The 71,800-nt window shown below is 33.2% G+C and overlaps 8 protein-coding genes and 1 pseudogene across 10 annotated transcripts; 1 reads left to right on the top strand and 8 right to left on the bottom strand.

Annotated features, from left to right (window-relative positions):
* Positions 1–3,291: 3,291 nt before the first annotated feature.
* Positions 3,292–5,410, bottom strand: LOC116025915 (8-hydroxygeraniol dehydrogenase-like). The gene is made up of 4 exons (XM_031267294.1): positions 5,241–5,410; positions 4,272–4,887; positions 4,017–4,170; positions 3,292–3,834 (listed from the first exon to the last, which is right to left on the bottom strand). Exons 1-4 carry the CDS (start codon positions 5,336–5,338, stop codon positions 3,632–3,634), a joined length of 1,071 nt encoding a protein of 356 aa, XP_031123154.1. The 5' UTR covers positions 5,339–5,410; the 3' UTR covers positions 3,292–3,631.
* A 3,014-nt stretch (positions 5,411–8,424) lies between these two features.
* LOC116024518 lies at positions 8,425–13,317 on the bottom strand. 2 transcript variants are annotated; one of them, XM_031265423.1, is made up of 9 exons: positions 12,797–13,317; positions 12,332–12,365; positions 11,966–12,148; positions 10,470–10,559; positions 9,326–9,391; positions 9,147–9,238; positions 9,006–9,053; positions 8,814–8,921; positions 8,425–8,688 (listed from the first exon to the last, which is right to left on the bottom strand). In XM_031265423.1, exons 1-9 carry the CDS (start codon positions 13,075–13,077, stop codon positions 8,661–8,663), a joined length of 930 nt encoding a protein of 309 aa, XP_031121283.1. In that variant the 5' UTR covers positions 13,078–13,317; the 3' UTR covers positions 8,425–8,660. The 2 variants fall into 2 exon arrangements, with proteins under 2 accessions (XP_031121283.1, XP_031121284.1); XM_031265424.1 differs by having other exon boundaries at positions 8,784–8,921; positions 12,797–13,316.
* Positions 13,318–18,937: 5,620 nt separating this feature from the next.
* LOC116025874 (protein S-acyltransferase 18) lies at positions 18,938–23,458 on the top strand. Of its 2 annotated transcripts, XM_031267248.1 has the most exons (10): positions 18,938–19,106; positions 19,206–19,350; positions 19,697–19,810; positions 19,983–20,306; positions 20,411–20,479; positions 20,573–20,644; positions 20,741–20,869; positions 20,967–21,047; positions 21,669–21,842; positions 22,614–23,457. In XM_031267248.1, the coding sequence occupies exons 2-10, from the start codon at positions 19,306–19,308 to the stop codon at positions 23,097–23,099; spliced, it is 1,494 nt and encodes a 497-aa protein (XP_031123108.1). In that variant the 5' UTR covers positions 18,938–19,106; positions 19,206–19,305; the 3' UTR covers positions 23,100–23,457. The 2 variants fall into 2 exon arrangements, with proteins under 2 accessions (XP_031123108.1, XP_031123109.1); XM_031267249.1 differs by lacking the exon at positions 19,206–19,350 and having other exon boundaries at positions 22,614–23,458.
* A 7,959-nt stretch (positions 23,459–31,417) lies between these two features.
* On the bottom strand, positions 31,418–34,840 carry LOC116024643 (lysine histidine transporter 2-like). Its single transcript, XM_031265588.1, has 6 exons — positions 34,444–34,840; positions 33,103–33,883; positions 32,428–32,533; positions 32,132–32,223; positions 31,972–32,040; positions 31,418–31,865 (listed from the first exon to the last, which is right to left on the bottom strand). The coding sequence occupies exons 1-6, from the start codon at positions 34,644–34,646 to the stop codon at positions 31,767–31,769; spliced, it is 1,350 nt and encodes a 449-aa protein (XP_031121448.1). The 5' UTR covers positions 34,647–34,840; the 3' UTR covers positions 31,418–31,766.
* Positions 34,841–40,940: 6,100 nt separating this feature from the next.
* LOC116024396 lies at positions 40,941–42,467 on the bottom strand (annotated as a pseudogene).
* A 211-nt stretch (positions 42,468–42,678) lies between these two features.
* On the bottom strand, positions 42,679–43,665 carry LOC116024967. The gene has a single exon (XM_031266011.1). The coding sequence runs from the start codon at positions 43,497–43,499 to the stop codon at positions 42,894–42,896; it is 606 nt and encodes a 201-aa protein (XP_031121871.1). The 5' UTR covers positions 43,500–43,665; the 3' UTR covers positions 42,679–42,893.
* Positions 43,666–43,986: 321 nt separating this feature from the next.
* LOC116026078 (transcription factor MYB15-like) lies at positions 43,987–47,871 on the bottom strand. The gene is made up of 3 exons (XM_031267525.1): positions 47,585–47,871; positions 47,368–47,497; positions 43,987–45,044 (listed from the first exon to the last, which is right to left on the bottom strand). The coding sequence occupies exons 1-3, from the start codon at positions 47,715–47,717 to the stop codon at positions 44,186–44,188; spliced, it is 1,122 nt and encodes a 373-aa protein (XP_031123385.1). The 5' UTR covers positions 47,718–47,871; the 3' UTR covers positions 43,987–44,185.
* Positions 47,872–62,834: 14,963 nt separating this feature from the next.
* Positions 62,835–63,725, bottom strand: LOC116024395 (transcription factor MYB12-like). The gene has a single exon (XM_031265289.1). It carries the CDS (start codon positions 63,723–63,725, stop codon positions 62,835–62,837), a length of 891 nt encoding a protein of 296 aa, XP_031121149.1.
* Positions 63,726–67,719: 3,994 nt separating this feature from the next.
* On the bottom strand, positions 67,720–70,108 carry LOC116026235 (transcription factor MYB12-like). Its single transcript, XM_031267717.1, has 4 exons — positions 70,049–70,108; positions 69,848–69,982; positions 69,586–69,715; positions 67,720–67,789 (listed from the first exon to the last, which is right to left on the bottom strand). Exons 2-4 carry the CDS (start codon positions 69,978–69,980, stop codon positions 67,753–67,755), a joined length of 300 nt encoding a protein of 99 aa, XP_031123577.1. The 5' UTR covers positions 69,981–69,982; positions 70,049–70,108; the 3' UTR covers positions 67,720–67,752.
* Between the last annotated feature and the right edge of the window lie 1,692 nt (positions 70,109–71,800).

The following is a 71,800-nucleotide window of genomic DNA, read 5'->3' as shown; positions in this document are numbered from 1 at the left end:
TTACTCTCCTCAACATGGCCTTCAAAGTGATCTCTAAAGTCTTAGTTAACAGACTAAGACCGATTATGTGTAATTTAATCGGGCCACACCAAAACAGTTTTCTCCCAGGCCGCTCTACCATGGACAACATCATCCTTACACAAGAAGTTGTTCACACCATGAACAACAAGAGGAGGCGAAAAAAGTACATGATCGTTAAAGTAGATCTTCAGAAAGCCTACCATAGTGTCTCATGGAAGTTCCTGGAGGAGACCTTGGAGAACTTTGGCTTCCCACGACGTCTCATCGACCTTATTTTATTCTCCCTACGAGAGAGTAATATTTCTATCCTTTGGAATGGGGGGCGTCTTCCGGCCTTCGGCCCGGGGCGTGGTATTCGACAGGGAGACCCGTTGGCCTCGTATCTTTTTAACCTGGTTATGGAAAGGTTTGCTTATGATATTTAGGCCAAAGTGAATATAGGAAACCTATCCAGGTTTCGCAAGGTGGAATTGGTATCTCTCACCTCTTTTTTTGCAGATGATCTGATGTTATTCGGAGAAGTTTCGCCACACCAGGCCCAGATCATGATCGATTGCCTCAATAATTTCAGCGACGCTTCGGGTCTTAAGGTAAATCTCTCCAAGTCGATAATTTTCTGCTCTCCTAACATTAATGCAGGGATTAAAAGAGATATTGGAGACAAGATGAATATTCCGTTCTCCCCTAATCTTGGGACCTACCTCGGCATTCCCATGCTTAACGAGCGGGTATCAAAGAACACTTTTTCCACGGTCATTGACAAAAAGAGGAAAAAATTGGCTATGTGGAAAGCGAATTCCCTCTCTATGGCTGGTAGGCGCATTCTGGTACAATCCTCACTAGCTACTGTACCCACATACGCTATGCAATCCTTAGCTCTTCCGACTAGCAAGTGTAATGATATCGACAGAGTCTGTAGGAATTTCTTATGGAGTCACACCATGAGAAAAATTCACACAGTCAGTTGATCCGAGGTTTGCAAGTCCCGTGACGAAGGAGGCCTTGGATTAAGAAAATCCCGTGATTTCAACTTGGCTTTCCTCACCAAGCTGGCCTGGCAGCTCTTCTCCAACAATAATAAACTTTGGGTCCGAGTTCTGCGAGAAAAATATGTCAAAGAAGATAATTTTCTTCAGGTTCCGACTCGCCCTAATAGTTCATGGGGTTGGAGGAGCATTTTGAAGGGAAGAAACATCCTGGCCGAAAATGTTCGTTGGACAGTTGGTAAAGGGAATTCCATCAACTTCTGGGAGGATCGTTGGTCGGGCAATCTTCCCCTATCCACTTCTAACACGACTAGGATTGATTTGGTGCGCGATAACGCCAGAGTCTGTGATTTCATTACAAACCAACGAAGGTGGAATACAGTGGCTCTGAAAAAGATCCTACCAGACATCGCGGTTGAGCAAATACGAGCTATTCCTCTCCCCCTCAATCCCAACCAGGAAGATAAGCTCATATGGCCCCATTCGAACTCAGGTACGGTTACTGTCTCCTCTGCTTTTTCTCAGATTGCAGGTATTGATGAAGAGGACAATTCCGACGCTTGGATCTGGAAAACCACTTGCATGGAAAGAATTAAATTGTTTATGTGGAAGGTTGCAAAAAATGGACTTATGGTGAATGTGGAGCGCAAACGAAGGGGTCTCACTGATGATGCCATCTGCATAATCTGTGGGGAGGAAGACGAAACAGTGGATCACATCCTACGACGCTGCGCGGTGGCAACCAGTTGCTGGAATGCAGCAGCTCCTCCTGTCGACTTCCGCACGAAGTACCACCTCCCGTTGATGCAATGGATGGAGCTCGCAGTTTCCGAGTGGCTCGGGGTTGAACTGGAGTGTTATCTTCCCGCACATTCTATGGCATTTATGGAAGGCAAGAAATGAGAGTATCTTCAATAACAAGCAGCCTACAACAATGGACATTCTGTTCAACGTTGAGAAAGACGCCAGCGAAGCGTGGAGGGTGTTGTCAAAGCGGAATGGACCAATCCCGGCGATACAACGATGGGTCTCCTGGTCGCCGCCGGAGATTGGACTCGTCAAGCTCAACACCGATGGGGCGAAAAAAGCGAACACAGGCCTTGCCAGTGCTGGGGGACTTCTTCGGAACCACCAAGGTGTTTGGTTACTGGGGTTTGTGTCTAACATTGGCTGTACTAATAGCTTTACCGCAGAACTTTGGGGCTTCCGTGAGGGTCTGATCATTGCTAGAAACCATGGGTTTGATAATTTAATTGCAGAATCCGACTCGGAAGCGATGGTCTAAGCTCTTCTTAAAGACACACAAACTGCACCTGAACTCAATACGCTGATCGCGGACTGCAAGGTGCTTTTGAGCCAATTCTAGACTATCAAAGTGGTTCATATTCTTCGTGAAGGTAATCAATGCGCCGACTTTCTGGCCAACCAGGGGCAATCATCTCCTTGGGGGACCACGGTTCTAGACACTCCGCCAGAAGGATTGTCAACCTTTCTGAATCGCGACGCTCTTAGCTTTGCCACTTGTAGGCATCACTAGCCTTCCTAGGGACCTTGGGTCTCTTTTCATCACCAAAAAAAAAGAAAAGTTCATAATGGCTTCATAGTTTATAGATAATTTTTCTCTCAAAAAAAAGATCATAGATAATTTTAAGATACAATTGTAACACCTCGTTTTCTAACATAAAGTCTAGATAGATTACAAACTTACGTAGTAGAATAAGCAGAAAGAATTCTATTAAGAGTGAAGGGTAGAGTATGTAAAAAAAAAATTTTTTAAAAAAAAGAAGGTAATGTTACATTACCTAAGAAAATCAAGGGAATCACATTCCCTTCAAAACAAGGAAAAAGCGTATGTGGAGGTTAAATCTTATTCCAGGGGAATGTTAGATAACTTCAACCAAACACAGAAATGTTATATAACCATCTAAAGATAACCCTTGTTATCTTAGATAACCCAAACCAAACGCTCCCTTAGGTAATGTAAGATTTATCTTTTAATGAGCAATTATTTTTGCATTCTTACCGATTCTCATTCTGCCTAGTATAAGGATTGGTTCTTTTGTAATGAAATTTATACAAAATTGAAATGCATCACACACGCTCAGTATTGCAGTGAAAATTAATATAAGAATTGTTTTTTTTTTTTTAGTGAAAGTTAATATAGGAAGTGGTTCTTTTGCAATAAAAGTTAATACAAAATTTTTGAACTTCATATATTGAAATGCATATGAAAAATGTTGAGGGTAATAAAGTAAAATAACTATTATAATATAAAGAACAACCCTTTAACCAAACAACTTTATATTACATATCTCATTTTAACCAAACACATGATTATAACATTTTTAGGAATTCAACATTCCAAGCAATATATCATTCCTTAAGGTAATCTGACATTTCTGAATCAAATGACCCCATAAGGTAATCTTATATTCCCAAAATCTCGCATTACCTTCCTGGAGGTAATTCAAGATTTTGTGAACCAGATACGTACCACTAAGTTCATAATATGATAAATTTAAAACTAAAGATTCATATATGAAGTGTTTGACATGTAATCGATCATGATTATAGTATAGTTGTAAGAAATATTTGATTGCAACTACCAAGGTCAGATTTGATGTTTATTCAGATTTGAGGGTTTTGACAATGTCAAGGACAAATCTATATTTGACATCAGCTTTCAAGAGACGTTCCAAAGCAGTGTTGACATAGTCCATTGGGATAATCTCTACATCTGGTGTTATGTTGTGCTTTGATGAAAAATCTAGCATTTCTTGTGTCTCCTTAATCCCACCAATGCTACTCCCAGCCACCAGTTTCCTACCTGTACGTTCACACAAATATGATAATATGCATCAATATTAAGGTAAAGTATGATTAAAACCCAAATCTATCCCAATTATTTAAAAAAAAAAAAACCCCAAATCCCAATTTAATTAGATTATTAGGATTTAGGACCATATCATGTGCCAGTACAGTTATACAAGGATGGATAGATGTGGTTACCCATGCTCAAGGGATACACTGGCAACTCAAGTGGTTTTTCTAGGCCGCCAACAATGACCAGCTTTCCATTAGTTTTCAACAAGAATAGTAATGGCATAATAGGGTGAACAGCAGAAACTGTGTCGATTATACCATCCAATGTGTTCATCGCAGCCTACTCAAAATACCAACCAACAATGATATATAATAGTAACGTATCCCTTCAAGCCTGGCTTCATCCCACATATATGTTATTAATGGAGATCGAATTGTTACCTGCATTTGTTGTAGGTCACGGCTAATCAAGAACGAGTCTGCGCCAAGACGTTGAATAGCCTCTTCTTTGTTACTAGCGGAGGTGCTGATCACCGTCACCTTAGTTCCAAAAGCCTTGGCGAACTTCACAGCCATATGGCCAAGGCCGCCTAGACCAACAACCCCGATGTGCATTCCAGGCTTGTCCAGTCCAAAGTATCTCAAGGGGCTATAAGTTGTGATACCGGCACAAAGCAATGGAGCTGCCTCTAAAGGTAAATTTTCGGGCCACCTGAGCACAAAGTGCTCGTCGGCCACCATGATGTCGGAGTAGCCACCAAATGTCATGGTCTTATTAGCATTGTAAGTTGGTGTAGCTCGAGGGCAGTAGTTTTCTAAATCGGTGGCACAATATTTGCAGTTGCGACAGGATCCAACCATACATCCCACGCCTACTTTGTCCCCAACCTTAAATTTCTCGACCTTGCACCCAACCTCAGTCACCTCACCAACAATTTCGTGGCCGGGTACAATGGGATAGGTAGTGTTACCCCATTCATTCTTGAGCTGGTGAAGATCGGTGTGGCATACCCCACAGTACAAAACCTTGAATTGCACATCCTTTTCACCCGTTTCCCTGCACCCATTAAAACTAAGAAATTAATTTTCAGAACTATGGTCCTGTTTGGTAAATGGCGATTAGCTGATTGGGTTGGAAGATGTGATTAGTTGATAACATTAGTTGATTGTAGTAAGGTGTTTGGTAAATTGGCTGTTAGTTGATAGCTGCTTGGTATAATTTCTTTTCTTAAAAACCTAATTGAAAATGTTGCTTTGTATTGATTTAAGTCAAAAAATAATAGTGGTCAAATAAATCAAAATTGACTGATAGACTAATTATTTACCAAACAGTTCTATGCATTGCACTACAGATCAAAATTGAGCCATCCCTCTAAACCCAAACACAAATTTGGCAATTGGATGGCATACCTTCTGGAAAACTTGAAAGGAGAAAGAACTCCAGAGGTGTCCCTAGCTGCCCATCCAAACGCCTTCACTGGGTGCTCGTTTTCATAAGTTGCTGCCATTATATTGTCCTTGTTGCAGGGGGATTGATGAGAAAATCAAGATCAGAGCGAGTGAGAGTAATGGTAGTCAGGGCAATGCAATGCAATGCATGCTTTATACGTACAGAGAGTAAATATTTGTGAATATATAGTGGGTAGCATGACGTAGGCGGTGAGGTGGAAATAGGCAGTAGGTAAAACGTCTGCGGTTGCCGCTTGGTTTCATAAAGGATGAACTAACACTAAAGTCAATTACCCACTTAAGTGCATGAAGATAATATATCTCACAAAATTCCTTCATTGGTTAGCATTGCATTTCTTAAAAATATATATCTTTTGGACTTTGTTGTCAATGTCTCTTTCAATTATATATGGGGTTTTGAACTGGTCCTTTAATTTCACGGCTAAAGATATCAAATGAAGTGGTCATGAAGATGAAGACTAAAGCAATTTTTTTCATTCATTCGTGATCCATAAATTAAAGGCAATTTCTAATTTTAAGAGAAGATTATTGCTAATAATTATTTCATTTATATTAATCCAATATTTACTCTTTCTCACTTTCACAATCTATATCTACACGACTACACTAAATTGGAAAATGAATTTGATATGTATGAATTGAAGTAATTAGTAGTAGTCTTGCAACGATCCACTTATATTTTTGTATTGAACATAAATACAAAGTGTGTACTACAAATAATAATAATAATAATAATAATAATAATAATAATAATAATCTACATCTACAATCTACAAATTTAATAAGAGCAAATAAAGTTAGGTCATGGGAACAAAAAAATGTTTGTGTAATTATTTGTTGAAATTAATGGTTCATATTAATTTGATTTTAGTATTTTTTTATGATTTTTCTTATTTACCCTCTATTATATTATTTTCTCCCCTTAAATAACCCTACATTCCGTTAGTATAAAATTTAGTAATAGAATATTCCGTTAACTATTTATTATTCTTTAACTATTTATTATTCTTAACTTATCCAATAATTTTTATAACAAAGGTCTTAGGTTTGAACCCCATCCCAAATAAAGTTGGCATAATTGTTAAACATATACTGCGAATATGTTAAATGAATTAAAAATACAATATAAAATTTAACATAAACTTTTGTCAAATAATTAGCCTAACACTTGAGCATCAAAGATTATAAATCGGGAACCTTGAAAATCATTTTCTAGCTTTTTTTTTTAAATAAAAAATAAAAAATTAGGTTAAGTTTTTTTCCTTTTTTATTTAATTAATCTTCTTTTGATTATTTAAAACAAGACTCAATATTTCAATTATGTTTTTGCGTTATTCGAATGATTTATGTCATTATGATATTAATATTTTTTGTATGTATTTCTATAATGGTACAATTGTACATTACTTTAATTACAAATATTGTACACTTTTTTTATCGGACAAAATTATTCTTACATCATTGTCAAATCTACACGGCCTAATTACAAAGTTGTTAATCATAAATAGAACTACACTTGGACTCTAAAACGGTAGGACCATTTTTCAAAGAATTGACAATGTAATTGATAACTTACTGACTCCAATTGAACAAGTTTACAAATCATTCTCAGAATTTATTAATGCATGCAAACTTCTAATGAAATTTGTAAGTTAATTTTTACTATATCATTATAACAATATCTATTCTAACCATATATTTCGAGTTATTTATTATCATCATCTATCAACAACAATTGTAACAATTATTGTCGACAAACTCCCAAAATAATTTGTCTCAACAACAAACTGAAATTTAAAAAAAAAAAAATCAATGACTTCATTGTTGGGGATGAAAAGTAAGTATCCCACTTTATTGCTCTTATTAAATTAAATAAATTAGTAGCTACAAAAAATAATAATAATAAATATGCATTTAATTAATTTAGAATTAGATGTCTATAATGACTTTATTCAAAAAAAAATTATTCATTATAAGAAATTAAAAAAGAAATATAATTTCATTAGTTATATTATCTTTATTTTCTATAATTCAAAGACTTCTTACATTTAAATTCATTAATTAATAATATTTACTATATTGTCAATTGTCTTCTTTTTACATTATCTTGTAATTAAATATCAAAGTTATAACACAAAATATGCAAAATATGCTTATATATGATTATGAAAAATTGAATTAAAAATAATTCCAGTCAATCCTCGCTATCTGAATCAGACACATAAAATGGGATTGAGAGAATATATTGTAACGGAGTAGCTAGCTTCCCCGTTCTCAGTAATCAACTGCAACATCATCTTCATCGTCTGTCATCATCATATCATATCATATGTGGGCCAGGGAAGCTAGCTACCCCGTTACAATATACTCTCTCCATCCCATTTTATGTGCCTGATTCAGTTAACGAGATTTGATTGAAGTTATTTTTAATTCAATTTTTCATAATATTAAGTTTAGTATTAATATACAAAACTTATATATTTAGAAACTACACTAAAAGTATTATTAAACACAAAAAAAAAATCAAATTTTTAAGTATAAAATAATAAAGAAAATAAACAAAGAAGAAAGTGTTAGTTTGACCAAGAAGAAAGTGTTGGTTTGACCAATTTGCTGCCAATATAGCTCTGTATAGTGGCCAGGACATACCATTCAGAATATGGCCACGGCATGCAAGGTCATCGTTTTCCCATGTTAGCCGCCGGCGGGTGGCTTCGAGAGTCTCATTCTCTTACTCAGCGGGTTTCAAGGTGCTTAGCACATATGCCACGTTCATGGCCGCAAGGAGGAACTTCATCTTCTTCTGCCATCTACAAAAGCCCACGCCTTCAAAGTGTTCCAACTTTGGGATGTTGGTTGCAAAGTCAAAGAATTCAGAATTCATTCTTCCTCAAAAACAGAAATTTAAAGCTTATAGATTGTTAGAAAATTTGGATACGAGTATGAAGGGGAGTGAGGAAATGATATCTTCAGGTGTGTGATCACTTTCCTATAAGTTTTAAATCTTCCTCTATCAAAAGCAACGAGGTTTCAAGATTTAATCTTATGCGATACAAGAAGATAAAACAAAGTTTGTAAGTTGCTTTAAATAAGAACTTCCTGGAGATTTGGTGTCCGCAACCAATGGAATAATTATCTTTAATTATCAAAATTTTAAACAATTCAAGATTAAATTAATAATGCATTATGCATACACTAAAATGAACAATTTTGTACGGAGTGTACAGCAGGAACTAGTAGCTAGAGCTCATACATAAGATGCACATATTGATAGGTACCAATGTCTAAATCTATCTTCTTTTCTTATATGCAAGTAGATAGGATCCACTCTTTTCTTTCTGAAAACAGATTTCCTCTGTGTCAAGTTCCCTTCTTCTCCATTGTAACCCTGTCACAGGAGACACTCATCACAATTATAATCGACGAAGAGACCAGATGCTCTTGACAAGAATGTATGCATTTATTGATTTCAGAAACTGTTACTTTGCGGAGGAAGCAAGAAGCTATGACAACCTAACATAAGCCTCAGTAAACATCCTTGACAAGATTCCGTCTTTTAATTTTATGAGCAGAACGTATATTCCATAGCAGGGGATGTGAACCAAGGCCAGTGCAAAATACCTGGAAGAAAATTTTCCAGTTAGGTCATCTAAATTGTCGTTGTGGAACCATGGAATGCGAAACTGGGAAGTATATAATGTTTACCAGAAAGGTGCCCATGGAGTTGAAAGGTCAAGGAAAGGATATGGCCACCTGCAATATATCTTTTTATGAATACGGGAAAGGAGATGCAGGGTGTAAAGGTAAATGTTACCCGAAATAGATGAAATGATATGAATACTTTACCATGTATAGCAGCACGCGTGGAGAATCCACTGGAAAGCAACATAAACACAACTCCATAGAATAAAGTATACGAGGCCGTACCATGAAAATGGCTGAAACGTTAAAAAGCCACCACCATTAGGTTTTTTAGAGCAATCAAAAGAGCTATATATACAGATGGGTGGAGCTTCTTTACTTACAAGCTTATTTAGAGCAGAATCAAGGAAAAGGAAAATGGCATTTACAGAGTGCATACATCCAATTAGCTGCCACAATTATTTAAAAGAAATAGCAAATGATTAGAATTGCAGAAATGTGATTACTCTCAAGAACAGTATGGACAAGTACTCCAGAAGGCATCAAATCCTTCCCAGTAATTTTTTTGGGTGTAACTCGGGTATCCACCATAGACACAGTGACTAATCCTCTCATTGAATTGTAGGCACTTATAAAGGGTGTGACAACTAGCCTAGAGATTTAAGGCTGCTCCAAGTCTAAGGATTGATCCCTTGAAGTTTGGTTAAGGATGAATGAGTCCCTTCCACTCAACCACACCCCAGGTTAAATCCTTCCCAATAATGGTTTTGAATGCATAAGCACCTTAGCCTATTTCTTTTTTGCCAACAATTCCTTCTCATGATATTAATTAGTCTTGAATGAATAAGCACTGACCCATTTGCACATTGTCCCAAGTAGACAACTCATACTTTGATAGCATCATTTCCAAATAATCCCACACTCACCCTCCAAAAAAATGTAAAAATATGCATAGCATTTCATGTTTTCTTCTGGATTATAGTTGTGAGCACTGTTGCAAAAATCCCCCGCCTAGGCGCTAGGTGCCCCTAGACCGAGGCGAATTGCTCCCTAGACGTCCGCCGCCTAGGCAACCGCCTTGGCCTAGCGCCTAACTCGGCCGACTGGGCCGAGTTAACTCGCCCAACTCGGCAAAGTTAGCCAAGTTAGCTCGAGCGAGTCGGCCTTGTTAATTTTTTTATTATATTTATATATATTTAAATTTATTTATTTATATAAGTAAGAGAAGTAAGATATATATATATATATATATATATATATATATATATATAATATGACATACACCCACACACATGCATTATTATTTTTTTTTTTAGATCGCCGCCTAGGCCCCGCCTAGACAGCTTAGGCGCTAGGTGCTAGTCTACCGCCCGCCTAGCGCCTACTGCAAACATGGTTGTGAGATCATAACTGAAAACCTATACCTACTATGCAATGAAAGGAAAGTTTGAAACCCGAGGACAGATAAAGATGCAAATACCTTATCGCAGCACCAGACAATACACTGTAGAAAGGACCAGTACTCACCAAGGTAAGTTGAAAATTTTCACCAGTCATAAATGGGAGTAGAAGACACCAAAAGACTATATCAGTCAGCATAACAGCACCTGCGCAAGTCTGCATTGCATAAAATTTCAGGAACTCTCAAATATTATAACAATTCAGGGGTGACAAACAGAATAACACAGGAATGCAATATACAAGTCTCCAGCATCAGGAAGTGGCTTTAGCTATTGAAAGGAAAGAAGAATTCATGCTAGCCACTAGGCAGTCTGACTTGAACTACTTAATTGATAAACTAATACAAACAAGCATGAAAATAAGCTGTTCAGTATAAGAGCAGTTACTTCACTTAGTCACCTACAAGACTTAGGCTCTGTTCGGCATACCTAGCTTATAAGCTAGCTTAAAGCTGAAAGCATAAAAGCTAGTAGCTACTAGCTTATTTTGAAACACTATTTAGGTTAGCATTTCAAAATAAGCTACTCCGTATTATTTTAAGCTCTCTATGTTTTATCAAACAGAGCTTATATCTTATTTGTAGCTTAAAATAAGCTATAAGCGCTACCAAACATAGCCTTAACCTAAAGATCGACGCCTGGTTCAAAGTGAAGATATGTATATTTTATATATATATATATATATATATATATATATATAAACTGAACCTTTGTAGCCAGGTAAAGAAGACATTAAATAGGAACTAGGGGGTAAATACCAGAGTCAATCTTAGAATGACACACTACTGCAGAATTTCTTGCATTTTTGGCTTCTGAAGGCTTTCTGTCTGCTCAATTTCCTAATTTCCTAGCACTACATCACACAACAGATTCAAGGGTAATTATATTTACTGAAAATTCATTAATTTGTCCTAATCTTTTGGTATTTTGCTCTCACTCTTCAGAATGACCTCAGTCTATAGGTCTGGGAACTACATACTAATTAGTGCCTATAATTTGCTGGACTAGTGTTCCCCAACTGACTTCATAAGGATTTGGTATCTAGCCAAGCAAAATAAAAAGGGGAACCAGTACTCTTCAATCATTTGTATGTAGGAAGCCAGACATTAGTCCAAAAACTAACTGCTCAAAATTCTTCCTTTTACCACTGGCCTTGCTAGTCTGAGTGGTATCAACTAGTTCTACATAGTTTATCCCCCTTGCTGCATTGTGCTTCCTATGTAATTCACAAAAACAGAAACTAAAATGGAAATTCTTCTGTTTATGTTCTGAGACAGTAATCACACTGCTTAATTAAGCAATGTCATGCTGAGCTTTTAAAGTAAGCTCCACAAGCTAAGCTCAAAACAACTTTAATTGGTCTGGCATTTCAATGAACTTCTGAAAATTTTTCAGCCTATTTCTTAAGATCCTTAAAATAGATTATAGAAACAAACTCAAAATAGTTTTCAAGAACACATTTCTTTTCATATGCCTATCTCTTTTAGATAGGTCAAAAGAGGTGAACTTATTTCAAGTTTATAATCAAGAAAATGTAGCAGTTAGAATATTCACTTGACAGACCTGGTAAACAATATGCATAAGATTTTCTGACAATCCAAGATGTTGTTCAACACATGCTTGTTCTTTATCATGACTATTAGTCTCATCTGGATCCTTTTTCAAGAACCTGTCCGTCTCCCCACACTGGGCAAAGGGACTTCTTGAGCTCCATAAGCATCCTTGTGCAGATACAAGTGTCCCAAGCTACAAACAGAATCAATGAAGAAGAATTCCAGGTTCAAGAAAGACAGCAAGCTGATGATTGAACAACCTAGTTTCAGTCTTGAGGGTGGGGGAATAAATCCCAATTATGCAGGATTAAATAAAGAAAATTAAAACTGTCCTGTAAGTCATTGGAATACAAATAAGAGGGAGGAATATACATACAGCAAAATAGACCATAACCAATGCAAAAGTCCACCTGGAAAACAAACAGCATAAGATTCTAGAATTACCACCGTACCTATCTGAAATGGTTTTTATTTGAGTTAATACCGAACATAGTCCTCAACTATAGTGTTTTTACTCAATTTAGTACTATTGTGCTCAATTTAGTCCTAGATTTGGATGGTTTTACACAATTTAATTGAGCACAAAAAGTCATTTAGGACTAAATTGAGTAAAACCAGACTATATGGGTATTAACTAGTTTTTCTTTTATTTTCGATGGCACTGGAAACTGGAAAGGGAATCATTTGAACAGTTAAGCAATTTGCAGGTCTCTAGAATATTGAATTAATGGAGTAATAATACTTAGCTAACCAAAATGTAGGTAAGGAAATCAGTTTAGCAATTGGTACAGAGAAAAAAAAAGGGTTAGTATGATGGGGGTAAGGATTCTTAGTTTCTTACTGGGTATAGAAAAAGAAGACGAAGAATCCGAAAGTGGCAACAGTCTGATAAAGCAGGAACGCCATGGAAGCGAAGGCGAAAGCTCTGTAAAAAAGAAGCCAGCGAGGATGGAGGCCTCTCCAACTGGGAACCCAGAAATGAGAAGGGTCGATGGGATCTTTATGGCGTCTCCTGAGTAATCTTAGTGCGATGGTGGCGGGGAGGATGAGGATGAGAGCACAAACCACAACTTGCCATCGGAGCCAGTAGCCTATGCCCACAGCGGCTTCTAAGTTCTCCATCAATTCTTCTACTGATTACTGATAGGATGTAACTAGAAGGAAGGAGATTATATAATGAGTAGATAAAGAGAAAATCAGAAACGAAATGCGAAAGGGTGGGCCGGGGTTGTTGACTTGTTGAGATTTGGCAGAGAGTGGCTGAATTATACTATTCCATAGACCATTGTTTTCTTCTTTTGGTGGAAAAAAGAAACATGGCTTCATAATTCATATCATCAGACTTTGAATTTTGCAGAAATGTTGGTACAATAGCTTTTCTGAAAGATTGTTTAGATGAGAAGCTCCCCTAGGTTCAACCGTTCAACGGTAGCATAAGAAAATTCGTCAAAAGATGGATTCATATTGAATTTCAAGGAGTAATGTTTTAATTGAGTTAATTACCAAAATGCTCTATGGAATAGTTTGAATTCAACAATATTCTTCTTAATAATTCTCAGGATGGTGTATACTCACAAGGTAAACTGTACTAGAAAGATTTTTGGTAAACTTCACGAATATATGTACCAGCGAGGTGACTGCACTAGGAAGTTCTAATGTCAGTAATGTGATAGATTTGAATAAAAATCATATTTCACTCACTTGATCACTCTTTTTGGGCGTGTTTTTCATTCACTTATATCTCAGCTTTGTATCATGTATATATGTGAGTAATGTGACTGATTGTAAAGTAACAAATAATTTTCTCCATATATATATGTGTGTGTGTGTAAACACCTTTATAAAAAGTATGGACGTATAAGCACATTCCATCTTAAGTAATTAAAGGTTGTGATCTTACCATTACTAATTAAGGTAAAAGTGTAATTCATTGGAGTATATGAAGTAATACACAAAGACAAGTCAAGACATAATGTGCAATAAACCAGATACCACAATCACACTATTTGCCTCGTGGACTTACCAAAAAAAAAAAAAAAAAAAACAATCACACTATTTGCCTCGTGGACTTACCAAAAAAAAAAAAAAACAATCACACTATTTGCCTCGTGGACTTACCAAAAAAAAAAAAAAACAATCACACTATTTGCCTCGTGGACTTACCAAAAAAAAAAAAAAACAATCACACTATTTGCCTCGTGGACTTACCAAAAAAAAAAAAAAACAATCACACTATTTGCCTCGTGGACTTACCAAAAAAAAAAAAAAACAATCACACTATTTGCCTCGTGGACTTACCAAAAAAAAAAAAAAACAATCACACTATTTGCCTCGTGGACTTACCAAAAAAAAAAAAAAACAATCACACTATTTGCCTCGTGGACTTACCAAAAAAAAAAAAAAACAATCACACTATTTGCCTCGTGGACTTACCAAAAAAAAAAAAAAACAATCACACTATTTGCCTCGTGGACTTACCAAAAAAAAAAAAAAACAATCACACTATTTGCCTCGTGGACTTACCAAAAAAAAAAAAAAAAAACAATCACACTATTTAAACTAAAAGTGAGAGAGAGGGAAAGAATGAACTAATATTTATAATGGTTTGACAACTGCACAATCCACTACCTAAGGACTCTATCTTTAAGATTTAAGCAATCCACTATACTCTTGTCCTTTTCATTCTTGGTGGGCACCACAATCAATCCCAGCGAACAACCCTCATTAATAAATTTTATACCAAGACTATTACAATAGTCATGAAAAGTTAGGGCTATACAAGTTCAAATAGAATCACATTATACAAAGATTTTTTTTTTTTTTTTAATTACGTAGTGTGTACCCTTGAGCAAACAGATTGTGCTCAATGAAATTCTATGATTGAGCCTATAGATTATAAAATGCAAAGCTCAAAACTCAAGTGATATTCTTGAAGGCTAAAATATTAAAAGAAGAGTATTATGCTTTCAAGAATAGTTTAGATAAGGATAAGAAAGTTTTTGCATGTAACCTTTAATTAAAATACTCGCATTGTCTAACCTTTAAGCAAAGACTCACTGTCTACCTAGCCAAGTTTTTGTGTGCAACCTTTAGCCAAAGTACTTGTAAATAGGAATGTAATATAGCTATATTTCACACATATGTGCCTGAGCTAATTGAAGCAAAAGTTCCAAGAAAATCCCTGCTGCAATACCAACAAACCCGGATCGGATGCCACAACCGGATTAGAAGGAGTTTCGAGAGTGAGATTAGAAGCAGTTGGGTATAAGAGATTAAGAATTAAACTTTGCTATGGCCTTCCATTTTTTTGACACTTTTTATTCAAAGTTGGATGTTATAGGTGATAACTGCTTATAACCCACCAATAAACAAAGCTTTCTGCAGCTTTCTTTACATGTTAATGTAAGTAAAATAAATTCAAAAGTTATTGTAAAATTCAAGTTACACGCTTACTTCATATAAACCTAGGAGATTGTACAAGCCCGTCCCTAAGTAAGGGCAGGTTGGGCCCTTGCCCAGGGCCCATGATGGGAGGGGCCCCACCTCAACCCCTATGTATGTGTGTATAGTATATATATATATATATATATAAAAGTAAACAATATATACAAATTTTAAGTAAAGATGATGTAGCTTAGTTGGTAGATCATAAAATAAAATTTTCATTGCAAAGGCCATGGGTGCAAAACTCATTGTTCACACTTTAGAAACATTTTTTCCTGTGTTCTATATGGGTAATTTATAACCACATTTAAGATAAATTTTAGGAAAAATAGTCAAGTCAGTCCCTAAACATTATTTAAAAAGTCAATTATGCCCTTAAACATTTAAAAAGTGCAATTAGGCCCTTTAACATGTGCAATTATGAAGACATTGTGTGAATACTAGGGTGGAATATAAGTCATAGATCTGCCTTAATCCACTGCGTCATATTAGACCCTTAAAAACTCATTGTTCACATTTTAGAAACATTTGTCACTGTACTCTATAAGGGTAATTTATAACCACATTTAAGATAAATTTTAGGGAAAATAGTCAAATAAGCTCCTAAATATTATTTAAAAAGTCAATTAGACCCCTAAACATTTTAAAAATGCAATTAGACCCTTTAACATGTGCAATTATGAAGACATTGATGTTGCTATTAATTATTTTACATTTAGAAAAGCATCTATAATTTTTATTTCATGATTATTGTTGTAAAAACTAGGGTGAAATATATATATATATATATATATATATATATATATATATATATATATATATATATATATATAAATAAGCATTATGTTCTTCATGTGAATACTAGGGTAGAATATAAGTCAGAGATCTGCTTAATCCAATGCGTTAGATTAGCCCCCTAAAAAACGTCGTTAGCTTCAATATCTTTGTGCAATCATTCTTAGTCCATTCTCCTTCAATCTCTCTGTGTAATTATCATTCTCAACCAATTATCTTTCAATCTCTCTCATTCAATTCTGTTGTGAATTCCATCATATTTCAAAATTCAATTCAATTAAATTCAATGATCTTATGTAGGTAAAACTTGTTCTGTATGGATGAGTCCAATACCTATAGTGTTCATCAGAGATACTAAGTTAATCAAGGAGGTTTTGAACAATGTGCACTAGAAGAAGGAACAATGTGCACTGGAAGAAAGGACAATTTGCACTAGAATAAAGGACAATATGCACTAGAAGAAGAGACATTGTGCATTGGAAGAATGACCAATGTGCACTGGAAGGAAGAACAATGTGCACTGGAAGAAGGAATAATATGTACTAGAAGAATGAATAATGAGCACTTGAAGAAGGAACAATATGCACTTTAACTTTTAGCGCACATATATATGCACAAGGAATATATTATATGTAATGCATATCTTTTTAAAAACTATAATGATTAAAGAATAATATTTGGACTTGGATCACAATACCAATTTATAATGTAATTGAATGAAATTATAATTTGATAAATGTTTAGTTATTGTGTCCAAGATGAACATTGGTTCTTGGATGGAAGGGGGGACAATGTGCACTGGAAGTTAGAGAAACAATATGCACTGAAAGAATGAACAATGTGCATTGGAAGAAGGGACAATATGCACCGAAAAAAAAAAGACAATGTATACTGGAAGGAGGAACAATATGCCTTGGAAGAAGGTACATTGTGCACTGAAAGAAGGACAAAGTGCACTAAGAGAATGAACAACGTACATTGGAATAATGGACAATGTGCAATGAAAGAAGAGAAATTATGCACTGAAAATTAAAAAAAAAAATACATTGACTTACATAAATTTCCCACACAGGCTCTGCGTGTTTTTTTCAAATTTCTCTCATTATAGACAGTTGATCTGGATTTAAATTAATGATTGTGATCTCACCCTATTTTCACCTTAGGGAAGCTTTTTACTTGATCCGTATATACACACACACACACACACACACACAGACATACATGCATACATACATGCACACACACTAGTTTTTCTTTATGCGCGATAGACAAAAAATAGGTGCCCAATATTAATATTTTATATTAAAATTTTAAATTTATTTAGATTTTAGATACTTAAATTATTGTAAATAATAATAATAATAATGTAAAATATATTTATAAATTTTATATTTATATTTTAGGAAATAACTAACATATAACTCCAATTTATAATGTGTATATATTATTATTATTGAAGAAAATAAGAAAATATATAGTGGATGCATGTGCATGGTAACAATAATGAAAAAGATAACGAAATTATAACTGTAGGGGTATGGTTGTCTAATATATTTTATAGCATAATGTACAAAAAAATTTAACAGACATAAAGGAGTCAATTCACCTTCATTGAGACTCGATCTCTTAACCTCCCATATGGGAAAGTTACTACATGCCATATGAGTACAAAATGCTTGGCATAGACTTATAGTATCAAGTATGGTGCAAAATCGAATTAGTTACATGGTGCAAAACATAAAATGCAAAAAATAAAAATAAAAATCGATTAACTGAAGGTTCATAATCCAAATCGTTAGTTTACGAACCTCCAATAAACCGTATATTAACAATTACGATTTATGTTATTTATGAATTGTGAACCGTATTGAACCGAGACCACTCTAAGGGCTCAAATATATATTGGAATCCCTAGTTTTTAATTAATTTATTTTAATAGACTAAGGGTATGTTTGGTTGGAAGGAAAAACTTTTCCAAGAAAAAGATTTTATGAAAAATCATGGAAAGTGTTGATTTCTCATGTTTGGTTCACTGGAATTTATTTTTCAATGGAACTTCAATTCCTCATTTCTTAGGAAAACAAAATCCGAGTTAGACCTTAGGATTTTGTTTTCCGGTGTTGCTGGGAAGAAAAATTGTTTTGTCAAGACTATTTTACCCTTGTTATTTTCTTCTTCCTCCTCCCGTTTTTTCTGATTATTCTCGCTGACGATGGACCTCCGCTCGTTGTCGCCTGCCTCGCTACTCGCCAGTGGGCGCCTCTGCGCCTCCGCCGACTGCTTTTGCCCCCGCCTCTTCGCAACGGCCCTTTGGTCTCTGCCTCTGTCGACTGGAGAATGACGCCACACACGGGAGAATGAGAATGGAGGTGATGGGGAGAAGAATGAAGAAAAGTAGAAAACTTGAAATTCGGCCCAAAATCTTGCAAAAAGAAATACTAATTGGGCCCCAAATAGAAACAAAATTATTATTAATTTTATTATCATTATAAATACATGCCTTTATACTCATTATTTTCATACCTTTTTACTCCCAACCAAACAATAGAATTCATATTCTGAGTAATTTCTTTTTCACTAATTAAACAATAGAAATCATTTTTCTGATAACGGAATTTCACTTCCACTTCCCTTTAAATATTTTTCGCAAACCAAACGTGCCCTAATACTCAGCTAAATAACTAATTGTAGAAAGGCAATGCAAAACGTGAGGCCGCTGTATGATTGTATGAAGCGCGCTGATTTAAAATTCAAACGGAGAGAGAAAAGAAGAGCAGCAGCCAGCAGACCGTTCGGCTGTTTGACAGTTTGAGAGCCCAAATCCCAAATTGAAATTCCCAGTCGGTCATGTAGTCCAGATTTCGCAGTTAGAGCTAAGGATAGCACCTCTTTTACTCTTCCTCTCTACGAATGTATGCATTTTGTCTCCTGTCGTCTTCTAGGATGTCAGATTTCTTGGCCATTAACTACATTTTAAGATTTAACCTTTCTAATTTCGTGATTATATTTAGTTGTTAAGAATCAGCGGCATTCAATTCCTCATCCCACCACCACAAGTTTGTTTCTTTTTTTCTCTGAATTGAATCAGTTGGCTAGAAATCTGTAAGGAAGATGATGAGACGCCATGGATGGCAGCGTCCTCTTCACCCTTTACAGGTAAATTTGGCTTCCAGGCATGCCCAATCCACCCTATTTTTGCTCCCTACTTTAAAGTTTGTGACTTTCATATATTCGGAGCTCCATTATCTTATTAACAGCGAGCAAACACCTTCTTTACCCTAACAAAGTTGCTATTTCTTTGTTGCCAAATCAGTTGATTGTTTCTGAATTCTGATCTAGTTGTTAAATTTACTATGTTTAACGATTCATGTAGAAGCACAGAATTGAAGCTATTAGTTTTTTATAAATGCTTAAATATTACTGCAATGCAAACGTTTATGAACTGTAAAGCACTGGAAGCCTTGTGGTTTTGAGCTCTGATTTTGTTTGCAACTGACTGCAGATAGTGGGCATGTCCGTCTTCATTTTCCTCGTCGCAGCATTTTATTGCTTTCTGGGGCTTTTCCTTGGCAACAGGGTTGCTGAAATCACCATCACTAGCGTTTTCTCCTTCGTGGTAATTTGATTACTAAGTCAATACCAAGAGCACACACACACAAATACCAATCTACTTAGCTTCAGACTTGGTGCTCAATCTTCTGTCTTAGTGGGTGGGGGTACAGGTTTGGTAAAGTGGGGGAATAAGTGAAAACAAGAGAGATATAATTCCCTTTCTTATGGTTCTGCAGGCATTTTCTGCTGCATTCCTATTCATTAGGTGTGCAGCTATTAATCCTACTGATAGGACCAGATTTAGGAAGAAGATCAAAGGGAAGTCCACTGCATTTTCTAAGCTGAATTATGGGGCCCTATTGGCTCAAATTGTCATGAGGTTTTTCAGGAAGGTAGAACGCAGAATCCTTAGGACTTGTATAAGGAGAAAATACCTTAATCCCTGGAAAAGTAACCTTCAAATGGAGCCCCTATTCCCATTTCCCCTTGTTATGGATGATTCAGTTGCTCCTGAGGTCAGAGAGGATGACATTTCATTTTGCTTACTCTGTGATTTTGAGGTTTGTTTATATGACACTTTTGTTTACTACTTTCTTCTTGATTAGCATGTGGGAACATGTATGAAAATTAAATTCCCTATACTTATGGACTGGACCACTTGCAGGTGAGAAAGCACAGCAAGCACTGTAGAACCTGTAATCGCTGTGTTGAGGGGTTTGATCATCACTGCAGGGTAACAAAATAAGTCTTTGTCCCCAATAAATGTTCCTCTTCCCTTATTCGTTGTGCCTAACTATGTCCATATCTTGTATTTGTGTATTTGCAGTGGTTAAACAACTGTGTAGGGAAAAAGAACTACACGACGTTCATTCTGCTGATGGTTTTTGTCTTGATAATGGTTAGCCGATTTCTTTACTAAAACTACATCTCTGTCCATGATTATATATTGCTAATCTATGGTTTTCATTTGCTAAATGAGTCCCTTGTAATGCAGCTCACACTTGAAGGAGGAAGTGCTGTTGCTATATTTGTCAGATGCTTTGCTAATAGGAAAGGGATAGAAGAAGAGCTTGAGAGGAGACTCCATGTAAAGTTTCCAAGAGGAGTTCTGGCAGCTATATCTGTAATTCTTTGGATTACCCTAATTTTTAATACTATTATTTTCCACATGTGGATGAATCTCCATTCTACCAGTCAAGTAATCTATATGCTTATTTCAGGTTTTGTTGTTTTTGATGACGGCATATAGTGCAGCAGCACTGGGACAACTTTTCTTCTTCCATTTGGTTCTCATCCGAAAGGTATCGACTATTTTGCCTTTCCATTTGTGTTGCCTCTGATTCTGAACTCAAAAATCAAAATGTATGTGCAAAGTGGTGTTTTTCTTTCCATTTTGGGTTTGTGGAGTCCTGATATCTCATATCTCTGATGTAAATATCAATTTGCCCAGAGGTGCACTGCCTGCCTTTCCCTGTTTAAGTGTAGAATTGCTTGAACTAGGAAACCAGACAACCCAAGTGATTTAAAGGTTAATGTTAAAAGTCCCATGTTGGAAATATAAGAAAGAGCATATGGGTTTATAAGGTCATGAGTTAGATTAGTTAATTGATTGGATTCAATCTTGTAGTGTGGTTTGACTCATGTGCATTATTGTCCAATTGAGTGACCTTACCCCAATCTTAACACATGACAGAATTTAAGGCTGCCTGTAATTGTAAAAGTTTGGTAACATTATAAAACAGATATCTGCTAATTTAGTTTTTGGTTTGCATGATGAGGGTCAATCATGTTTTCTGTTAACTAGGACAACTCTAATTTTTGCTTGCTATCTCTCAAAAATAAATTTGAAAGCAGTTGAAACTTGATACTTTGGCCAATATGTATGTACCAAATCTGAAAGTAGTTATGCTTACCTTGATTAGGGGATGAGAACCTATGACTACATTTTGGCAATGAAAGAGGAGAACCAATCCATGGATCTGGAATCACTGGAAGATTCAGATTCTTCTTCAGATGAGAGTTCAGACTTTGGTTCGCCTGAGAAACCGTCATTTAGCTCGCGTCTTAAATGCGCAGAAGGAAGAATAAAAAGCCAGGTACAATGCTTGTCTCTTGGTCCATATCCTTTTCCATACTCTTGGGAGGGCCAAGTCTAAGCTATGTAGTACTAGGTGACTAGGGGGAATTGTTCGGCGAAGATCGAATGGCCAAGTCTAGCACTAGGTGGCTAAGCGATTATTGGACGGAGGCTTTAAGAGCCAAGTCTAGCATCCTGTCTCTCAAAAATGTGATGAGGAAATAAATTGTGCTTTTGTTACTAGCTATAGCTTTTGATGACTAAAGGGAATTGTCTTATGGCGACTAGTGAAGGGCAAAATCCAGCACTAAATCGCTAGGGGATTGTTGGGGTGGAGGTTTGAAGAGTCAAGTCCAACACCCTGTCTTTTGAAAATGTGACGGTGATGTATGAAAATAAAATTAAGCCTTTGCTACTAGCTATAGCTTTTGGCGTGTTGGGGAGGGCCAGTCTATGTCTAGTACTCGGTGACTGGAGATGGTTGGGCGAAGGCCGGTAAAGTCCCTAAATGTCAAGTCCAGCACTCAACCTGTCTTGAACAATGTGATGACGGTCTATAAATAAGTAAATAAGTTACGCCTTGACTACTAGCTTTTAGTGTAAATGGTAAACACTTGATCCTAATAAGTGGTATCTGAGTCATAAGTTGCGCTTTCGCTACTAGTTATAGCTTTTGGCTTGAATAGTTAGCACTTGATCCTAATATGGCGTAAGCCCTTGATCATAACAAGTAACCATTGCTTAACTTTAAAGATTGAAGATACCAGGTACTTTTCATATGCATTTGCAGAACCCACACAGATTATCCATAAGAATCGACGGAGAATCCGAGTCATCCACACTGATGAAAAAGCAAGGATTCCGTGCAAGCATCGACCCATGGAAGCTGATCAAAATGAGCAAAGAGAAAGCCATGGCGGCAGCAGATAAGGCAAGGGAAAGGCTCCTAAACCAGAAACAAATGGGCCACAATGACAATGAGGACTTGAACCTGAAGCCACTCCCTCAAGAAACAAAAAGTGGGCCACTGATGAAAAAGAACAAAGATGAACCCACAACAGCCATCATCTCCAAACCACCATTCCCAAGCCCAAGGAGAAGATTCTCATACTCTCCAACACTTAGTGGCACTGTGCCATCGCCAAAACAGAGGTATAGAAGCAACTTTGATCTGAAGCTCACACAGGTCTCAACAGAACTCGAGACTTACATTTCAAGGCAGGTTTTGTGCTCCGTTTTGACCAAAGATGAGGCTGCAGCGACAACCCCAAGATAGCAGAGCAGATGATGAAGGAGAGTTGATTAATATTTTTATTTATTTGAGTTGAATTACATGTACAATACTCACAACTCACTATAGGTTGCTTTAAACCATTTTAGTGAATAGTTGCATTAGTCTATAAGATGTTCAGGACTTGAATCCTAATTCATTGCCCCCACATGGTTGATGAGCATCTCTAAGAGTCTAATTTTTGAGTTGGTTTTTTTAGTGCCAAATAGGAAAAAGAGTGAAGAGAGAAGATGGAAAATGAAGAGAAAAAAAAAGAAGTAAGGCTGTTTTTAGCATTTGCAGAAATAATTTTCTTTCTTCCTCCTCTTACAGTTCTTCTCCTTCACTTGAGCCATAAAGCCTGAAAAGAACCCCTAAAAATAAAAATCCAAACTTGTGTGAATTAATTTTATTTTAATTCTTTGATTATATTGATATTTTTATTTTGTGTCCTTGAGGTTGATTTTTTCAAATGTACTAAGGGTTTACTCTTAAAGTGAATTTTAGTCTAAAAATTAGTGTATAGTTGTAAAAACTGGCAATTTATACCATTCGTCATGTGTCATTACAAAATTCATACTCGTAAGGTATAAAATTGTATAATACAAGATACAAAATTACAACACAAGATACATACACATAGGGCTTGTTTGGTTATCAGCGGTTAGCGGTTAGCGGTAGCGGATGGTGTTAGCGGTTATCAAATAGCGGATTGTATTAGCGGGTTTGACCAGCCGATTGTATTAGCGGTTTGTAAAAAGATGTTTGGTAAAATTAGCGGTTTAAATTAGCGGTTAACATGTAAAATGACCAAAAGGGTATACATATTTTTCATAATAATAATAATTATAATGATTTTTTTAGGATAAATAATAATAATAATAATAATAATAATAATAATAATTTAATAAAGAAATAAAAAACTAAAAAAAAAAAATAGAACATAAGGGGAGCCAGTTTGGCTCCCCTTTAGTTTGCCACTTTTCCCAAATTAAACATAACATTATTATGGCTTGGCTAACTGGCGCACGGTTCAATTCTTTTAGCTGACCATGGTCAAACCGCTAAAATTTGTCAAAACCGCCAAAATTTGGCGAAACGCTATTAACCAAACACACCCATAATACACATAATTATATATTTACTTATATTTCAAATCTGATTTAGATACATAATTTGTGTTTATAGGAACAGAATTTTACAACACAAGACACAAAAATTCATAAGACAAAATTACTAATTTGTTTTAGGTACAGAATTCAAACTCTTAAAGTACAAAATTTCATAACACAAGATACACAAACTCACAATATAAGAAACATTCACATACACCAGAGTCCACAGTGCAGTATGAACAGGGGCGGAGGCACCTTATGGGGTAGGGGGGCCCTGCCCCCCCCCCCCCCCCCCCCCCCCCCCCCCCCCCCCCCCNCCTTATGGGGTAGGGGGGCCCTGCCCCCCCCCCCAACCCCCACCTCACCCCTTACCCCACCTTAAAATATTTTAATAATTATGTATGTATATATTGATATAGTAGGGATAAATACACTTTTGGCCCCCCTCTAATTTTTTTTTTAAATAATCTATTATGTCTATATTAAGTGAACTCAAAATATATATTAAATTAAAGTTTAAATTCATTAAATAGAAAGAAATAAACCAAATAATTAAAGTTACCATTTTCTTTTTATCTTATTTCTTTTATCAAGATTTAATAATGGAGGGCATCAAATATCCATTTTATTTTAAAAAATCTCTAAATTTGAGATATATGCTTTAGTTTTATTAGTTATGTTGATTAATTAATTAATGATTTATTGTGTGTTTTAATTATTTATTTACATTTGAAGATGTACATTTGATTGTTTAAATAATTAGTATTGAAATTGTCAAAAATTAATATTGATTGTTTAATTTGTGATATTGATTTTTGTCTTTATCTCTCAAATTTTGAAAAATTGTTAACTAGTAAAATGAATATCAATTAATTATGAAAAAATTTGGTGACAAAATAATTGACAAAATTTTTTATTTGATAAAAATTGACAATGTATATTTAAATAAATGTTGTTCTTATTGTTGTTGTTGTTATTATTATTATGATATTTTGTGTTATATGAAAAAAATCTAAAGTAATGATCGACACGCGTGTCAATCTACTCATATAATTATATATTTCATATATACAGAGTATAATTAGAAATCATTATCAATAATAATTACAATAATGTATAGTATATATAATAATATAGTACGGTTAATTATAATGTCTACTAACACGGCAAATTTTCTCTAGCATATTGGCCCCCCCCAACTGGAGTTTTCTAGCTCCGCCCCTGAGTATGAACATTGGTCCTGGTATAAGGATTGGTAAAAATTAAGTAGGGATTTTATTCGGCATATTGTAAGGAGGGAAATAGGCCGAGCCGAGCTTTAGAAAGTTAGGTCTGAGCATGTTACAAAAATCTAAGGTCTAGACCTAGGCCTATGTCTATATGTAGGTTTTTTGTTAGGCTCAAGCCTAAGTCTACAATTGGCCTGATTTAGCCTGAATCCTTTTTAAAAGGCTATTTAATATTTTAATCCTTGAGGTTTTTTTTTTTTTTTTTTTTTTTAATTCAAAGTTCAAAAAAATAAGTAAAAAAATTACATTTTTAAAATGTTATGTGTATATATATATGTGTGTATATATATGTGTGTATATATTTATATACATACATACATACATATATATATTATATTTATTATTATTAGTATTTTTTTAATAGGGTTTGGCCAGAGGGTTGGCTCGTAGTCCGCATGCGGTCCGACTCGTTAGGCCCGCTATTTCGTGAGTCATCTTTGTTGTGGTTCTAACCCACCCCATCGTGGAGCGGGTACTATACGGGCCAGTCCACCACCTTTCAAAGACTGTAGTCAATCTAATACTAAAAATACACAATTTAATCTTTTTAAAGTCTAGTACAGTTGTTATGTATTTTGACTTAGAAACACAATTTACATTTTGAAAGTTTACAATTCAAATATTAAAAGATACAAAATTCAATGTTGTTTAGGACTAGGTGAACCCTGGTCCATGGTATAAGCACTGATATAATTGGGCCAATTAATTTGTTAGAAATTCATGGGCTTGTCAATTATATAATTTGAATGACCCATATATTGGGCCTATGATTATATATATTTATATTTATAATATATAGAATAACTTAGTCAATCGTATAATTAGAATATTCAAAATGGTGAATAATTTCACTAATTAAAGGATTAAAGTATATTTGAATGTAAATTTCAAATGTAAGGCATGGATGACATTTTCTCTACTATAAGTAGATGCCAACATCTGAAGTGAGGGGGCAATGAGGAAAATATTGCCCGTCTACTAATCGTTTTCTTTTTCTTTTAAAAATATATTCTTTTGAAATAGTCATAATTCTTTACAATATAGTATTTAATTTGTTCTATACTGAGATTTGATATGATCACCCATTTAAAATGGTAACCAGAATACTATCACACTACATGTTAGTTGGGATTTAAAAAACATATTTACTTACAAATCATTTTTTATTTTTGAAAACTAGAACACAATTTTTCATTTTTTTTGCTCTTCAAATAGAAATACATATCTATCTAGTCTTGCCACCACTTACCTACCAATCATTACTCTTACCTATTTACATATCTATTTACTTTTTTTTTTTGAGTACTACATATCTATTTACTAATTATCTATATATTTACTATTTATCACTGTCTTCTATTTTCATTTAACAGTTAATATCAACTGGTCCTCCGCTGTTAACTTTTACCTTATTACGTCCTTTCATTAAAAATTTATCAATTTAATCATTGAGTATAACCAAATCAGATACAAGGAAAAAATAAACAAAAATCTGTTAGAATTTCCGTGGAATCACTATCTAGTTGTTATGATGTGATATCATCTCACTTGTTTCAATTGTTGGATCTAATAAAAATTACAGATATAATTAATACTTTTAACTCTTATATATAATATTTTAGAGCATAAATGTAATATTTTATATTTTCAAAAAAAATGTAATATTTTATAGGAAAATTATAATAGATAATATGCAGGAAATAAAATGTCATTACATAGTAGAATTCTATATATATATATATATATATATATATATATATATATATATATATTCTACTTTAAACTTTATATATAATACTTTATAACATAAATGTAATATTTTATAACAAAACTGTTATAAACAGTTTGCCGGAAATAATATTATTACACCCATATACCATAAGATTTAAATTTTTTGACCCAACCCGTCCTACATATTGATAGGAGAATTTGCCTAATTCTATACAAAACATATAATTTCAGATATGAATTCAATAGTAAAAATAAAAAAATAAAAATTAGAATTTGCTCTTTTTTTTTTTCGTCCTTAAGTTAGGAAGTAATTGTAATATTCATGCCTTAGAAAGTAATTGTAATATTCATGCCTACTTGTTGATTGTGCTCACTTTTTGTCCCTAGCTGATGTTGCGATTTTTATCCTTGACATTACCACTCCGTTTAGATGCAGTCAAATTTGAGGAACCCATGGTAAAATAATTTTTGTCCCTAAGTTAGACAATGCTCTCCTTTTTTCCCTAAATTATTACGGATATGATGTTGCAATTTTCGTCCTTGACATGCACTTTACGCCTAGAAATGAACTTAAGAAAATAAAACTCATCAAGCTACGCTAACTGTAAAATGGATGGATTAAAACATTCATTTTCCAAAGACTTGACACACATACACACACATTCATTTTCCCTCAGCTCCTAATACTTACTTCATGGTGTGACACTATTTGATTTAAATTCGTTGACATTTGATTATTAAAAAAAATATTCATTTTTAACTCCGGCTAAAGTTGGCTGATTTGTGAGAACTAATATAAATAGTTTTAGGCAAAAACTTGTGTGAGACCGTCTCACCATGAGACGGGTCGAGTCGGATCGGGTCAAGATACAAATGTAACACTTATATGCATAAATGTCATACTTATATGCTCAAATGTAATACTAATCAGGAATAAAATTTTTGTTACTTATGAGGGTAAATGTAATACTTTTAAGGAAAAATACAATACTTTTACATTTCGATTTAAAAGTATTACATTTTTCCTCAAAAGTATTATATTTGCCCTTATAAGTAAGGGGCACTTGTCAACATTACTTATTATGAAAAATGTATTATTTTTTCTCTTATAAGTAACAAAAATTGTATTTTTGATTAGTGTTATATTTGAGCATATAAGTATGACATTTGCACATATAAGTATGACATTTGCATGGCGCTTTGATCCGATCCGACCCGTCTCACGAACAAGGATCCGTGAGACGGTCTCACACAAGTGTGACCCATAGTTTTATTGTCATGTCAGGAGATGAATTTAAACATTATTATAAGAATTTAGTGCCAATGTTATTTTAGGTGAAATTGATAATATCTCATTGAATAAAACCTCAAATAACATATGTGTTAGAATATTCTTACGCGTAAAAACTATGACTTTTCACATATCCTTTTAAGTTGAGGCATGAGAACCTTGAAGACGAAGCACTTTGCCTTGTGTGTTGCAGTGGAAAATATCGAATGCAATTGTCTACGCTTTCTTCTCAAATGAATACTACCATTAAAGAGTCATGTGGAAGTGATGACTATTGACTAACAGAACTATGTTTTTAGAATTTTAAGAGTGTACGAAACTAATCATGCTAAAACTATGTATGAGTAATGAGTCGTCCAAACTTTATATTTATAAAAATTACACTTTTATCTATAAATTATAGCAAATACTATTTTTTTGCGTCTCACAATTATATATGTTGCTATTTTTTGTCTCTTAATTATCTTTAAAGTGGCATTTCTTGTCCATAAATTCTACTAGAGTTTGATTAAACAAGTCACTTCGTAGACAAAAAAAAAATTCACTTCGTAGACATTTGGGGACGCAAAAATAATTTCATAGACATTGTGATTTGATGGTATCACTGTTAGCATTTTAAATGGAAGGTCTCAGGTTTAAGTATCATTCCAATCAAGGAAGTTGGCATGCTGAGCAATATAATAAGTTAAATTAAATTGGTAATTACTTCATTTTTTTTTAAACTTTGGATATTTGAGTTATTAAATAATCAAAGTACTAAATGTATTTTGTTTTTCAAAATTTAAAAAATATGTGCTCTCTATGGAGGCGGTTTTGAAATAATTACAGTATGAAGCTAATAAATAAGCATATTATTTTGACGCCCCGTCGTCACGGGATGTTAGTGCGTCATTATGGCTGATACGCGGAGGGTGTAGCATTCTTATGCTTCCTATTATTTCACCGTTATTAATAAATAATAATAATAAAAATAATCCGCAAAGAGACAAACCAGTCTAAGTTATCAACAACAACTGACATATTCAAACCAAGAAGGCTAGGGTTTAAACTTGTAACTTTGTGGTTACAAGTTTGTATCATTATTCATCTTGGTTAGGGTTACCCTTTTTCTTAAGTGTTCTTTTTGTGCGTGTGTAATACAATGAATAAATTTGTATAGAAAGAGTTGTAAAAACTTAGGTGACATTTGGTTGAGGACTTTGTAATTTTGTATGAAATTTGATACTCATTATCAATTTATCATATTTGTTTGCTAGCTTACTTTTGCAACCCTATTATTAGATTCAAATCCTTATTAATCATAAAAACCGTTACCACTCACATCCACTACTTTTAAACAATATAATTTTAAAAAAATGAGGAAAACAACATTGTTATCTATGTATTCAATATGCAAAATTGATTTGGGTATGAAGCAGCCTTAAATCTCCAGGCCAGCTGTCTCACCCAATAGAGGTGTGTACAATCCAGCGAGGGGTTAATCACTGTGTCCGACGGTGGAAACCCTGGGTTACACCCAAAAGAAATATGCAACTTTAACACATATGTGTGTGTATTATATATTTTTATTTATATATTTATTTTGATTGCAATTTTTATTTATTATCAAATAAGAAAAATTTTCTACTAAACTCATTGTAATTACTAGGTATTTGATTTCAGTTACAATTTTAATTCTCATGTTTAAAACACCAATAGGGATGGAATTTTAATTCGCTCATGGATATCCACCTGAATCCACCCATATGGATTGGGTGTTTTTGGGTGATTGTGGGTGGTGGGTTGGGGGTGGCTCTTAAAAATTTAAATTTGCAGTGGGTCGGTTTGGATTCGGGTTTTATGTATAAAATTCTCTTAGAAGTTAGAACCCCACCCGACCCACCATGTATAGTATATAGTAAAATAAGTACTAGTATGTAGTTAATTATAAAAGTTTATATTCACCAAAAAAAAATTATAAAAGTTTATAGAACCTTTTACTATTGTTAGTTCTAAATTAATAAGTTTATTTTAAAAAGAATTAACAATTTAGTTGTTTTATTATTTCATTATGCGTAAGTAATATAAATATTATTTTAATTTTTCTAAATGAGATAATAAGGGGTGGATACCCATAGTAGACACATGCATCCGATGGAATGAGAGTGAATTTCACCCAATATAGGTTGAAAGTAAAATTGGACGAAAAAAATATAAAGTATATCAGATGATAGATGTAGCTCTCTCAAACCTACCCGGACACATTACCACCCCTACACACTGCTCTAGTGCTTAAATTGTTTACATTCTTAAATTAAATTCTTGGTGGACTTTGGCACTGCGACTCTCTATGAAAGTCAATTTGTTCGCTTGCTTATTGATATTGATAGTCCAAAGAGACGGCTGAGCTGACTAAGTGACTCACCGTTCGTACACTCTTGACTCTCGGACACAATTTATTATTGATATTTATTTTCAATAGGGGCGGCCGGGTCTAAGGAACAAACAATGAAACAAATGCCAATCCCCATAGGGTCGGAATGGATTTGAACCGTCAATGTATTTTCGTTCATAAATTTATTTTTTTTAAAAAATTAATTTATCTTTATGTACTTAATTATTCTGAACACATTATTTTGTTATCATTTACCATATTTACCAATTATTGCATCTATTGACATAAACAAAAACATTACAATAATAATGATTAAAATTGTAATTATCAGATATAAATTACAATAAATTATTCTGTGGACTAAGGTTCACCTTACACAGTAAATTCAAGCCCAAAATACACAATTTATATACTGAATATTCATAACTAAATGTTCATAATTTACATACTGAATGTTTAAATTGTGAACATTTAGTATGTAAATTATGTTAATATAACAATAATTTGCACGTTAAACACAAATATTGAGAATGAGTATTTATTATTTTATTACCATCACATGGGAAAGGTCATACACTCATACAGAAAACACACAAGATATATATATTAGATAGTATAAAGGAGAATGAAAAATATAATGACTAACATAGCCTTCCACCTATCTCGTTCTCAAATAGGAACAGTGGGGTCCGCTGCATCATATATAAAATTTATTTCCTTACTAAGTCCCGGGAAAATATAAAGCCACCAAGACAATTTTAGTAATGTTATAGAGGACTATAAACACCCTCTGATCTGTATGTTTGCCGTTGTGATCTTTCCGAAGTAACCGGGCTATAAAATAGTTTGAGGAGTTGGAGATATATCATCACATCATTGGTAGAAGTGATAAGTCTTGGCAGATTTAACGATACTGTACAATCCACCAATTGGAGCGAAAATCGTCAATGAAACACCAATGAAGATGAATAACTGAAAATGCCACACAAAAAAAAAAAAGTCACAACTATTAGTTCATATTAATTTCATTAAAAATACGAATTCACGACACCTAAAAAAAATATAGAGAATAACATACCCAATTTAGGAACCAAGAAACTCCAAATCTTTTAGGTTTCTTAATAATAAGCCACATGATGCAAGGAATCTGCAAACAATAAAAATTAAAAATTAAATATATGGCACTGTGGAAGTCATAAGGTTTTCGTTTTGCTTATTTCAAATAAAATTTGGCTTACAAAGTATGTGGTTGGAGCGAAAGCAAAGCCACCAAAAAATCCGAGTAGACCGCCAAAGAAAGGCACTGATATGCCCACAAAGAGTGTGAACGCTGCCATTCAGGTAAAACAAAAGGGTGAGAAACAAATTACTTCTCCCTAATATAATATTTGTGTGTATATATAAGAAAAATACTACTATAGACCTTTATATTATAATAACAAAGTCAATGGTACTAAAAAAAAATTATAAAATTTGAGAATATATGTATATATAGTTATAGAAGTACAATATAGTTATAGAAGTACACACGTACCAACAAATAGGCTCCTAGTTGTGACTCGAAGAGTCATGGTAGGCTTGAATTTCAAGGTCTTGACAGCATATGTTTCAATCATATCAAACATAAGCATGGCGTAAACCTGCATTCAGAATAATCGCCTTTTAGTAACACATATTATGCAGGAATTAAAGTAATGGACATTTTGGACATTTTCGCCCGTTGAATTTCGCTTTCATTTATTTTCACTAATAATTTAAATTCTAAAATCTAAACAAAAGTAAACAATACACATTTCTCAATCTTAAATAAGTCCAAACCAAATCCAAACAAACCTCTTCACCAGCCTCCAACCTCCAACAGCACAGTCTGCCACTCGCAGGGAAATATTAAGAAAATAACATAGAATATAGAATAATTGTAAAAATTAAGGTTTAGGGTATTGGGGATTTAGTATATATACTTGGATAAATTTCAGAATATAAAAAATCATTTTTGATATAAATAAATATATAACTATATATAAACCAATTAATTTTTCAATTCAATTCAATTTTTAACTGAACTAACAACCATAAATTCCCTCAATTTTTAATAATAAACTAAACTTGAACCAATTCGATTATACTGGAATGACCCGAACTGAAATGCTCACCCCAATAATCAGTATGTAATTGAAGATTGAAGAGAAGTTGTTGTGTTTGTGTATACCTGGTAGCTTCCAACAACATGGATAACCACAAAAATGTTAGCAGCAGCGATGAGCCAAACGGGCTTTTCGAGGGTGAGAAGGATGTTGTCATCGACTTTGTTACCCAGGGCGAGGTAGCCAATGAAGGCAACGGGCCAATAGCACATAGCCACGACTATATAAGCAATAACCACGCCTTTCCACATGGCCTTCTTGGAAGGGTTTTCCGGGGTGGATGGGATGGTGGCCTGGATCTCCAAGACCACGTTATGACCCGCATAAGAAAACGCCATGTCCCCCAACGCGCTCATGAACATGAACACATTATCGACCTTCTTCGTGCCCCTCGGCCCGTAGTCCACCACGGACGACTCGATCCACTTGTGCAGGGCCGACCCCCAGGCGATGGTGGAGTAGGAGACGGACATGACGGCCGCGGTTAGGGAGACGAGGCCGACCGAGCTTAAGTTGGGCAGGTAGGCGACCACGAATTGGACGCTGGAGAACATGAGGATGAAGTAGGAGAGCTTGATGGGCTTGCAACCGTGGCAGAGGAGCTCGTGGACTTTCTGGATTGAGGAGCCGCCGGTGACCATGTATATGATGCAGAGACTGATCTCGACGAGAGCCTGTTGGGGCACCACGATGAAGAGGCCGAGCCTCTCCCCGAACGCGTACTGACCTAGCTCGTAGTACCTGTCGAATCTCCTCCCCGGCACGCATTCGTGCATCTCCACCATCTGGTACAGCGTGTATAGTGTTATCGCCCATGATAGCACCATCATTGCCACTCCAGGACCCCTGTTTATACATATATCTCATGTTAGTTAGGAATTAGGATCAAACACTTACCAATTCGCAAGGGCTGAATTTATATTTTATGTATTTTACCATCTTTGGTCTTTACTGGCCTCTGTCCAACAATTAGTTGCTGGATCAGGCCTTTTAAGCCCGCTAAACTAAATTTTTATTGGCCCAATAATCCCCTAACCCTAACCCTAGCCTAACAGGGCTCTAGCCGGGTGCTAGACTTGGCTATTACCGGCCACCACCCTCCGTCTATCCTTCTCCATCAATGGGTCATGGGCGTTATCTGCCTTCGTCTGGGTGTTAGACTTGGTCTTTACCGACCTCCGCCTGACAAATTCCCGCAACCATCGAACGCTGGACTTGAATCCTGACATCAAGGACGAACAATTCCCCGTCCCAACACCAACCAGCACGTACATACATGCATATATTGAAAATTTAAACTCTAATCTAATAATAATTTCAATGAATTCCGATCGATCAGATCAGAGAAACGAAAGGAAGGAAAAAAATATATATACATAATGATATATAGATAGATAGATACATACCATCCCATCTCGGACATGGCGTAAGGGAGGCTAAGAACACCGGCGCCGACCATGGCGGTGACATTGTGGAAGGTGGAATACCACCACGTCCCAGTACGTTCGGAGCCTACCGGAAGCCAAGCATCGATATCTGCCTTATCGGCCGCCGCCTTACCCCCCTCGCCTCGGTAATCCCCCATCTCCAGTTCTCTGTCGAATCCCATCTTTGAAGGCCGGGGTTTGTTATTTATTTATTATTTACAAAAAAAAACTTTAACAGAAGTGTGTACTTATCTGATCAAAACACAAAGCAAAGAAAGAAGTTGAGTTTCGAAAGAACTCTCTCTTCTCCGCTTAAATACTCAAAAACTCCGTAACAACGACTCACTCTGTTAGTTTTCCCGATCGCCTTTAGTGGCATACCAATTTTTTCTCTGCCAGATAAATAGTACTTTGACTTTGGTCCCGTGTAATCTGCTTCAGATAAATTAATCATATACAAAACAAATATATTATTAATATTTCACTCAGATCTCTTATATGATTGTCTAAGGTTTTAAAAAGTAAAGTATACTATTTAAACACATTATTTTATTCAAATATTTTGTCCCTGAATGCCACAAATATATAATAATATAATCCTTATCTCTGCGATATTCTATCACCTTATTTTTGTTTGCACTAACAAATTTTGCTCTGAACATTTGCAAATAATAACTTTTCGTAGCAAAGTATATACATATTTAAGAAAGGTTTGAAACGTACCGTAAAATTGATGAAATGTTTGTTTGGTTTAGATAGAGGAAAAAAGTTTGTAGAGAATGTTGAAAAGTTTGGGGTTAGAGGGTTGAATTTCATCTATTTATATTAATGAGGAAAACAATCTATAGAAATCATATTCTGACAGAGTTTAGAAATTCTATTATGATAGAGTCTAGAAATCCTATTCTAACAAAGTCTATGAAAGTTAATAACTTTTTGAATACCAGTAGACTTTTAAAGACTCTATAGAAGTCTGAATCCAATACTGGTAAACTTTTAAAGATTGTTAAAGAGTCTTTAAAAGTCTAAATTGAATACCTCCAAAATTTTAAAAGTTGATAAAAGTCTTTGACAGTCTTTAAAAGTCTTGATCGAATACACCCCCGACTATTTTCTCTACACCCTTGCAATACTCTCCCACTTTTAAAAGTAGTCTCACCTGTCTTTTATATTATAAACATAATAATAAAATAACAAATAAAAAATAGAAAAAGAACTAAAAATCAATTGCAAACTTGCTATTATAGCAAGCTTGCAAGCCACATAAGCTAATAAAATAAAACAAAAAAAAAGAAAATAAAAATCCACATCATCTTGAAAGGGGTTCACTTGTTGTGATAAGGATAGCCTTACATCACATATTAGTGGTTTAATTAATTTTGCTACGGTTTAATTATGTAAAGATATGATAATTAATAAAAGATTTCATAAAATCAGGAAAACGACTTTGGAGAATGAGCCATTTAAAAAAAATATTTTCAATGTTTGGTTGCATTCAGGAAAACTGTCCTGATGTGTTTTGTACATTTTCTATAAAAATGAGTAGAATTGTATAATTAAATATTTTAATTATTTTATTAAGAATATAAAATATTTATAATAATATTAAATATAATTTTATATATTAAAAAAAACAACAACATTGGTTTCTTTCCGCCGGAAATCTTGTTTTGAGTGGGGTGGAAAATGACTTCCGCCAAAATGATCATATTTTCCCTCGTCAACGAAAAATATTTTTCATTGACTGCATTTTTCAGGCACATCCAAATACTGCATTATTTCTAGTTCCTAAACATACCCTTAATATTCATTCATGCATTATTTCTGGTCCCTAAACATACCCTTAATATTCATTCCTTATTGTCACTTAATTAGTTTTTTTTTTTAAATATTTAATCCTTAAATATATTTTCTTTATACCTCATGCGCAACACTGGGCATGGTAGGTCAATTCATGAGCAACTAACAAAAATAAGTAATTTTATTATCATGTTAAACATTTATAAGATTTATAAATTTAGTTTCAAAAGTAGTATAGTCATTTTGTTTGGTAGTAATCATTATATATACACACATATATGTGTGTATATATTAAAGTTCCATATTGAATGCATAAAAATTAATATTTTTTTATATTATTTCTTACTTTTTTTTTTATTTCAATGTTCAAAAGTTTGTTAAGAGATGATAATGACTTTTATCATTATTAAAGGAAAGGATTATAAATCTAATAATAACATAACAAAAATAGATAAACACAAGATAACGAATATCAACAAATATTTACTTCTTATACCAATATATATCATATTATCTATTTAAGGGTCATTGTTTTTTTGGGTGATTTTAACCTTTTGCGCCAATCACTGATTTTGAAAGATAATGTAGGTGGACGAGTTTTAATGAGGAGGCTCACGTGACATGCATGTTTTATGAGTAGGTTCACGTGGCACAATACGCCAATACTTAATTTGACCCGGGTCGGTTAGTTCAACATTTGTGTAATTTGGATCTCTTCAATTGCAATCCGGCTATATTTATCCTTTTACAACTTGAATAATGTAACTAAATTAAATTCGAATTAAGTCGAATATATTCGAATAATGTAGCTAAATTGAATACGAATAAAATTTTAAATTTAAATATTTATCAAATACGAATATGAATAATTCTCAAAATAGTCGAATTCGAATCGAATAGTAAGATATTTGGCTTGATTCGATTTTTTACACCCCTAGACAAGAAAGATAGGGAGAGATTTTTTATTTTAACATTTGAAAGGACCATGAATAGACAACTCTAGTAAGAAGTCAAACTTAAAATTTTGTTGTTACTGTTGATTGTTTAAACAATTTAATTGTTTAATTTTACTTCTTCTAAAAAAGATCAGAAAAACTTATTAATGGAAATGGGAAAAACGCGTTGTCTATATAATTGTTTAATTGTTTAACCTTCAAAAAAAACTTATTAGAGGATTTCTAAAAAAGATCAGAAAAAGAAAATGGAAAAAACGCGTACAATTTGTTTTTGTATTAATGGAAAACGCGTACAATGGAAAAAACGCTTACAAAATGGAAAAAAAAAAAGGATTCTTGGAATAAATGCGTACAATTTGTTTTTGTATTTTTTTTTTTGACAGTGTTCGTACTACTTACTGTAGAATTAGTGTATGTGTCATCTATCTCTCTTTGGGTTGTGTTCGTAACTTCATATCTATTAATTAATTTATAACTAGAGGTCAACCTATGCAATACTTTGATTTAAAAAAAAATTAATGTTATAAAGATATATTTATATAAATAAAATCATTTAGATAATCCATGCACAATTTACAGTGAAATTATAATTTTTTTGAAAGTCAAACACTAACGAAATATTATTACTATCAAGAAATTAAACGTACGATAAAGTCCAGTGAAATATGGTTTCAGGTCCTAGGATTAGATTGAGAGCTCGCAGTCTTAGTTAAAGCGTGGGCAATTGAGTTCGCTAACCTCCCAATGACAAAAACTAATTGTATTGAAACTAGCCATTATAATTTGTCATTATTAATGATGCATTTGTTGTATAATGTTTATGTATATTAAACTTTTTTTTTTATGAACATATAAAGTAACATTATGAATTTACTATTGGATATGATATACATTTAGTTTAGTGTTAATGGATATTAATGTTTAGATTTATGGATATATGAAACAAATTGAACTAGTACATGATAATGTTGTTAAATATGAAGCAATAATTGACACTTAATATAAAATGAAATTGTTTTGGACCATGGTCCATCATAAAAGATATACTATGATCCACGATATAATTTGTTGTTTTTCCCCAGTTCAACATTTTGGAGCCAAACTCCAAGAATTCAAATTTGACTTTTTCCAACCTCATTAAGATAGGATTATGTTTAGATTTATAATCATATATTTGAACTTAAATGTCTCAAATTTGTAACCAGAATAAACCTTATATCAAATATAATCTTGATTGAAACAATATCAGTTGTGCAAATTCTAACCTGATAATCCTCTATATGTTTAGCACTTCAATTTAGCCGAAAAATCATTCATAATTGAGAACACTCCAATACATCATCCAGCATGCATATATTGGTTTAAATGAATTTATCTAATCTAATTAACCTAATTAGACAAATAAATTAGTTCAATTAACGTCACTGGCCCAATCTAAGCCCATCTAGTTGTTTAATTAATGGATCAATCAATTTCAGTGGCCCAATTTCAGTTTAATATTTCTTTTGGTACGCAATTTACTCTTTTCGAGTACTATTAATTCTATTACAAGATAGTATGTGCTCTATACTTTCTCTATCTGTTGCAGTCTAAAGAGTCAATACTCCACTATCAGGATTCAATCCTATGACCTTCCTTCAATGGGAGTCACAGAGGTGCTATTTGAGTACAAAGTGCTTGGCTAAAACCTAAATTATTCACCAAGGTAAGTTATACAAAGGGCCAAGATCCACAAAGCAAGGTGGACCTTGAACTAAAATGACATTCAAATTAAGTGTCACCAATAAACATATTATGCACATGCAATTAACAAATTATGTGCCTATAAATAAATTGGAGGTACACATAATATGTATATTAACTACAAACGCATAATATGTGCATTCAATTTATTTACAGTCACATATTTTATTAATTGAATCCACATAATATATTAACAACAGACACATAATTTTTGGACTAGACTACACAATGTAAGATGAACCATGATCCATGGTATAACAATTGATTCACCAATATCATTTTCAATATAATTAAACACGAGATATTATTAGTAATGCAATTGTTAATTTGTGGACCTTAGTCCAAAACGACACTTGCAGTTAACGTATTTTACACTTTCAGTTAATAAATTATGTATCCATTACAATATATATATATATATTGATGTGGTTATTCGAGTTGGGACTTTTATTTATTTCATTTTATTTTATTTATTTGGTTTGTGGCCAAGCCCAAGAAGGGAGGGGTGCAAGGCAAGAGATAGGGATGAAAATTTTTACTATGGATCATGGTTCAAAAGGGGGTGTTGTTTCTTTTAATGAAAGGAAACATCACCCTTTTCCCTTTCTGTCCAACTACTTCTGTTTTTATAACGTATTCGGTTTCATTTTATATAAAACGTATTCGGTTTCATTTTATATACATTGTAGTTTCATTTATATGCAGTGCATTGTAGTTTCATTACACTTGACAATGTACACTCAAACGTATTCGGTTTCATTTTATATACATTGTAGTTTCTACATTGTAGTTTCATTTATATGCCAGTGCATTGTAGTTTCATTACAGCATTACAATTTCACTTGACAATATACATTCAATATGTGCATGCTATCCAATTTCATTAAGTATCATTTTAATTAACTATAATTTCATTTGACAATATACACTCAATATATAAAATCTGTTATACACTTAATATATAAAACCTGTTATTCATTTACACTCAATATATAAAACCTGTTATTCATTTCCATTATTTTAAATATTTCATCTATCATTTGACAACTCTCTCACGGATGAGAGAGTTGAGTCCCTAATATTACATTATTACACTTTTCACCAAAATATTACATTTTTCTTTATAATTAATTCGGAATAACAATTAATCAATTTGTCATCATTAGCATTACATTTTTTTTCCAAAATAATTATTTTAACCCTTAAATATTATATTTTAATTAAAAATATTACATTATGTATTACAATTTCCCATAAGAAATAATTTATTCTTGATATAATAAATTGTCATAATGATATATTGATGTTTGAATGCAGAGAAACCGATAAGAAAACAAACAAAAATGTCAAAATAGATGTAAAAATGTGTTCCATTACTTTGCAGGTGCTTACAACTTCAACAATTTTAATGTGCAGTGCAGCCAGTGCTTACGGGCATATATAATATATTCATATGTATATATGTGTGTGTCAGTGTGTGTATATAAATAAAGAAAAGATACACTAGAGGAGAAATGATAGCATTGGTGTTGAGCATAAATATAAGAAAAAAGTGTCAAATAGGCCACTGAACTTATTGCTTTTGTGTAATTGGGTCATTGAACTTAAAAAGTGTGCAATTCAATCATCAAACAAGCAAAATTTGTGCAATTGGACCAGTGGTAAAATCCAATTATATTACTAACATATATGTATTAAGAGTGACATTTTCTTCTACCATACTAGTTGGGAGTCAATATTGAAATGTTTTTAACTCAAATTGAATTAAACTTTTTTGTAAAAATGGTCTAATTGCACAAATTTTGCTTGTTTGATGATTGAATTTGCACACTTTTTAAGTTCAGAGGCCCAATTGTTTGATGGTTGAATTGCACACTTTTTAAGTTAAATGGTCCAATTACACAAAAACGATAAGTTCAGTGGCTTATTTGACATTTTTCCTAAATATAATATAAACATAAATGTGCAGTCCAATTATCAGTTTTTAGTTTCGATGGGAGTTTCTCTTGAAGTAATAACGCGTTGATCTAGTCTCCACCGGAGCCATAAAGGACTATCTAAATTGATTCGTTTCTGTCGATAAGCTCCAATTGCATCATAGGAATTACAAAAAACGGGCTCTTTCTTATACTTATAATTACTATTGTCACTTCTTTTAGTTTGAGAGTTTCTACGATTCCACTTAGTATACCTATTTAGACAAATACCTCGACGATTTTCGCTCGTTAATACATAGAGTCCAATAAGCATATCTTGGGTTGGTACAGAAATGGGATCCCCAATAGCCGGAGATAAAAGATTCATATGAGAAAACATAAGTAAACGGGCCTCCACTTGAGCCTCCAAAGATAAGGGTACATGAACAGCCATTTGATCTCCATCAAAATCTGCATTGAACCCCTTACAAACTAATGGATGTAAACAAATAGCACGCCCCTCCACTAAAACGGGCTGGAATGCCTGTATGCCTAATCTATGCAGAGTGGGCGCTCTATTCAGCAATACAGGATGCCCCTGCATAACTNGTCCTTGTGGATCTGACATTAATCCTCTCATACCTACCAATTGATGTACCTGAGATGCATTTCCTCTAGCTCCCGAAAAAGACATTATATGAACTGGATTCAAAGGGTCAGTCATCCTAAAATTAGGATTCATTTCTTGTCGCAAATACTCACTTGTAGCATACCATATTTCAATGGATTGACGTAATTTTTCTACCGCGTGTACATTCCCATAATGATGGTGTTTTTCCAAAATCAAACTTTGCTGTTCAGCATCTTGAACTAGCCATCCCTTAGAAGGTATTGTTAAAAGATCATCAATTCCTAATGAAATGGATGTAGCAGTAGCTTGTTGAAAACCCAGAGTTTTGACTTGATCCAGGATATGTGATGTATATGCCATTCCGAAGTGATTTATTAATCTACTAATAAGTCGTTTCATGGCAGTTCCGTCTATCACTTTATTGTGAAAGACCAGATTGGCCCGTTCTGCCATAAGTACCTCCATATTCTGCTAAGTAGGATTCGACATTCGACAAGACAATGTTTTTGAGTAATTGATTGTAAAACTTCCTTTTATCGATCTTGTTTCGCGTAGAAATTCCGGAACTATGGTCCTAGCTGAACCGGAGAGCCCCGAACTCCCGTTGGTATCTATCATAGAATTATGTTAGGGATGACCAGGCCCGAGAAAACCCCTGTATAGCTTCTTCGATTTCTCGATAAAGAGAAATGTGGCCAACAGTGGTTCGAATGTATATAAAAATAATTTCTTTTTTTAGACTTCTTACTATTAGATAGTGTCCATAAATCTCATAATAAGTCCCTAGGGATTCATAGTGAACTTCGATGGGAGTTTCTCTTGAAGTAATAACGCGTTGATCTAGTCTCCACCGGAGCCATAAAGGACTATCTAAATTGATTCGTTTCTGTCGATAAGCTCCAATTGCATCATAGGAATTACAAAAAACGGGCTCTTTCTTATACTTATAATTACTATTGTCACTTCTTTTAGTTTGAGAGTTTCTACGATTCCACTTAGTATACCTATTTAGACAAATACCTCGACGATTTTCGCTCGTTAATACATAGAGTCCAATAAGCATATCTTGGGTTGGTACGGAAATGGGATCCCCAATAGCCGGAGATAAAAGATTCATATGAGAAAACATAAGTAAACGGGCCTCCACTTGAGCCTCCAAAGATAAGGGTACATGAACAGCCATTTGATCTCCATCAAAATCTGCATTGAACCCCTTACAAACTAATGGATGTAAACAAATAGCACGCCCCTCCACTAAAACGGGCTGGAATGCCTGTATGCCTAATCTATGCAGAGTGGGCGCTCTATTCAGCAATACAGGATAGAAATGAATTACATGCTTCAATTATTGGTCCTCTGCCTGCAAGCGTGCGTATATGGCGATCAATACTGTTTGGGTGCAGTTTGAAGCCTCATTTGTTGGTAGAATTGATTAATGAATTGCTCGGCCTTGGCGTCGATCATGTCGTCGCCGGTGATGGCGTCGAAAACCTCGTCGGGGTCGTCTACGTCGTCGCAGGAATCAAGTTCCTGGAGATTGGCTGCGGAAGCGTATCGGCTGGAGGAGCCGCTGGAGGAGACATAGGAAGGAGCCGGAGATTCCAGGCCGCCTTGTGGGACCAGGGCCTGGAGATCCTCAACCGTCGGGGACGGAGAAACCGCCGGGGATTTCTGTTGCAATGTTAACGGCCGCATGGACCCCACGATGTTCTTCCAGTTATTGCTCCTCCCCTGTTTTCCGTCCTCATCGGAAACTCTCTCTTTCTTTTGCTGTTTCTCGATGCTCTTCGTCCGGAAAATCATTGACGCGGCTCTTAGGAAGCCGAAGGAGCTGCTGCGCTTCTTCTTTTTCCTCTTCTCAGATTCATCCGCGTGCACGGGCGGTAACCAATCCGCGAGGTTTTCGGTGTTGGTGGTTGAGAATCCGGTGCCGGTGCCGGGGGCGGTGGCGGTGGTTCCTGACAATGTCCCCAAGTCCTCCGCCGTCATACTGAGGAGCCGGAGCCGCCGCCGCCGCACCGGATCGGAACTGGATTCTAAATTCTAATCTCCAACCTGTTTAATTTGTGCCCTGCATAAAATGCAGGGCAAGTTGTATTGGATGAAGATTATTGGGGAAATCTACCCACCTGAATGTTTGTGGGGAAAGAGAAACTTTCAAGATTGGTTTTCGTTCAATTTCTTTATATATATGTGGAGATTCAAAGGGTATAATAGTGTGTTGTGACATACAATGGTGCCAAATGTAGAGCTAGAGGTTCGGAGAAAGATTAGGGAAGATTTTGTGGCCAAGTTTCTTGGCCCTCATTGTTTTTCGATCCACATCCAATTTTCATTTTTCTATTCTATATAACTATATTGATCCCCTAGATAATAACCCTAAAAGACTAGAAGTCATGAAATTACAATTGTAAATCCATTAAATTTTAGTCTCTATTATTTTTTTTAATACATTTTAACCTACTACGTATAGCAATGCTATAATCTTAATCGCTATAGGATTAGAACATGAAATATTTTTTATGAAAGATAACAGTAATGTTATCAAATCACTAACATACTTGACCACTTCCTGCATTCCTAGCCTGGAGAATGATCTAAAGAATAAAAACAGCTATACAACTTTACATTACGTATACCCTACCATATTCCCAGCATTATTATTAACCACAATGTCATATATAAAAAGTGTCGTCCCAGGGCCACGGCGATGATAACATTACATCATCTTTATTCTGTTGCGGCATTAGATTATGGGTGTTGTAGAGGTTGTTTCCGCTGTCGTCGTCCCAGTAGTACTGCCAGTCATCCCAATCAATAATATTTTGGGCCAAGCTACAATGATGTTCAACCGGAAATGACGATGATGTCGCAGTGCTTTCGCTGTTCTCCCCACCCCCAAATTGATGATGATGATCACTGGGTATCAACCCGCTGTAATTGTAAATACTGCTATTACCACTTTTTGCCAAATCATGTTGGGGCTGCTCTACCTGCAGCCCAAACTCTTTCACACTGTTTTCTAGGCTCCCGTTTAATGATGTGCTCAAAATTGTCCTTGTAGGATCCATATCTTCCACCAATATTGGCATTATGTCATCCAAGCTAAAATACTCTGATCCCACCATACACAAGAAGCTCGAGGTATCAATATCCTCTTTCTCCATCAATATTGGCAGGGAGGATGGGATTTGTACTGCAGATGCAGCAACATTGTTATTAACTGGCTCAGTATAGAGACTAGGGATAGTATCCTTGTGTCTCTGGAAGTAGGGTAATTCAGGAGCATGGTTAATATTGGAGTAGTGCTTATAGTCGGTGGTTTTGTTCTTCTTCATTGCTGATCGGCTTACTTTTCCACGTCTCCGTTTCGTCTGCTCTGCCGCCTTGGCCAAGTCCGTCTCCAAATTCTCTATAGTCTTCTCACTTCCTGCTCTCCTAAAGCTATAGAATTTTCTGCTTAAGTGCGAGTTCCAGTAATTTTTTATCTCATTGTCTGTTCTACCTGGCAGCTGTGCTGCAATCAGGGACCATCTGCACATGCATATAATTTTTTTGTCAGACCAGTCTTACGTGAATATGATTTCTGGTAATAGACTGATAGTAGTAAATGATTAGTGGAATGTGAGTTTTAAAATTTGTAATAGCTGTAAATTTGGGCTTATACATATTATCCATTAGAGTATTTGGATAAATTTGCTCATGCATTTCGTGCACATGCTACACCTAAATGGCGAGTAAATGACCTTCTGTTTATATATTTTTTCCTGAACTATCAGCGTTTTTTGTTTGTTTTTTTTCTTTTTCTTTACTTTCTCTCTCTTTATCACTCTTTTTCCTACATAAAAAGACAAAAACCTAATAAAATTTTTAACTGATATGGATGCTCTTAGCATATATTTCTTCAATCCCATAAAGTTTTCATATTTAATTTTGGTATAAATAGTTCATGAGTTTTTGTACAGTTATTTGATGTGACAGTTTCTTAGCATATATTTCTTCAATCCCACACAAGTTGTCACACTTATTGTAGGTAGACAAATAAAGATATTGATAAAAAAGTGTAGTTTTACTCTTTTGTTCATGAAAAGTTATTTAACTCTTGATTTTGACTGCTCGGTGGTGTTTGGATAATGCTGACAGTCAAAATTTGACTTGTTGAATCAAATTTTATTATTTAACTTGGTCAAAAAGTTAAAATGAATGTTTGATAATAGTATAATATATTTATTTCTTTATAAATTACTCCGTATTTTACATGTAATCAACTAAGAGTAAATAGTTAATTTACCAAATACATTTCTATAATTAGCTAATACTATTAAATGGTCAAAACAATTAATACAATCATATATCATTTATAAGCTAAAACAATTACGGAGTAGTTATTAACTATAAGCTAAATTACTAAATACCCCTTTATTTGACTTTTTTTTTTTATGTTTGTTTTATTAAAATAAAATTATTTATGCTACTTAATAAGTTAATTTAAGAGTGGACAATTGGTTGACCCCACTAACATGAAAATGCTTTAACTATCAGGAAAATGCTTTAATTTGTTCTCTTCAAAAAAGTTCGCCCCCTAAAATCTCTCTTAATATGATTTATAACTATTCGGTGTCATAAATTGGTTAACTCCACTAACTTGTATCAAAAAGTTAAATCATCCCATGAAAAAGTGTCATGTTAAGAGGGAATATTAAAGAGAAAATTTGTTGATTACTCTATTTTTAAATATAAAAAAATAAATTTACGCTATTTAGAATATATACAATAATAAAGTACCATAATATCACTTTCAAAAATTTTCAAAACTTTCAAAATAGAAAAAAAAGGACATGGCATAGAACTTTTTTTTTAAATGTATATTCAAGATATACTATAAAGTACTAGTATTTTTTTTTACGTACACATTAAGCGTATGAAAGCTTTTATGTACATTCCAGATACACATATTTTAATACTATCAAATTTAGAGATGTATACTTTTTTAATAAATTGAAAAAATAAGTCTCACCAATATAATTCCAACATACAAATGCATCAAAAAATAAAATTTTAAAAGATTTTTTTAAAAAAAAAATTAATGTCATAATATGTTGAAATTAAAAAATCAAATAATTTTTTTTTATATTTTAAAAAAGGAAAAACTTTTTTTTTTTTTACGTACATGTACTAAAAATATAAATTTAGAGAACTTAGATAATCCATCAAGGGATATTCTGTCCCCCTCCTAGCTTGATCCAAAAAATCAAGGGATATTCTGCTCCACCTTAGCTCTCTCTTTCATTAGTTCATATGTGTTTAATATTTAATATGGACAATCGTTCTTCCAGAAGAACATAATATTTATTAGACAATATTTGGAAGAAGAGACTAATGTTCAAACTTCGGCAGCGGCAGTGTGAGGATTATGTCCAAAGTAGACAAATCTCTTGCGCACACGGACATTTGGCCTGCTTGGTGAGCCATTGAATCACAGTATTTTATATCATCCCAAATGTTCTGTTTGACCTGGGCGTGGGGTCTTTGAGATTGGGGATTTAACTTTTTGAGGAGAACCATATTTAGGGCTTAAAATAAATAAATGAAAAATAAAATAAGAAAGAAGAAAGTGAAAGCATGGATCCTTTCAGGCACCCGCTGAGTGCACGCTAGAAGTTGTCTTTAAATTTTTGTCTTTTTCTTTTATTTATTTATTTAATCTATAAAATATAATATAACTAATATTTGAAGATGATCTGGATTTAATAAATATTATGTGATAATATAAATAAGAAATATTTTTAAATCATTAGAGGTGATTTGTCAAGTTTAGGCATCGTCAATGGAGAAGCAGCTAAGCTATGGGACTAACCTGTTACCCAGAATTGCATGCGATTTGATGATGATTTCCTCCTCTTGGGGAGAGAACTTGCCTCTCTTCAAATCGGATCTCAGATAATTGATCCATCGTAGCCGACAACTCTTTCCGCATCTCAACAAACCTTCAATTCGATCATATAATCATATACACAAACAGTTGGTGTTCATCATCATATCATTAGCTAAAAACATAACACACAAGCAATTACCGGCATTCTTCGGCAGCGATCTCCAGGAGCCTTCTCCATTGGCGTGAATGTAGTCGGTGAGGATCCGATCTTCCTCGGCCGTCCATCTCCCCCTCTTCAGACCTACCTTCTCACAGCAAGGTGTTCTTCCCATATCCGATAGATGATGATTGATGCGTTATTAGTAATCTAATAATGTAAGTCAGAAGAGAATTGAAGATCGAGGGGCGGCCACGCCGCATGTAATAATAGCTTAGCAATATAATGTAGCTAGCTTAGCTAGAGATGGCAGTTCTATGTCCAATTTAATGGCGGAGTACGTGAAGGTAGCTATTATGTTGACTCAGATCATTTCATGATACGTGATGAATTCTCCAGCGGTATACCGTATTATGTACTGTGGACCTGCTTCTCCATTGTTCTATACAGCGGAAATTTATAATTTTAATTAGAATTAATTATTTAAAATAAACATCCATACGCACATTTAATTGAAATGATAATTATAATGCAAAATTTTTTACTGACCAATGGACCCTTAACTATTCCAAAATTACCAATTTGGTCCTGATTTAATGGATGTTTAACGGCAAAATGAACGGATGACCAAATTAGTTAAAATTTTCAAAATCGAGCGACTTAATTGGGCTCGAAAAATTGTCTAGGACCAAATTAGTAATTTTGCAATAGTTAAGGGACCATTTCGGTAATAAACTCATTATATTGAAACTAAAAAATATTATTAAAATTATATATTATACAATAAAAAATTATGTTACATATTTAATTTTATATAATAATAATTATAATAAAAAGACATTGTTATAGACCAATCGTTATACCCTGCACCACGGTGCACATAGCAATGTGCACCACGTATGTAAAACGACGTCGTTTCAGTGTTAGTAGACGCGGACGCAAATGACTCAGGGAATTCATTATCTATAATACATATAATCATTATCTATAATACACAGAACGTTTGCCTAGAATACACAGAATGTTTGCCCAGAATACACAAAATATTGACACAAAATACACAAATGTTAGTGGACGCGAATGACTCCAGGGAAATCATTATCTATAATACACATAATCATTATATAGAATACACAGAAGGTTTGCCTAGAATACACAGAATGTTTGCCCATAATACACAGAATATTGATGCCCATAATACACAGAGCTCATCCTCCTAACATTCGAATGCACAAACACATCACAACTTGTGTTAATAACATGAATACACATAATATTTACAAAAAATACACAGAACTCATCATCCTAAACATTCGAATGCACAAACCCATCACAACATGTGTTACTAACATGAAATCACAACATGTGTTACTAACATGAATACGCATAACGGTTGCCTATAATACACAGAACGGTTGCCTAGAATACGCAGAATGATTGCCTGGAATACACAGAATATTAACATAAATACAGAGACCGACTGAAACGGGAAACGTAATTTCCAAAAAAAAAACGGACGATTAGTTTACAATGCTCAAAACGACGTCGTTTAGGTACGTGGTGCACATTGCTATGTGCACCGTGGTGCACAGTATAATTTGCCGTTATAGACTTATAGTCGTTTCTATTACATCAACCAGAAGGCAAAAGTCCATTATAAAAGATTAAAAAAAAAAAGATTCAGAGTAGCCGCCACTCTGAAGTGCCCCAACAAACGCGTGTTGGCTGAGGCAAGAAAAGTACTATAACCGCGGGTGTCTCTCCTCTTTTTTTTTTTTGGGGACAAAAATCAAGCACTTGTTCGAGAAAAAATTGAGTAAAAATCATTGTTTCCATGAGACAAAAATCAGCAGCCTATTTTTTTTCACCTACAAAATCTTCCCCAAAAACCACAAATGTGGTTGCTCTTAGAGCATCTACCTAACCTAGCTACTGAACGGTTATTTAATCGTACGTAGCACAAAAGGTTGAATCCTCAAATCTAAGGGCACACCCCAGTCCGACTGAACATTTGGAGGATGTTAATCACAAGTTCACAATAAACTCAATGACTCGACAGACATGGTCAAATGTCAATGTGCACAAGGACTATTATTTAATCATCACAACATATAGTGGTTTGTGGATATTATACTTAATGCACTTTCTCAGGTTGTGACTATAGTTTTTCTTGTAGCTTAAAAAAATGGTATAGTATTTATTAAGTTGATATAATAATTAATATAATAATAATAATAATAATAATTTATTTATGTATGAATATTCTTGGTGATAATATGACTAGCTAGCTAACTAGCGGAGTGTGATTTGAGCTTTGATTGTTTAGAGGAATTTGATAAGGACAATTCAAATTGACATTAACTTCTATTAGTAACTTGGAAAGGTATGTTACATATATATAATTGAAAGTGGCAATATTTATATGATTAATGCATGAATACTCTTGAGTGGACTCATTAATGAGCATGTAAGCATGCATGTTGCCTTGTTGAAGTCGATATCATTGGCTAAAACGGTTGGCAAGGAAAGAAAATTTGGTTTCTAATCGCACGCGCAATTGTTAATATCGTGGATCAAGATCCACAATTTAAAATGATCTTTGTTTCGTAATTTATATAAATGGTGCCTTTAATAATGTCGTTTTTTTTTGTGCATAATTAGAAACAACGTTAATACTGCAAGTACATATTCTGTTACCGGCAGGTAAACAATATGGTAACTGGAACAACATAACCTATTAAATATATGTTTATAAAATCAATACCTTATATTAAGTCTATAATAAAAATTTCTTGGTTTTCAACCAAATATCTTGTAAAAGTATACTATAATCATAACTACATGTCAGATATTCAATTTATGAACTTTTACCTTTAAGTTTACTTACTTGGCCTACAATTCACATTTTATAAACTTATAACAATGTTAAAACACATATATAATCTGTTAACTAAAAATACATAATAGGTTAACTACAAATTTATAAAATCAATACATTAAATTCATAATAAAAATTTGTTAAATTTTCAATGAAATATCTTTTAAAACTATATTATAATCAAGATTTAATGTCAAATACTCAATTTATAAACTTTTTAAGTTTAATTTTTTCTTTTACCTATCATTCACATATTATGAATTTAGAACAATGTTATAATTAATAGTCAACGGATTTTGTACTTACATATTTAAGTTTATGTATTTATAGTTAACGAATTGATTATGTATCTACTACAAATGTGAATGTTGATCATTGATCAAATAGAAAAAAAAAAAGGGTCACATTAATTAAAAGAAACAATGTTATTTTAAACTAGTGTTACAATACCCTGGTCGATGATATAATTTGCGCCTCACACGTCCCTTGTCCGGCCACCTGCTACATGATGACTTTTGTTTGAATTTGGCTTAACCCAACTAATTTTATGAAAACATATCTAACTTCACTAATAGGAATTTTTTATGTTTATTAGTTGGTAATGATTGATTTCATTCTAACTTTTAAAAGTTGACTTAATGATTCAATATTAAAAAGAATTGGTTTAGTGTTACATCAAAAAACCAAAAAAAAAAAAAAAAAAAAGAAGAAGAAGAAGAGGAGAAAAGAGTAAAGATTACAAAATAAATTTAAAAGAGTGATCAATTGGTCTTGGTAATCACAAGGTTACAAGTTCGACTATCAACGAGAACAATTTACTGCCTTCTTAATTTGAGCTGATCAACTATGAGTAATGTAACCTAGGTTGATTTATCTCTTTGTGATCATTTGTCTGCTAAGATCACGGGATAGTGTTTACTTAGTGCACACTTTAGAGTAGTAATTACGAGTTTCTCTCGTCACCATTGGCGGACCCAGAATTTTTTTGAGTGGAGGTAAAATCTTAAAACAAAAGAGATAGTTTGAAATAAAAATGAAACATACACTTAGGAAGCATAGTCATAAATATTGTTGATATGGAAGAAAAATAAAATACATCAAAACTTTATTAAAAAAATATTAATAACAAAATATGAAACATAATTATTTTGATAAAATAATTCGAATTGAAAACACATTATAAACCATAACAAAATTATGGAACAAAATAGAAGGTATAAGAACAATACACACACACACACACACACCAGTTACCACACGCGCATTGCGCGAATAGTTCAATGTTCAATGTGTATTTTTAAATTAGTGTTTCAAAACTTATCAAAGTATCATTTGGTATCTTGGCATATATCAATGCAAGATTATCAAATTTTCCATAAATGTAAATATTTCAAGAATGCATAACTATAACTTGTGGCATAATTTTTCATAAAATTAACTGGAAACACCCTTACTGGATAGTACCCTAGCTAGTCCCCTGGTGTGCTTCACTGCAATTTTAGTGCCATGGTGCAATGCACCTTCAAAAATAGAACAAATCATTCTTCCCAAAAATTAAAAGACAATAATAATATGCATAGTTTCTCATATGTGTTAACTATATACGGTAAATTAGGTATACTGTTTCATCAGTACTCAATGCGTGATTCTAATTAATTGATCAAAATTCATGTTAAATTTTATATTATATTCTGTTAATACACTCTAACATATTCATAGTATATGCTTAACAATTATGTCAATTTTGATTGCAATGCAGTTTGAACCTAAGACCTTCATTGTGAAAATCAATGAGTAAGTTAAGAATAATAAATAGTTAACGGAAATATTCCATTACTAAAGTTTACACTGACAGAATGCAGGGGTATTTAAGAAAAGTAAATGATATAATAGAGGGTAAGTAGAAAAAAAATCAAAATAATATGAACTATTTATTTAAACAAACAATTACACAAACATTTTTTAGTTCCTGCGAGGGACCTAACTTTATTCTCTCTTATTAGGTTTGTAGATTGTAGATTATATATATATATATATATATATATATAAAGGTTAAAATGCGATCATGTCTTAACGTACGGTTGGTGCGGCCACACCATTAGTTATGCAAAAAAGCACCAATAGTTTTAGGAAACGCACAACAAAAAAAATGCACCAAAAAACGCACCATTAGGTACACATCACCACAAAACACATCATTATGTACGCATAAACGCACCACACAGTGTTCAATAACGCACCATTAGGTGTGGTGAGGTATGGTGCATTTTTTTGAGTGTGTGGTGTGTTTTATGGTGCATTGATGTATTTCTTTGTTGTGCGTTTTCTAACACTATTGGTGCTTTTTTGCATAGCTAATTGTGCGATTGCACGGACCGCACATTAAGATATGGCTGCACTTGATCTGAACTTGGTCATATATATATGTATGGTAGAGTTCCAGTGAGACCACTTACTTAAGTAAGATCGTGAGATCACATCTTGTGCATCCATGTAATACTTTTTAATGGTCTAGATTGATTGACACACACACACTTTGTTCGCACACATTTAATCACCATTCGCGCACACTTCAACTTGGAATCTTAATCAATCTAGACCATTAAAAAATTTTGAGATCAAATCTTGTACATCAATCACCGTTCGCAGACATTTAATCACCGTTTGCACACATTTAATCACCGTCCGCACGCAATTAATCACCATTCACACACATTTTATTACCGTTCACACACACTTCAACTTAGCATCTTAAACAAATCTAGACTATTAAATTATTAAATGGATGCACAAGATCTGATCTCACGATCTTACCTAAACAAGTGATCTAATATGATCCTAACTATATATATATATATATATATATATATATATATATATATATATATATATATATGTATGTATGTATGTATGTATGTATGTATGTATATGATGTTGGAAAAATAGCACTAAAATGATATTTAAGTGGTCATTTTGTGGTACAATTTAGAGTGGGATCCACTACCGATTTGGGTCGGGTCAAAGTGGATTCGGGTTCTTCGTAGTGAGACGAAGAGATCCATATATTGTACGCTCAAAATGGATAATGGGTGAATGAGAAATTGGTTCTCAAAGTAGACCCATTGGAGATGGAATTTTAAGTGAGGAAAAGCTTATGTAGCTTTGTCCCACATTGGTTGGGAAGGAAGATTTGCCCCACTATAAATACAAGAGCCTTTTTAAGGCTAATTGACTTGTATGGCATAGAGGCTCTAACTTGCGCGCAGGGGGGTAGGGTGCAAATCAAATCTCAAAATGAGTTCGAAAAGGCTTGAACTCGTGTGCGCCGGCACCTGCGGGCACGAATGTCGTCCGGAAAACTGGCTGGCCTTGCGGGCTAAGTTATGCCAAAATTCCGAACAAGTTTTCCATCTCAGTCCACGTAAGTTCGAGACATCAAGACGAACTGACCTCTCGCGAGAGGTAGTTCGATGTCTCCGAAGTTCAGCGGAGTCGATCTCTCGAAGGTCGTTCGCGTACGAGCGCGCGCGTCCGATGTCTCGATGCCGGCACGATGTCTCGAAGCTTGCACTTCTCGACGTCTCGCGGCACGGGTATGTCTCGAGCGATGTCTCGATGGTTCACAGACTGGACCATGTCTCGCACGGCGACTCCAGTAACCTCTCGAACGCGACCTTTCACCTATTGTGTCCGTTTAGAAATGACTCTTGGCATTACGGAATTAATTTGATTAATTCCAATCATTATTTTCAGAGTTATTTCGTGAATAATGGACTTGGTAGTGGGTGTAAGTGTTGGTTAATGGCATAATTAAATTTCTGCTAGTGGGAGGAGGTTACAAAATGGATTATCATTGCCATGATTAATGCTATGATCCACTCTCCTCTACTATTTATTCGTTGTGAGCAGCAGGTTTGGAACACCCCAAGAACACACGGCAATACACTGTTTTCTCCCTCAAAACTCTGCTCACATTTCCTTCTAGCCACCTGCGTTGAACCCACGTTCCTAGTTCGTCGGATCCAAGTTTGTGTGCTCAAACGATTGGATCGTAGTACGTTTTATCCTGGGAAACCTAGACCACAACGCTCCAGCATCCCGGGAGGCGGTAAATAAGGTTTTAAGGATAGTGGTAACACGACTCGTGCTTCCCCCACCTGAGTTCGTCCGGATTTCATCCTCAACCGTAGTTCAGGTTTTCAACCTTTTGTAGGTTGTTTTCTCCTGTATTGTTATTATCCTTCGTGGATAATTTTCTGTTGTAATTTCCATTATTTTCTTGTATTTTCGAGATCACTTCTGTAACATATGATATTATGATCGCGTTCAAATGAGAACGATACACCCAAGAGAGAGCTCAGAACGCATGACATCCGTCCACGTGTCCAAATCTAATGGATGAGAAATGCTGATTTTTAAAATAATAAAAAAACACGGTGACATTTCTCAAATGAGAACGGTGCGCCCAGTAGAGAACTCAGAACACATGACATCCGTTCACGTGTCCAGATCTAACGGATGAGAAACACTGATTTTTTTTTAAAAAAAATGCGGTGGCATTTCTGTAAATAATTAAACATCGAAGTGCAAGTAAAATGTATTACAAGTGCAAGTTGTAGTTTCATATAGTGCACCTAATACATATATTATAAGTGCAAGTAACATATATTACATGTGCAATTAAAATTTACACTAAACATCAATACTAAGTGCACTTACTATTATAACTAGTTGCACCTAGATGCACGAATGTTAACAAGGTAAATTACTTGCACTTGTAAGTGAAAATATGTGCACTTGTAAGTGATTTTTCTTGCACTTTTACTCGCAAAGGTGCACCAGCTACTTGCACTTATAACACATTTACTTGCACCAAAGTTCAAGTTATTTACGAAAATGTCACCGCGCTGTTTTTTTTAAAGTTACATCTAATTCGTTGATTTAAGCACGTGAACAACTGTAAATGATTTTTATTTCTTCCCTGGACGCTTATTCTGATTAGAGCGTTCCCCTGTATGTATATATATATATATATGTATATATATATATATATGTATATATATATATATGTGTATATATATATATATATATATGTATATATATATATATGTGTGTATATATATATATATGTATATATACATATATATATATATATATATATATATATATATATATATATACACGAAATATATATGGGGTGAGGTGGGGGCAAGTGCCCCCATGGCCTTCACTATGGGTTTGCCCTGCTCGTCAGTTGTCACTAAGAAAAATAAATTCAAAAGATGACTTCAACATCACTCACTAAATATATCAAACAAAAGTGCGAGGGTGATTGATGGAGAGAGTACGGTGAGTACTATGGTTAGGTGATTGTCCACGTAAATGAGATGTGAAGTAATAGTCGTGGCTTCGTTCCCGTCGAGGATATTCCGACAGGGCATCCATCCTCCACGTTAATCAATTATTCTCGTACAAGTATAGTACGTACCTTAATCAGGGAACGACAAATTTTATTATAAACTTTCTTCCAACAACAACGTAAAGGGGTTGATTTTTGACCCCAACATTAATGGTCTGTTTGGTTGAGGGTAATCTGGGAGGAATAGCAATTCAGTGAATTTTCAAATTTCACTGTTTGGTTGGAGGAAATTGCAATTCCCTCTAAATGATACTCCCATGAATTGCAATTCAGTGGAGAGGAGGGACAATTGTGTTGGTATAAAGACAATTTTGCCCCTCTTTTCATACCCTTTGTATTTTTTTTTTAAATTTAAAAAAATTATTATTATTATTCTTTTTTAAAAGAATTATTGCTATTATTATTCTTTTTTTAAATAATAATAATAATAATAATGATATTATTATTATTATTATTATTATTATTTTTGAAAGAATTATTATTATTATTATTATTATTATTATTATTATTATTACTACTACTACAACATATACTACAACATAAGGGCATTTTAGTCATTTTGCCCTTTCTTACATTTCAATTCCATGTACTCCTATTCCTGCATATCAAACACTATAATTTCAATTCATACTTTATTCATTGAATTGCAATTCCACCGAATTACAACTCATTTCTCCCCTAATTCCTTCCTCCCAACCAAACGCCCCGTAAGAGTTTGGATTTAGTTTAAATTTATTGTACACATAAGTGTATAGTTTGGATCCTTATGACGTTTCTAAATTGCCTTTTAAAATTTGTCACACAATAGAACCTTTTCATTGCAGCCAGAAGCCTCCCATGCTCATACATTTGCTAACCGAATGAAGCCGAAGCTAACTATAGGAGTACGTGAAGCATTGCAGTGGATAACCATATTGACAGCCAGATTGAGAGTGACTGCCTTCAAGTTGTTAATGGCTTACTGCATGATCATAGCTTATTTTCTTCTTGGACCTTACTTAATGAAATTTCTGCTTTTATTCAAAAAAATAAAATTTAACACAATAGTTCGATTATAGATACTAACTTTATAGTTTAGTAGTATGAAGTAGCTCTCCCATATGGGAGGTCATGATGTTTTTTTTTTTTTTTTTTTTAGTACTATTGACTCTGTTATAATGTGGTATATATAAGCGCCCCATTAAGACTCGAACTCATTCCCTTCTATATAGGGGTGCAACCAAGAACCACTAGACCACAAGATTTTTGGCTATACCTAATTTATTAAGTAGTAATAAATTAGGAAATCATATATTATTTTGAAACGAACTAAAATTAAAAATTTAACAAAAAAAAGTGAAGTTGAAGAAACAATAAAAACCTTTTTAAAAAAAAAACATTTTTTAAAGGTTTTTATTGTTTCTTCAGCTTCGCTTTTTTCTTTTTTGGTTTTTTTTTTTTCAAAAAAAATGAATTTTTTAATAATTTTTGTTCATAACAAACAAGAGAAGTCTTTTTAAGACAAAGGGCCTACTTATTTTCCATTTTTCTTTTTCTCAAACTTTCTTTCTCTGTCCAGATCTGACATTAATAAAAGCACAACCGCATGCATGTCCTATTAGTTGATATTTGAAAAGCCCCTTTCAGCATAACCTTTATATTGCATTTAATATTTTCATCTACCTTTCTAACTAATTCCAGACAAATTATCAATACTTATACGAATCCACCTTTCAAGATGGACTCATCACAATAGATCATTTTGAATATTTACAATTCACATTTAGTATGTAAATTGTGAACATTTATTTGTGAACATTTAGTATATAAGTTGTGAATTTTTTGTTCATAACAAACAAGTTTACCTTGCAAGGTGGATCCAGGTCCACATAATAATTTGCCACAAATTATTGTGTGGACCATGATCTACACAATGTTGTGTAGATTTATATATATATATATTAAAAATAGATTATTTGTGTACTGAATGTACATTATACCAAATAATATACATTTTATGAATACAAGATAGATTTTTAATATATTAAAAGTATATTATTTGTGTATTGAATATACATTATTTAATAGTATAGAAAATGATGTACTTTCAGTACTCAAATAATATATTTTATATATACACAAATAATATAATTTTTTTTTTGAGAATACAAATAATGTAATTTTTATTTATGCTCTACGCAATAATCTCTCCCACCTCCTTTTCCTCTCCTTCCTATCCTTCACGGATGTGTCAAAAAAAGTGATAGTTACTTAGGTGATATAATATGCGCAAAAATAAGTGCAATATTAATGTTTAATGTTTAAAAATTATAATTATATTAAAATAATTTTAAAATAATAAATAAATAATATAAACCACATAATTTATATTATATTAGAATCATTAATTATTAACTTAATTTTGAGGTTTATATTAAGAAGTTAATTACTATTTCTTATTACAAATATATTTTATCCATATGTATATCTAATAAAGATATGTTTGTCTAAGTAAATATGTAAATGATACTCCATATATATAATAAAATATATTTGGTTTAATATAATATTTAATTAAATAAATTATTTTGTCAAGTAATGTATTAAGGTAAATACAATTAGGTAAATTTATTTAGAATTTTTAGCAAAATTATTTAGAATTTAATAACTAACTAAAAGAATATTTAAATGTGTGTATTTTTAGCATGAAAAAATTAAAGTACAATAATTTTAACATGATGTATGACTTCCTTCACAAGCACAAAGAATACAAACGGAATTTAAGATATATAACTTTCATTGAATCTTATTGTAAATTTTAAATGCTAAAAACATGTACTTTTAGAATTTTAAATATCAAAACTATGAATGCTCTAGATTCTTGAATGTATAGTGAAAAATAACAAATCGAACAAATTTGGTACTGATGGAGCCATGGGGCAAGGGCCAAAGACAATTGAGTTGGAGAGCGTTTAATTGCATAATTCAAGTTCAATTGGAACTAGTCAAAAGAAGGGGGGCGGGGCGGGCCAGGGTGAGGGAGAGGCACAACAACCGAGATTCAAACCCCTTACTGGTTTACTCAAACTAGTCTACCATGTTTCTTTTGCAAAACAAATTTTAAAATTATTTTGATAAATAATATTTCGAAGTAAATACTCTACTTTGAAAAAAAATTGTTTATTGTTCTATAACTATACTGCAATGTCCAATAAAAATTGTCATAGTTAATAAATTTAATATCATTTATTAATTTTTTTAACCAAAAATGTCCTTTAATAACATTAAACAAAACTCTTTTAAATGTTTATATTTTTTCCAGCACGTAGGAATAACATTGTTGCATCGACTGAAAGACAACTTAACTTGCAAATAGGGCAACGATTGTTAACTTTGCACGTTGCACTTACAGCGTCCTAGTGTTTAGATTCCTAGCAATTATTGATTGTTAACTTTGTACGTTGCACTTACAGTGTCCAAGTATATATTTAGACTCCTAGCAACTATTAATGCATTCTTCTATCCATATACCGTCAAAATTTATTCATTTTGATACGAGAAAATGATCAGGGATTTCAACATTACTTAAAAAGTTAATTAGGTATTTAAACTTTTTAAAATAACAACTAAACACATCATATTTTGGTGCAATGAAATCTAATTAAAAATCAGTTAGTAACCTGCTATCACAAGTCACTAGAGTTCCGGCGACCTTTGGCGAATCAGCGTTGGTCACCATGGAAATCGAGAAAGAAGGCGATTGGCACCGATTTTCTTGTCGCTGGTTGCTTTTGTCGTCGAAAATATCGTCGAAGGTTATCGAACTCTAGTAACCTATGATAGTATGCCACTAATTAGTTTTTGGACTTCATTGCACCAAAATACACTGTTTGGTATAATTTCTTTTCTCAAAAAACTAATTGAAAAGACTGCTTTGACTCCCTTTGAGTAGCCTTTTGAATTTTAGTAATTTGGAGTTACAAAAAGCTTATTAACCAAACAACTAATAGTGATCAAATAAGTCAAAATTGGTTGATAGGCTGATTATTTATCAAATAGGGCCTAAATGTTACGTTAATGAGTAAGAAAGTTTTTTTTTTCTTTTAAAAGGAACAGATAGAAAATGTAGAGAAAAGATGAGAAAAGGAAGAAGAAGAAGAAAAAAACAAAAAACAAAAAACTTGGCCAGCATGGGAGGTTGCTGGAATTCTCATTGGTCTAAGGCTTGGAGGCTTGGGTTAAGACTTAAGAGGAAAAAAAATTTAATGGCCCAAGTTTGGCTTGGGTCCAAGATATTAAGATATTTATTAAAAAAAAATTCCACCATGGGTGACATGGCAAAACTGCATCACCACCCTCATTAGATGGCAGAATCCTCATATCATCATCCGCCATAGCACTTTAACAACATTGCATCCAGAGATGATCACATACCTTTAAGCATTCATATGCCAAAGCAATAAGCTTATAAATATATCAAGAGAAGTTACAGGAGATTAGACCAAAGTTTCTGTAGATAGAATTTACATTTTACAACCTTTAACCAAGCTTGACGTACTTTTGGTCAGACTTGACCGGAGTTGACTAGGCATGCCTTTGACCTTGAGAAGTTTGAGATAACTTTTATACCTTTTGGAGTAGTTGAATTTGAAAGATTCAAAGGTTTGGCGGGTGGAGAATAACAATCACCCGCCAGTTAGGAGGAAGCAAGATGAAGAATCAAGGAGAGAGAAATGATTATAATTGTGGAAATATGTTTACTTTGTTACTTCTTATCTTCCTTATTACTTGATTACCCTAACACACTGACATATATATACATATACATACTAGAAAGCTATTCATGCTTTTTCACCTCCTATGTTCCTATTCATGACTTTTCACCTCCTATGCTCCTATTCATGCCTTTTCATATTTCTATGTTTTAACACTCCACTCAAGTTGGAGCATCTGAAAGTTCCAATCTTTGATTAAAACATACACTCTGCGTTACTTTAAATTACAAATGAAGATAAAAAGCATATAGATGATAACAGTGTTGGATGGCTTCGGATGGACAATGCTATACTCAACGAGCAACATATATAAACAACAACATTAAATGGTCTACATTAAATTGAACGAGAAATTAGGTATGTGCAAATTTCAAGGGGAACGAGGGGATTGGTGTAATGAATCAAGACCCAAGTACATGGGAGTTGGATCCATTGGCTAAGGTGGCAGGGGAACTATGTGGATGGAAAGAAAGCATGGAAAATAGACTAGAGTTACTTGTCATATGATCTGTAGCACCCGAGTCTATGACCCATTTGGATGAGGATGAGAGAAGAAATGTGGTTGTGTTACTTGAGTTTGCAACAGCAGTGACTTAAGAGGATGAATGTTTTAGAAGTTTCTAATACTTAGCACGCAATCTCATCAGCAGATACCATGGCCAACTTGGTGGAATCGTCAAATGTAGAAGCAACATTGGCATATGACTTTCCTTAATTTCTCAACCTTTTCTTACAGTCCCACTCCATGTGCCCAGGCTTGTGGCAACAATGACACACAATGACGCCGGAAGTGTGCCCATGGGAGGTACCACCATTTCCGTTGTACGACTGACGACCAACAAGAGCATTACTTGGTGGGATGGTTACTTCATGCACACTTGGCTTCGATTATTCTGATCGAATCAATCGTGGGAGGACATCATCCAGATTAGGAATTCTAGAATTACTAAGAATCGTTGATCTGACCGTGTCAAACTCAAAAGGAAGACCTGCCAAAAACTCATAACAACCAATTATTCTCGTTGCTTTTGTTGTTCTTTAATGTCAGTAGTGAATGGTATAAGCTTATTAAGTGCATCATATGTCTTCTTAAATTCCGTAAAATAGGCAGTGAGGGAAAATTATGTTTTTCTGCACGATAAAAAGCCTTTCAGACATAATAAATTCGAGTGATATTTTCCTTCCCAGAGTACAAGTACTCCAAATATTCCATCATATCCGTAACAGAGTCACAATGATTAATAACCCCAACAATACCATCATCAATTGAATTCTAAATTTGTAGAAATAGACGTGCATCAACCTACCCCCAATAATCATCTTGTTCTGACAAAAGTTTAGTTAGGTGTCCTCTTTACCCAAACTCTTGAGATAAAGCTTAATAACCTTAGACCACTCTACACAATTAGAATCATTAAGCTTACAGTCTATGATTTTAGAAGTCACAAGAACAATATCAATCACGACAACAGATTTATCTTCAGCCATACCCACAAAAAATAGATCACAAATCACACAAAAAAACGAAGTCTGAATGTGTACGAAACAACATGATCGTAGAGCAAAAGCAACTGAGGTGGAAATGGTCCAAACTAAATCTAGATGCGATGCTGGAGGACTCAGGCGACCTAGGAGCTGTTGATCAAACACTTTTATGATTGTCGGAGATGCCGCATGCGTTGGCGCGTGGATTACAAATTGCGAACAGTGGAAGCGCGTTAACTGCACACGTTGAACGGAGGTGACAAGTGACACTAGCAGATCGATTGTATGGCTTTAATTGATCAGGTTCGAAAATGAGAAAAGAGAAAGGATGGATGTAACTAATCAGGTTAGAAAACTAGAAAAAAAAAAAAGATGGATGTAACTGATCAAGTTAGAAAACGAGAAAAGATAAATGATGGCAAAGCTTCGCGAGGAGATAGTTGTTCAAAATATCAAGATAATGGAGTTTAATAGAGTATGGGCTCTGATAGCATTATTGTTCTCACACACACTTCTTACACCTTCTTTACTTCACCACACCTATTTATATGCACACTACACATCTAGTCCAACTAACAATCTACTTTTTTCACCTAATAGTCTTCTTCAACATTCATACACCACTATCGTTCTACTAACTAACATTCTACTAACAACAATAATCTTAATTGGCCATTTCATGCACCCTAGCCTAGAAAACGACCTAAAGAGTAAAAATCGCCATACAACTTTACATTACGTATACCCTACCCTACCTTATTCACCAGCATTACCATGCATAATGTCATAAAAAGTGTCGTCCCAGGGCCACGGCGATGACAACATTACATCATCCTCATTCTGTTGCGGCATTAGATTCTGGATGTTGCAGAGGTTGTTTCCACTGTCGTCCCAATAGTACTGCCAGTCATCCCAATCACTAATATTTTGGGCCAAGCTACAATGATGTTCAACTGGAAATGATGATGATGTTGCGGTGCTTTCGTTGTTCTCCCCACCAAATTGATGATGATCATTGGGTATCAACCCACTGTAAATATCAACGCTGCTATTACCGCTTTTTGCCAAATCATGTTGGGATTGCACTACTTGCAACCCAAACTCTTTCACACTGTTTTCTAGGCTCCCGTTTAACGAAGTGCTCAAAATTGTCCCTGTAGGATCCATCTCTTCCTCCAATACTGGCATTATGTCGTCCAAGCTAAAATACTCTCCCGCCATACACAAGAAGCTCGAGGTATCAATATCCTCTTTATCCATCAATATTGGCGGGGTGGATGAGATTTGTACCGCAGATGCAGCAACATTGTTATTAACTGGATCAGTACAGAGACTAGGAATAGTATCATTGTGTGTGTGGTGTGTCTGTAAGTGGGGAAATTCAGGAGCATGGTTATTATTGGAGGAGTAGTGTTTATAGCCAGTGGTCTTATTCTTCTTCATGGCTGATCTACTTACTTTTCCACGTCTACGTTTTGTTTGCTCTGCCGCCTTTGCCAAGTCCATCTCCAAATTCTCCATAGTCTTCTCACTTCCTGCTCTCCTAAAGCTATAGAATTTTCTACTTAAGTGCGAGTTCCAGTAGTTTTTTATCTCATTGTCTGTTCTACCTGGCAGTTGTGCTGCAATCAGGGACCATCTACACATGCATATAATTTTTTTTGTCAGACCAGATATGTGTGTCTTGAGTTTAAATTTAATAAAATGAATAAGGTGCAAATTGGCCACTGAACATAACACGAAAATGTAATTAGACAACTGAATAAAAAAATGCAATTAGGCCACTAAACACCGAATGTATGCAATTTCGCACTTTCGCCTGATAGCATGTTACCATATATTTCATAAGGTTGTATGCTTACGTGTATGGTGAGTTGGCATATTTAAATTATTTTTACTAATAAGAATTTAAAAAAAAAACAATTTAAAAAACGATGGGTAGCCGCCGGCCACCACAACGTTTATATATATATATATATATATATATATATATATATATATATGCATTAGTTTAAATTATTTTTATTTGCATTTTTAAAGTTTATTATTGAAAATTATTTTAAAATGCCAACTCACCCTCCATGTAAGCAGGCACCTGATGAAATGGATGTTAAGGTGAAATTGCATATATTTGGAGTGTTCAGTGGCCTAATTGTACTTTTTGTTTTCATTCAGTAGTCTAATTACATTTTCAAGTTACGTTTAGTGGGCAATTTGCATGTTATTCCTTAATAAAATGATCTTTTGTCTCACAAAACGCCAAAATGTCACTTTTCTTAGTTGTTAGACTTAATTTTGGTATTAATACTTCATTAGTTTTTGTACCATTATCAAATGTGACAGTTTCTTAGCATAGATTTCTTGATCCAACAAAAGTGATTGATTAGTGAATTTTATATCTTACAATAGATTTTGATACTTATTACGTTGGTTTGCCTATTTTGTTATTTTATTATTATATTCAAATCTTTTAGTAATTACAAAACTTATTACGCTTTTATTCCTCTACTTTTAAACAATAAAATCAAAAAAGAAAAATCATCATTTTAGTTCTTCAATTGTTTATCAACTATCAACGTAGTTAGTAATTTTCAATTTCAACTAATTTGATTTTTGAATTGTTTAAGATTTCGTCAATTAAATCCTTCCAATGGACCAAAATGATTATTTCCTCATTTTAAATTTTCGTCAATTTGATCCTCAAAGGGTTTAATTGACGAAATTTTAAACAATTTGAGGATCAAATTAATGAAAACCTATGGACAACATCGAGAGTTGTGACACAATTATTGAGGAACCAAAATTGTGATTTCTCCAATAAAAAATAAGCGAGAAAAATTTTTAAAATAAAAATAAAAAGGTCATTGTCAATGCTTTAAATATGAAATTTTAATATATATGTGTGTGTGTGTGTACACTATATATTTTATATATTTATTGATTTTTATTTTAATTATGTATTTATTTATTTTGTTTCTAATTCTAATATATATATATATATATATATATATATATATATATATCATTGTTGCATGCCAATTTGTTTACTTCATCTAACTTTTAAAAATAACTATAATATTATTACTACTATATATAAATTTCTCCCAACATAAATGATGTTGGTTTTCAAATATATCATTATTATGATTTTAGCACTCTAGTAATGTCAAATAATATAAGTATTATTGCATTAATTAAAAGTTTTATAGTACAAATGTTGTAAACAAATTTTATAAAATACCATATATTATAAAAATTTTAAAATCTAAAATAATAGTTATTAATTAAATATTATGAGCCCCAAAACAAATTAATTTACGTTAATAACATAACTGAAGAAAAACTAACATAAAAATGAACTAATTGAACTAACTTACATTTGCAGAGTTTGAAAAAAAAAATATAATGTTATTGGGTAAATGCGTCACATTTAGATATAGTGTTATTAAATTAATTGAAATTCACTATTTGAAAATGATGCATTATCTCGAGGTATATCAATTTCAAATGAAGAAGAAATGAAGAATAAGATATAATAGAACTAAAAGAAATAAACTTTCAATAAATTAGTTAAAAACATATCATAGATCTACAAATATTGAACCACAAAGTCTATTATGGACCTATTATTTAAATGATGATCTAGAGTAGTTTTGGTTGTCCTATATTTATGGGTTGGAAAATATTCCGTGAGACGGTCTCACACAAGTATTATTCAAAGTTTAAAATATCACCAAAGTATATTCTGAAACAAAACTCAGATATCAATGTAAATTTTTTAAAATGAGAATATTTTTTCATGCAAGGAAAAAATTATATAATATTTATCATTATATATATAATAAAAAATTATCAATTTTTCTTTTTATCCATTTATGTAGACATATATTATAATATTAATAGTATTTTGTACAATATGAAAATATATATACATTTTTTTTATAGAATTGTGATTACTGGCATAATTATACACATTAATTACTACAATGGTTATTTATTAAAAAAATTATTTTAAAATATGTCTAAACTCATATTCTTAATTAAAAAATCAAAAATATTAAAAAATTTGTCTAAATATGTAATATAGTTAGGGTCTACATTAATCCATATAAATTTACAATTAAATTCTCTTAATTTGTAAATGTAATTTTCTTAATTATAATTAATAAAATATAAAATATAATTAAAAATGATAGAATTAAAAAAAAATATGTGTTCATACATATTTATATTTTTAAAATACATACATACATATACTTATGCACTATATTAATCGTACAAAATTAAAATGTTATTTTTTTAATTTCTAAATTTAATTATTTTAATTATAATATATCAATATAAATTATAATTAAGAAAATATATTATAGAATTTGCATACATACATATTAATAAATATTATTTGTATATACATTGTATTGTACAATCAAATAAGAAAATGCGCCTGATCAGAGTTTAAAATCACAAAATTAAATTTTGTATTCTATGATAATAGATACTTGACCAAATATATGAAAATTCAACTACTCCGTATATTATTATATTTTACATTTTAATATATTTTTAGTTTCTTCATTTTTTTTATTTAAATTCTTAATAACAACTTTTTTTTTCGTGCATCGCAAGGGTAAAACACTAGTTTACTACTAAACAAAGTGATTCATTCTACATAAACCCATCATTACCATTTTGATTCCAACGTTTGAACCAAACACACCCTTATTGTAGACAAATAAAGGTATTGATGAAAAGTGTATAATTTTACTCTTTTGTTCATTAAAAGTTATCTAACTCTTCATTTTGACTGTTTGGTGGTGTTTGGGTAATGACTTATAGTCAAAATTTGGCTAGTTTGATCAAATTTAGCTATTTGACTTCGTCAACTAGTTAAAATGATTGTTTCGTAATAGTACAATATATTTATGCCTTATAAATTACTTTACATGTAATCAACTAAAAGAAAATAGTTAAATACTCAAATGCATTTATATAATTAGTTAATATTATCAGCGGGTCAAAACAACTAATACAGTCATCTATCATCTACTAATCCGTTATCAGCTAATTACCAAATACACCTTTGACTTTTTTGTATGTTTGTTTTATTAAAATAAAATTATTTATGCTACTTAATTTAAGAGTGGACAATTATTTTAAAGGAAAATGCTTTAATTTGTTCTCTTCAAAAAATTTCGCGTCATAAAAATCTATCATAACATGATTTATAACTATTTATTGTCATAAATTGGTTGACTCTACTAACTTATTATCAAAGTTAAATAATTTCATAAAAAAGTGTCATGTTAGGAGAGAATATTAAGGAGAAAATTTGTTGATTACTCTATTTTAAAATATAACAAATAAATTTACGCTATTTAGAAATGTGGAGTATATAAAATAATAAAGTACCATTATATCACTTCTCAAAATTTTTCAAAATAGAAAGAAAAAAGGACATGGCATAGAACTTTTTTTTTTTATGCATATTCAAGATATACTATAAAGTACTATTATTTCTGTACGTACGTATTAACAGCACGTTTGGTTCACATAATGAATTGTGAGCTGAAGTAATAAGAATGCTATTTTATAAGGAATAATAATAATAATAATAATAATAATAATAATAATAATAATAATAATAAATTAAACACCATATACATTCACCATAGAATCATATAAATATCTTGTGAAGACGGAAGAGTTTGAACCTGAAATAGAAGTAAATTTTATGAAAGCTTTTATGTACATTCCAGATACACATATTTTAATACTATCAAATTACAGATGTATACTCTTCTAATAAATTGAAAACATAAGTCTCACCAATATAATTCCAACATACGAATGCATCAAAAAATAGAATTTTAAAAGATTTTAAATATTTTTAGGCCTTATTTGGTAATATAGTTAGCTTATCAAGTAATTTGGACTTATTTGACTATTATTAGTTATTTGACTTGGTTAAATAGTTAATATAAGTATTTGATTAATTAATTTTTTTTGTAACAACTTATTACTCTAAAACGCTAAAATTCAAAAAACTTATCAAAACAGTTTTTTCGATCAACTTTTTAACAAAGTCATTTTGCATGTAATCAACTGTCAGCTAACAGCTAATTTACCAAACATTTTTTACAATAAGCTAATGATATTAATTAGTTAAACCCACTAACACAATTAGCTAACAATTATTTACCAATCACCCCTAATGTTATATTGAAATTAAAAAATCAAATCAAATTTTTTTTATTCTTTAAAAAAGGAATAAAAATTGCGTACAAGTACTTAAATAGAAATTTAGGGTGTATTTGGAAAGCAGGAAAATGATTTCTAGAAAATGTTTTATGGAAAATAAGTCATTTTCTAAAAAATAATTTTATTTTATGTGTTTGGTTGCATTCCGGAAAACTATCTTTGTGTGTTTGGTTCATTTTCCGGAAAATGAGTAGAATTGTATAATTATATATTTTTATTATTGTATTTAAAATATAAAAAATATAAAAATATATACTAATAATATTTATTATAAAAAGAAGGAAAAAAAAACATCTGATCAGAGCAGTTCCGGCGAAAACCAGTCCACATGGGAGAGGGACGGCATGCCTCGCAGTTCACATGGAAAGTGATTTTCCGTTTTATCAGAAAATGACTTCCAGACTTTTTGTCCGGAAGTTATTTTCCGAAAAAAATAAGCTATTTTCCTTGGTCAACGAAAATCATTTTTCGCTGACCATATTTTCCGGACCTTGCCAAACATCGAAAGTCTTTCCGGATTACCAAACACACCCAGAGAAGCCAGAGAGTCAAGAGATATTCTGCTCCACTTTAGCGCTCTCTCTTTTTTCTTTTTCTTTTTTTGAAGGGTGGGGGTAGGGGCAATCATTATTGCATGGACCATGGTTCACATAGCAACGTGGACCATAAATATAAGTTACATTTTTATTATACTAAAAGTACATTACTTTTATAAATAAAGTACATTATTTTATAGTACATTATTTTTGTAGAAGGTACATTATTTCATATATACCTTCAGTACAAAAATAATGTACCTCCATTAATGTATTTTATATTTATGGTCCACAAAGCTACGTTGACCACGTTGCACACAGTAATTTGCCGGGTAGGGAGACCCAAGCTAGACAACTAGCTTTCATAACCTCTCGTAAGGAGAGACCTTCTCTCTTTCATTAGTTCATATGTGATTAATATTGACAATCGTTCTTCTAGAAGTTGTCTGAGACTGAGTGCACATTAGAAGAAAGAAGGAAAATGAAAGCATGGATCCTTTCAGGCACCCGCTGAGACTGAGTGCACATTAGAAGTTGTCTTTTTCTCTATTTAATCTATAAAATATAATATAAATAATATTTGACGATGATCTGGATTTAATAAATATTAAGTGATCTGATAATATAAATAAGAAATATTTTTAAATCATTAGAGATGATTTGTCGAGTTTAGGCATGGTGAATGGAGAAGCTAGCTAAGCTATGGGACTAACCTGTTACCCAGAATTGCATGCGATTTGATGATGATTTCCTCCTCTTGGGGAGAGAACTTGCCTCTCTTCAAATCGGATCTCAGATAATTGATCCATCGTAGCCGACAACTCTTTCCGCATCTCAATAAACCTTCAATTCAATTCGATCATATAATCATATACACAAACACTTGGTGTTCATCATCATATCACGATCATTAGCTAAAAACATACTAACAAACAAGCAATAATAATGCATAAGTAGCTAGCATGATTTGTGTACCTGCATTCTTCGGTAGCGATCTCCAGGAGCCTTCGCCATTGGCGTGAATGTAGTCGGTGAGGATCTGATCTTCCTCAGCCGTCCATCTCCCCCTCTTCAGACCTACCTTCTCACAGCAAGGTGTTCTTCCCATATCTGATAGATGCGTTATTAGTAATGTAATAATGTGAGTCAAAAGAGAATTGAAGATCAAGAGCCGACCGCGTATATATAATATAATGTAGCTAGCTTAGCTAGAGATGGCAGTTCTATGTCCAATTTAATGGCGGAGTATGTGAAAGTAGCTATTATGTATGTTGACTCAGATCATTTCATGATACGTGAATTCTCCAGCGGTATACCGTATACTGTACTGTCTGTGGACCTGCTTCTCCACTGTTCTAGCGGAAGTTTATAATTGTAATTAAAATTAATTAATTAAAATAAACATGCCTACATTTAATTGAAATGTGTTGAAATTGGGTGCCCGTTGGCCCTTAGCTCCTAATTAGTGAATTAAGAATCGTAAAGAGTATCAAAGTAACAAATATTAGCAAAGTGCTTATGGAAAATAGAGATGGAGTGATAGGGAGATTTCATTCATCAGCATTGTTGTTTACAAATAGGGCACACATATATATAAAGAGTATAATAATAACATACATAAATACGTCCGTTACAAACGTTACATAATAATGTTCACTACTTAATATATTATTTATAACATTCTCCGACGTTACATAATAATGTTCACTACTTAATATATTATTTATAACATTCTCCGTTGGATATTATTTGACCACGATCTTGCCTATGTTAAAAACTTGCTAGGAAAATCCTGTGGGGAAAAAATGACAAGAAAAGAGTACAAGATATATGAATGGTATATTCAAATACTTTCATGCATCGTTAAAAACTTCACTAGGAAAACCACGTGGGAAAAACCTAGTTGAAGAAAAGAATACATGATATTTGTAAAATCATATATTGTATTGGTTGTCTCATTAAAACCTTAACTTAAGAAAATTCAGTGGGAAAAAACTTAGTTAATAAAAGAGTACAACCATAAGCTTCAAAGCATAATCTTCAGGATTTCGGGGTTTGTCTATTTAAGTATCTATTTGTAATCTTCCCCATTGGAATTACTATATCATAATCATGTCTCGTTAAAAAACACACTAGAAAAATCTAATGGGAAAACCTAGTGAGGAAAATAATACATGGTATGTTTGTATTCATATGTTGCAAAAATACAAATGTTAGTCTTTTAAGACGTACACAATCTTCAGGATTTTAAATTCAATTCTTCAGGGTTGATTCAAGTAAATGTAATTTCGATTTCCCTCTGAAGATGACAATCTTCAAGTTCTACATGATAAAATTATTGTTTCAAAAGATGTAGGGAATATGATATGGTACAATTTTCAGAATTGTCACTATAAGTTAACATTTTATACAATGGTCTTGTTGACTCTTCTGGAGTTTGTGGGTTGAATATTGATTAAATATTTTTAAAAAATTGGTTTAGTGTTACATAAACAAAAATTTAAAAAAAATAAAAAAAAAGAGAGAGAGAAAAAAGAAAAGATTAAAGATTAAAAAAATTTAAAAGAGTGATAAACTGGTCTTAATAATTGCAATGTTACAAGTTCGACTCTCAATGAGAATAACTTATTGACCTTCTTAATTTGAGTTGATCAGCTATGAGTAGGTTGATTTATTTTCTTGTGATCATTTACCAGCTATAAGGTCACGAGACAGTGTTTACTTAGTGCACACTTTTGAGTAGTGATTGTGAGTTTCTCTCATAACCAGGGCACGACACGAAATTTTTTTCGAGTGGGGGCAAAATATTAAAACAAAAAAGATTGAAAAAATGAAAAACTTAGGAAACATAGCCATAAATATTGTTGAATATAAATGGACGAAAAATAAAATACATCAAAAATTTATTTTTTTAAAATTCAAAACAAA

The sequence above is a fragment of the Ipomoea triloba genome, chromosome 7 (assembly GCF_003576645.1).
Source record: "Ipomoea triloba cultivar NCNSP0323 chromosome 7, ASM357664v1".
Lineage (NCBI taxonomy): Eukaryota > Viridiplantae > Streptophyta > Magnoliopsida > Solanales > Convolvulaceae > Ipomoea > Ipomoea triloba.
The sequence above is the reverse complement of the archived record's forward strand: the minus strand, read 5'-3'. Positions and strand labels throughout refer to the sequence as shown.

Excerpts from the sequence above, each read along its gene's own strand:
- LOC116025915 (XM_031267294.1), bottom strand. The coding sequence starts at position 5,338 with ATGGCAGCAACTTATGAAAACGAGCACCCAGTGAAGGCGTTTGGATGG. Across the intron at positions 4,888-5,240 it reads CCTTTCAAGTTTTCCAGAAG|GGAAACGGGTGAAAAGGATG; the intron begins GTATGCCATCCA and ends TAATGGGTGCAG. Across the intron at positions 4,171-4,271 it reads GTGACCTACAACAAATGCAG|GCTGCGATGAACACATTGGA; the intron begins GTAACAATTCGA and ends TATTTTGAGTAG.
- LOC116024518 (XM_031265423.1), bottom strand. The coding sequence starts at position 13,077 with ATGGAGAACTTAGAAGCCGCTGTGGGCATAGGCTACTGGCTCCGATGG. Across the intron at positions 10,560-11,965 it reads TTATGCATATTGTTTACCAG|ACTTGCGCAGGTGCTGTTAT; the intron begins GTCTGTCAAGTG and ends TATGCAATGCAG. Across the intron at positions 9,392-10,469 it reads AAAATTTTCAACTTACCTTG|CTAATTGGATGTATGCACTC; the intron begins GTGAGTACTGGT and ends TAATTGTGGCAG.
- LOC116025874 (XM_031267248.1), top strand. The coding sequence starts at position 19,306 with ATGATGAGACGCCATGGATGGCAGCGTCCTCTTCACCCTTTACAG. Across the intron at positions 20,307-20,410 it reads GCTTACTCTGTGATTTTGAG|GTGAGAAAGCACAGCAAGCA; the intron begins GTTTGTTTATAT and ends GACCACTTGCAG. Across the intron at positions 21,843-22,613 it reads AAGGAAGAATAAAAAGCCAG|AACCCACACAGATTATCCAT; the intron begins GTACAATGCTTG and ends ATGCATTTGCAG.
- LOC116024643 (XM_031265588.1), bottom strand. The coding sequence starts at position 34,646 with ATGGGATTCGACAGAGAACTGGAGATGGGGGATTACCGAGGCGAGGGG. Across the intron at positions 33,884-34,443 it reads GCCATGTCCGAGATGGGATG|GGGTCCTGGAGTGGCAATGA; the intron begins GTATGTATCTAT and ends ATGTATAAACAG. Across the intron at positions 31,866-31,971 it reads TTTCTTGGTTCCTAAATTGG|TTATTCATCTTCATTGGTGT; the intron begins GTATGTTATTCT and ends TGGCATTTTCAG.
- LOC116024967 (XM_031266011.1), bottom strand. The coding sequence starts at position 43,499 with ATGACGGCGGAGGACTTGGGGACATTGTCAGGAACCACCGCCACCGCC.
- LOC116026078 (XM_031267525.1), bottom strand. The coding sequence starts at position 47,717 with ATGGGAAGAACACCTTGCTGTGAGAAGGTAGGTCTGAAGAGGGGGAGA. Across the intron at positions 47,498-47,584 it reads ATCGCTGCCGAAGAATGCCG|GTTTGTTGAGATGCGGAAAG; the intron begins GTAATTGCTTGT and ends ATCGAATTGAAG. Across the intron at positions 45,045-47,367 it reads CATGCAATTCTGGGTAACAG|ATGGTCCCTGATTGCAGCAC; the intron begins GTTAGTCCCATA and ends ATGCATGTGCAG.
- LOC116024395 (XM_031265289.1), bottom strand. The coding sequence starts at position 63,725 with ATGTGTAGATGGTCCCTGATTGCAGCACAACTGCCAGGTAGAACAGAC.
- LOC116026235 (XM_031267717.1), bottom strand. The coding sequence starts at position 69,980 with ATGGGAAGAACACCTTGCTGTGAGAAGGTAGGTCTGAAGAGGGGGAGA. Across the intron at positions 69,716-69,847 it reads ATCGCTACCGAAGAATGCAG|GTTTATTGAGATGCGGAAAG; the intron begins GTACACAAATCA and ends ATTGAATTGAAG. Across the intron at positions 67,790-69,585 it reads CATGCAATTCTGGGTAACAG|GTTCAAACTCTTCCGTCTTC; the intron begins GTTAGTCCCATA and ends CTTCTATTTCAG.